Source organism: Cyprinus carpio, chromosome A6 (genome assembly GCF_018340385.1).
Source record: "Cyprinus carpio isolate SPL01 chromosome A6, ASM1834038v1, whole genome shotgun sequence".
Classification (NCBI taxonomy): domain Eukaryota; kingdom Metazoa; phylum Chordata; class Actinopteri; order Cypriniformes; family Cyprinidae; genus Cyprinus; species Cyprinus carpio.
The window spans coordinates 4,546,142-4,618,230 of NC_056577.1; the positions used below are offsets into that span (position 1 = coordinate 4,546,142).

At 39.7% G+C, this 72,089-nt stretch overlaps 1 protein-coding gene and 1 pseudogene across 1 annotated transcript; both read right to left on the bottom strand.

Annotated features, from left to right (window-relative positions):
• Positions 1-11,485: 11,485 nt before the first annotated feature.
• LOC109047655 (zinc-binding protein A33-like) lies at positions 11,486-31,511 on the bottom strand. Its single transcript, XM_042757628.1, is given in 13 exon segments — positions 11,486-11,847; positions 14,448-14,684; positions 20,236-20,376; positions 20,445-20,462; positions 20,464-20,832; positions 21,980-22,044; positions 22,186-22,221; positions 22,310-22,450; positions 22,540-22,711; positions 28,597-28,692; positions 28,800-29,347; positions 29,700-29,792; positions 31,386-31,511. Coding segments are annotated over 12 exon segments (2,016 nt in total). The 5' UTR covers positions 29,773-29,792; positions 31,386-31,511; the 3' UTR covers positions 11,486-11,727.
• A 19,768-nt stretch (positions 31,512-51,279) lies between these two features.
• Positions 51,280-72,089, bottom strand: part of LOC109087509 — a 21,893-nt pseudogene continuing 1,083 nt past the window's right edge.

The following is a 72,089-nucleotide window of genomic DNA, read 5'->3' on the forward strand; positions in this document are numbered from 1 at the left end:
TTTTTTTTTTCTGGGTGTGGACCAGACTGCATGTGTTAATTTGTCTTTTTCTTGCTTAACCCTTATGTACCTCTTGGTACATTTATTTATTTATTTTATTTTTTTTGCATTTTTCAATTAAGAATACTCAATTACAAGATCACAACAACACAATGCATTGTGAGTTTATAGACAAGCAGTTCTTGACAAGGAGATTTGTTGTAGAGGGATAAAAGGAGGGGAGTTAGTATAAAGGGTTTATGAAATGTGTAATGTTATATCTACATGTATCATTTACACTGATTTATAAATATAATTTATTTTTCTTTAGGCTCTTCATTTATGCCCTGATGGCACAATTCAATATGAAGGGGAAGGGGAAAAAGGGCAAGAACTCTTTGGAGAAGACAGGTTTATAGAGCAATAAAAGGTAAGCCCATATTTCATGTTGACCAAGGAAAGATAATTAGCTCCTGCCAGTCTGTGAATAATGACTTGATTGGACAAAACATTTCCTTCCCAGTTAACATTTAAAATTCACTGCTAACTGTCTACCATGGCAATTTTAACATTTGGTGAGGTGGTTTTGTATTAATCCAGTATTGGTAGTGGATGCATAGTAAACATATTTTTGCTTACAGATATGGGGATATGGTGTATGACTGCAGATTGCCTTTACATGTTTCTAATCATTTGTCTTTTTCTACTTGTGCAGTCATGAAATTTGATGACATAGCCACAGAGGACTTCATAAGGATGACCGCTTCAGAGCATCTGAAGCATGCACCGCAAAGAAGTGGAGGTGGAGGAGACACAGGGGTCACTCAGGACTGATTATCGATTGTGGAGAATCTTTTGTACATTGTCTTTTTAGTATTGTTGCGTATGGTTCAATTTTACCACAAAACACATTTGGTTAAGCACTTTAATTTTTATTGTTGTACATTTGTTGTTGTGGTGGGCTGTGTAACTTTAATTTTTTTATTTTTTGTATTTTACCACCAGTGTTTTTAGGTTACATATGTTTTTAGGTTACGATGCACAACATTGAAGTGATATATGCAAGCCATAAATTCATGTTCCTAGATTTTAATGGTAGTTGGCAGGAAATTTAACTAGTCAAAGCTTATAAGTGAAGTTTGTGCAAGTTAAAAACAATAAAGATGGAAATAAGTGAATGGTGATTGAGTTGTGATTGATTTGTAAACCTCTGTTTATAACTGTAGTCCCATGTTTCCAGAAGGTGAAGGACCTGTTTCCTGTAGCAGTTATTTTTCCTGTGACTTCGTTTGGCTCAGCAGCAGGATTGAATTGGAAAGGCATTACACCTTTGTATGCGTTTCTATTTATCATCCGCTAATGAGACAATCAAAATAAGCTATAAGAAAAGAAACTTGAACAGTATGCCACCTTCTGAAATGGGATTACAGTTATGTACAGAGCCTATAAGCAGTATAAAATGATGTCTAAAATGAGTATAAGTTTGACGTGGAAAAGACGTCCACAACGACCAAATTTGGACTACAATTAGCCCTTATACGGAGGTCCTGTGGACGTCGATACTCGACGTGCGGTACACGTAAAAAAAAAAAGACATCGCCTGGAATACAAAACAACCCCAACAAACCAAATAATTACGACCAAAAAAAACAACAAAAAAAAGACGTCACTCCGATGTCACATTGCGCAGTGGGATGTTTCTGTCAGCTCATGAAGAAGAGATTTCAGCAGACTTACAAAAGCTTCATTAATTGGCAACATTTGTAAAGAGTTTTTACGTAAATCTAGCAACAAAATTACTAAATTGGCAACAGAACGCCGTGCTCAGCTCCTGGTGCTTATTTGCCATTACATACTGAACAACATTCCTTCAATACTGTAAATAAACAGGAAAATGTTTCTTAAATGCTTAGTTATTAATGTATATATAATATAATATAGTGAATGTAATGAAATGAATGACGCCGAAGACACTCTGAAGACTAAAATTCGTAAAATCAGTAGCCTACGTGTTTTTGAGATTAACAAAAGTGTTTTTGGATTAAGTTTGGTCAGTCACCGGTATCTGTACTCAGTACCGTCGTAAGGGCTGTGCCAAGTGTGCGACCGCACAGGGCCTCGCGCCTCTAGAGGGCCTCGCTCCTGGCCTGCATTTTATGTTGTTTATGTCTAATTTTTATTTCTGTTTTTCCACCTATTTGGTCCTTTGAAAGACTAAAACAGTCATAGATGATAGACAGTATAAGACTGCATAAAGCTGTTTGTGGTTAGGATGACAAAAAGTTTTAAAAGTTAAACTTTTAGGCTGGTCTGCCTCAGTGGTCCATCAGCGCTCGTCAATGTCAGAATGATCAAGATCAAATCAAATCAAAGAAGGCGGGTCTTACTGTCACTGTCACAATGTAATAGATGTTCTGAGTGACATTTACGTTAAACCACGCCCCCATTGAATGTACGTGTGTGGCCTGTTTGGAGCGTGAGTTCTCAGTAAACAAGTAAGCTTGCAGCTTGTGTGTCTGTCGTTCATCTCACCCAAATCCACCTCCTAGCGCAATATATTACAACGCAACGAGAGTTCTTGGAAAGATGTAAGCAGTACTGTATTAGAAAACTGTTTTACGATAGAAATGTTCAGCGTCCGACAGTAACACTATCTAGTGATGCAAACTACTCAACTTTTTATGAAATGTCGCTGTTTTGAATTGAAAATATGCGATCATGATTAAATCATAAATGAACGTGATGAGACGTTTGCGTTTTCAACTACAAAAAAACACAAAAAAAATTAAATTGCACATTTGAAAATAAAATATTATTTTCAAATAGTGTAAATTGATTACTACTTCATATATAACTACAAACCTAGAACTTATTTTAACATTCTTATATACCCTTAAATCACTTTTAATCCTTTAATTGCTTTATTATTATTATTATGCAGTAGATCTTACAATTCTTATGAGTGTGTGCATGACCGGGATTCGTGCGCAAGGATGTCAGTGAGCACGGCATCGCAATCGATCAGTTGCGTGTTAAAGTTGCATTCGTTACTATAGCAACCCCCCCCCCCATACACACACAAAATTGCAGAGGGCCTCGCACGTCGCACCCCCCTATGCGACGGCCCTGTCTGTACTGATCAATGTTTAAAATTTTCAGCTGTTCATTCGATGACTTACTTAGTGATGAGTAACTTTACAGTCATCACTGATTACTGAAAATGTTAATTCTAGGTTCAATCTATAAGGATATTAACGAAATTAACCCTTCTGTTAAATTGTCCTAAATGGACAGACACAATCAGCTGCAAGAGCTATTGGTTAGATAATTAAGGCATTAGTATATTAGTATATTTAGTTGTTTACTCTCAAACGTGAAATGATTAACATATTTACTGCTGCTTGTTAAGTCAATCATCACTATTATTATTGTTCATAGTTACCGTCAGTGATTTGAACATTCAGTATTAAAGTATCAACAGCACAATAAATCCATGACTTTCCATTAAAACAGTAAAAATGGTCATATGAGCTCGCTTCACAGCATGTGCAGAGACACACACATTAAATGACAGATTACAACAAAGTGACCAATGAACACAGAAATGAAACTGGTGTTTACTGACCCCTAGTGGACACAGTGAGTACAGCATGACACCCAAAACTGGTGAAGCCACAAGATGATGAGGTAAACTGTCTTAATCACAACTACAGGTGATTAAAATGAATTATGTGATTAATGGTTGTTGAACTGTACCTGATGGACTGTTATGCTGTATTTGGAGGAACACATCCCTCTAATTCACCCCCAGAGGTTCATTATTGGCTTTGCCCTCTTATTAGAGGTTTGACATGGATGTACATTCATTTACCTCCCATATCAGAGAAATTGTTTATTTGACTCATATATGTCACTTTATACAACAATGACTATAATTTGTTTTAGTGAATGTGAATATGAGCTTCTTATGTGTTCAGTCTGAGACGTTTACAGAGACACTGCATGCTGATATTGTACAGTATGTAAGTTATTCATCAAAACAATATCCCTTGTGATGAAAAAAAAGATCAATTCCCATTTACTCAATTGTAATCTTATGATGTATTTACGATTACTTTAGCATTTGACATTTGAACACTTCGATTTCCCCTTAAGTTCTATTCTTACTTTACATTATGATGTATTTATGATTACGATTTCACTTCATCAAGAGAAGCTTCATCCATATCACACTGTGACCCAAGACTGGTTGCCTGCTGAAACTAAGCAGGATTGAGCTGGTCAGTACGACACCACGGTGATTGGCCTCATCAGTGACAACGATGAACGTTGAACGTGTCTCCAGCTTCAAGTTCCTGGGAACCACCATCTCGGAGGACCTGTCCTGGACCACAAACACCTCCAGCCTGGTCAAGAAGGCTAACCAGCGCCTCTTCTTCCTCAGGACACTGAAGAAGAACCAACTGTCTTCAGCCATAGTGGTGAACTTTTACCAGTGTGCGATCGAGAGCATCCTGACCAGTTTGTATTACAGTCTGGTATGGGAACTGCTCGGTGGCTGACCGCAAAGCACTGCAGAGGGTGGTGAAAAACTGCCCAACCCTTCACAGGGACACCACTTTCTGCTATTGAGGACATCCAGAGGAAACGCTGTCTATGTCGAGCTCGCAGCATTCTTAAGAACTCCTCTCACCCTGACCACAGACTGTTTAACCTCCTGCCCTCCGGGAGGCGCTTCAGGAGCCTCCGGACAAGGACCAGCAGATCCAGGAACAGCCTTTTTCCCTACAGCTGTCTCCTTGCTGAACTCTGCCCTCTGACACCCCCCACACCATACACCACAGACTCCTCCCCCACTTCATCACTACATTTGACTGATTATTGATTTATTTATTTACAACAAGCAAAAAACAGTAAACTTGCTATTACTTGCACTACTGTCTGTTCATCCAGAAACACTGAATAATCCATTTGCACACTGAAATATTTTCTATGCACTTAACTGACCATTGGAATAGTGTAAATTATGTTCATAGTTCTGCCTATAGTGTACATATACTTTCACACATCTGTATAGTATGTTCATAGTACACCTATCTGTATATCATGCTGATTGTATTTAAAATCTGTAAATTATGTCCATAATACTTATCTGTATAGTTATTGTCCTGATTGTAGACCTTGTATATTCTGTACTTACTGCTTATTGCACTTCTGGTTAGATGCTAACTGCATTTCGTTGCCTTGTACCTTACATGTGCAGTGACAATAAAGTTGAATCTAATCTAATCTAATCTAATTACCTGTGAAGGGTTGAACCTTTGAAGGACTTCAACCTCACTGGCAACTTCAAGTTCAGCTTTGGGAGCTTCGAGTTCAAGTTCCCTGTTAATATTAACAGCTTTCTGACAGAACAGATCAAAATTTGTCAAAAATTTGCCATGACGAACAAGAGAAAGAACGAACGAAAATTCCTGCAAAATGATTCTAAAATTACAAAGGAGAACACCCAATAGCGCATGTAAGGCATAATTAGACCGATTCCCATTGATTATTTATATTAAAAAAAGATCCCTAAAATTCTGGATGCATCCAAAATTGCGTTCCACATAATCACTACATTTTAAAGTGAACTGAACCCCGAAAAAAGTCCCCTAAGTCAGCTGGTTGAGACTTACTAACCTGACTAACTCTACTAACACTAACCAGTCTCAGACCAGCACTGCTTCTCACCCAAACATCAAAATTAATCAAATGATCAAACAATATAAAAATACATATCTGGAACATTGGGAGCAAGAAACTAAAACCCAAAGTTAACTACAATTCTATCAAACTATAAAATCAAATTATGAATGGGAAGAATATCTCCAGAGTGTCAGAGACACAAAGCAGAGACAAAATCCTGACCGAATACAGGGACTCAATGAGCACAGTCTAGCCATCGAGACCAGCAGACACAGAAAGAGCTGTTACCCAGAGAGCAAAGAGTGTGTGCTCACTGTCAGACAGGAGAGATCGAGACAGAGACGCACTTCTTCCTTCACTGTTACACATTTAATTCAATAAGAGACCTATATATGAACAAATTCACAAACATCATAAAGGACTTTACAGTCATGACTGAAGAGGAACAAATAAAGACAGTACCAGGAGAGAGACAGACAGCAGCACTGGCTGCAAGAAATGTGTGGATGTGCCACAGCCTGAGAGACAGCAGGTGAATGTGTGTAGTGTGTGTATTGTATCTGACCTCAGTGTGTTTCTCTACTGTACACCACATTGACCCTCAGCATGTGTGTTTATATGTTCAACTCCTAATCAAAATGACAACCATATATCACCAATTAAACATTATTTCCCCATTCTCACAAAGTGCCAATAAAGCTCCATTTGCACACCATTTGAACTCAAACTCAAGCAAGTTATTTGTCATTTGAAAGAATCTATGTTCCACTCTTATTCTGGATTCCACCAAAGCAGTAAAAAGCTGAAGAATATTTATATTTCGTCCCTTAGCAGCCAGTCTACATGACTTCCGAATGGCTAATTTGGCTTGTTTGATTATGAAGTTTGCAACAGTACACTGCTGTCTGTGCACTCTTGAATACTTACATCCATAGATAAAAGTGTCTTGTTAAAAACGAAACCCAAGTAAAACTTCTATCAATGCAAATAATGGAGCCAATCTAAAACACTCAGTGAAAACATGAAAAACAGATTCTGGTAAAGAACAGAAAATACAAAATGGTGAAACATTCAAGTTAAATTTAGAAATGTGAGAATTAGTGGGCAATGTAGTAGCCTCCACTGCAAATCACCAGATTGTTTATGTAGAGGACCCTTATAGAAAAGCCTCCAAGAAGGAGAAAGTTCAGCAGGAACAGTTTAAAATCCTCTCCATTTTGTATCACCTCTGTCTTTAATGTACTCAAAATAATCCATTTTAACACATATCTAATAAAGGTCTCTCTTCCTGGCAACCTGAAAATCAAGCTCTTGAAATCTATTAAATTTCAGCAGTTTTCCTTCCCGACCCTCTTCAACACAAACCTTGGGAGACACAAATTACTTAGGAAAAAACCTACCTGGTGTCATGGCATAAACATACCTGGGGGCACTTTTTTAGCGAGACCACGAAATACATACTAATAAGTACATATAACTGCAGTTTCCAAAAGAAATGAACACTGGAGGCAGTAAAACTCAGACACCTTTTATTACTTTTCACACTAATTTACAGAGTGTCGATTAATAAAGCATAATTTTCACACAATTACTTGAAGAATATCATGTTATGACTTCAAAACAATATTAATATGCTGGGAGATTTGAAAACTGATGCTTTTGAACATTAGCATCACACACATCCAGCTTTATATCTATGGGTTTTCATAAACAGTAGGTTTGTTCGGTACCTCACAGTGTACGTAAACATACTTGAGAGGCAAGGACCTCTGGTTTGAATCCCATGTAACCGTGGTTTGACAAAACAGTTAAAATTTGCATAAAAGATAGTTGAAATGGCATGGTTGCATCAACAAATGTTTTTTTATATCAGTTTTGCATTTGTTGACAATATCGGGTAGATTTGGGGTTGGGTTTGGTGTAGGGTATATTTCCAACATGATAGAGCATTAACTTTTAGCGACAGTCCCCGGATATTTGAATTCTGAACCGCTGCAATATGTACCTAAAGCAACGTTATAAAAACACAGCAATACGTACCTATATCAACGTAATAAAAACGTGCCAGGGTTCACGTATTGAACCTGTGTTTTAATGCCACTCAGTGGACATTTATCTTTGAAACTGCGGCAAAAAGTGCAGTAAGGTACATAAAAACGGTGTTGCACAAAAAGTTCACAGAGGTACGTATTTCTAAAAGACCAGGTTGGACAAAACACTCTAGAAGGGCCTCCGGACAGAAAACAATTAAAGATGGAAGCCAGAGGTAACAGATAAAGAATAAACAATATGGGGCCAAGGATTGATCCCTGTGGGACTCCGCAGTTCAGAGGTACACTAGTGGAGGATTGATGACCAATACGGACACTAAAACAGCTATTGTTCAGGTAAGAGCGGAACCACTGCAAGACAACGCCTCGAAAGCCCACAGATGTCTCCAGACGTCGCAACAGGACCTCCATGGGCACTAAGTCAAATGCAGAACTCAAATCTAATAAGACTAAGGCCATTGATTTCCCAGAGTCAGTTTCAGTGAAAATATCACTTGGCACTCTTAAAAGAGCATATTCAGTACTGTGTAGAGCTTTAAAACCAGATTGAAATGTTTCATGGAGAGAATTTGCGGATAAGTATGATTCTAATTGAATCAGTACAACTCTCTCAAGGATCTTTGAAATAAAAGGTAGATTAGAAATAGGACGATAGTTAGAAAGAGTGGAAGGATCGAGATTAGTTTTTTTAAGATATGGCATCACCACAGCAACTTTCAGACTGTTGTGGAAGGAACCAGTTGACAGGCATTTGTTAATTAAAAGTAACAGGCCCGGTCCAACTGTGTCCATAATTTGCCTAAGGAAAGAGGGTGGATAATATCCTGTGGACAGATAGTGGGTTTTAAGTGACCAACAAATTTCATTACATGTGTCCAGATCAATCGACTCAAACTCAGACCAGATGGAAGAACATGGAACATCATGTGTATACACTGAGTTAGACAATTGAGATCTTAAAAGTGTGATCTTATCAACAAATAACTTTGCAAAATTGTCACAGAGAGCAGTAGAGGGCTCTAAAATAGGATCCACAGAGGGATTTAAAACAGAGTTTATAGTAGCAAAGAGAACTTGAGGTTTATGGCAATTATTAGAAATAAGTTCAGAAAAATGTTTGCATTTTGCAGACTTTGCAGCTTTCTGAAACACCTTATAGGCATTTATCATGATTTCATACGAAACCTGCAGATGGTCCTTTTTCCATTGGCGCTCCGCCTGTCTACATACCCGTATAAGGGTACGTGTAGTGTCAGTGTGCCAGGGCACTGGTACAGGCTTGTGATTTTTGTACCTCAAAGGTGCAATAGAATTCATGATATCTGCGCAGGTGGAATTAAAAAAGATTAAGATGTGCATCAGCATCCAGGTTATGCAGGGTAGACAGATTCCAGGCAGTTTCGTACATCGTGATAGGCTGTGGAAAAATCTTCACTAGAGCGTTGGGTAAGACAACGAGTTAAAACGTGCCAGCGATGGATTTTTAAGTGTGCGTCCAGTGAGAGGAACAGTAAAAAGTACAGGCATGTGGCTTCGGAATCCTTAAAGACTTAAAAATCCTGCAAAATATGGTTTAGATGCATAGAAAACATTACTTTACTAATCCAAATATAATTTTTGCACCACAAACCCAAACATCAAAGTCAAAAGACTCGATCATATTTAGAAATTCAGCTGAATATGGTTTGGAAGCACAGCAAACATGAACGTTGAAATCACCCAGCAGTAATATTTTGACATGTTTGATAACTAGATCACCCATTAGAGCAGCAAGCTCACTTAGAAAGTCCTTATTTTGCTGAGGAGGGACGATAAATTAGAGCTATGGCAATGGGGGTTAACTGAGACTAATTGTAACAATTGCACCTCAAAACTGTGGGTAGGGGCCAGTAGGTAGAGATCGACAGTGAAAAGTATTTTTAAAAACACAGTAGCAAGACCTCCCACCGTGGCCAGATAACGCGGGGAATTTAAGAAGTGACAGCCGCGGGGCACCAGTTCCGAAAACGGAGATAACTCGCCGGGCTTTGTCCAAGTCTCAGTAACACACAATAAATCCAGGGTCTGAGAGGCAAAAAAGTCATTTAAAATGAAAGTTTTGTTTAACAGAGACCGGGCGTTAATGAGGGCGAACTTTAGCCGCGATGAAACAGATGCTGGCTGTGTTTCTCGGCACAGCGAAAGAAGGTTTTGAAGATTAGCTCCACCACGGCCAGGGTGACTGTAAATCCGAGCAGGTACAGAGAGGAATGCGGGCACAATTGGGCGCAGCCATCGAAGAGGGCCATCCAGGGAAGAGTGGCCAGCAGTAAAACTGCGCGCAAACTCAGATCCCCGCCGAAGCAAGAGCCGAGGCCGTTTTAGTAGGGGCCGATGCCTCGTACGCGATGCCACTCCGCGTTTGCCGCGCCTTCTCCGGCGTCTCCGGCGTGTGTAGAATCGACCTGGAGCTGGCACAGGTATGCAAGGGGAGAGATGGACAGGGTGGAAGCTCGAAACGCAGTCCACAGACATCGCACCTAACGTTAGGCCAGGCAGTGACCGTGCTACGGATTTTTAAAAGTGATAAACGGTCATAGACCAATATAGCATTACAATATAAAACTAAATGAGACATATATAAAAACATAGCAGGTACAAGAGATAGCAACAAGGCGGTCTGCAGACGGCATGCCAAAGACATCGGCGCCATCTTGTCCTATGAATATAGTAATCATGCAGATCTATAATATACAGTATATCAATATATTACCAGCTGATGTACTACAGTAATATCACAAAACATTCTGTAGGAGAGCCACTACCTTGATACGACAGTTTATTAAGGTCACCATAGTTTTTTTCTATAATTTTTTAATCATATTTTACAGCCAATTTTACTTTGTCAGGTGAAGATGAAAGGGAAAAAAGCAATAAATATTTATGAAGAGTTGAACATAAATCATTTATTGAACAAGCTTTATATATTTACATTACAAATATCTAATTATAGCATATACATTTCAAAAATGGAAAAAACAATAATTAAAAATAGTAGTCATTATTTTATATTATTACATAATCAAATCATTATTTTAATCCTATATTTCAAATTATCAGTGGAAAATTATTTATTATAATTGACAGGTGTGATGATCAGTGGCCTTGAGTTTTTACCTCCATCATTAAGGCATGGGCTAAAATATGGATAGAGTTTTTCAGTGAAGGACTGAGCAGTGAAAGAGTAGATATGAGAGCTGGACTCCACATCATAAAAAGAGACCAGACCCTCCTCATAATCCACAAACACACCGACCCGCTGCGGCTTCACTCTCAGAGACAGAGAGACAGGAGGACTAGAGAGAGCCTCATATTAATTTCCATTCCTCAGCCACACAGCCCCACTATACATTAATATCTGGAACACTTGGAAATTTTTATGTTACATGAAACACTGTGCAACCTGTTTTTTTCTATGGTGACTTTTGAAATGTGATGTCAAAATTTTTGGAATAATTACATATAAAAATACAGAAATTTTTTTTTGAAAACATTATTACAGTTTAAAAACCAGCTGTTTTCTATGTGAATATCGGTTTTGTTTAAACTGTAATTTATTACTGTGATCAATGCTGAGATTTCTTGAGCAGCAAATCATCATATTAGAATGATTTCTGAAGATCATGTGACACTGAAGACTGGAGTAATGATGCTGAAAATACAGCTGTGCATCACAGAAATAAATTACACTTTAACAGATATTTCACATAGAGAACAGCTGTTTTAAATTATAATAATATTTCACAATTTTTACTGTATTTTTTTATCAAATAAATGCAGCCTTGGTTAACAGAGGAGACTTCATTCAAAAACATTAAAAAAATCTTTATATTCCAAAATGTTTAACCTTAGTTTCAAGTTATTTAATTTTAATTAAAAGATTAAGGTGCCAAACATTTTATTTTAGAATAATGTGAATTAATGAACTGTTCACAATAATGCCAGGAATAAGAAATAAGAAAGTAAATAATCACACACCCGGTTTTGCCTGTCGTAAATCAAGAACGCCCTGCAGCATGAAGCGAATTCTGGAAGAGGTTTTCCGCTCCTTAATAATTCTCATCTGGTTTAAATATTGATCCATTCGGGGCTGAAAAGACAAAAAATATAGTGACGAAAGTGAAAGTGACATGACCCATACTCAGAATTGGTGCTCTGCATTTAACCCATCCAAAGTGCACACACACACACACACCGTGAACACACACCCGGAGCAGTGGGTATCATTTTTGCTGCGGCGCCTGGGGAGCAGTTGGGGCTCAGTGCCTTGCTCAAGGGCACCTCAGTCGTGGTATTGCCAGCCCGAGACTCGAACCCACAACATTAGGGTTAGGAGTCAAACTCTCTAAACTTTAGGCCACGACCTTTCCCTACATATCCCCCCACGACATATCCTCTATATATGCATGCGTCTTAAATTATATATTATTGAAATAAATATTTTAAATAATACATTTAAATAATCTTTTAAACTATAAATACAACTGCCAAAAACTGCTCCGTGAGAGGCAGTCGTGGGCTAATGGTTAGAGAGTCGGACTTGTAACCCGAAGGTCATGGGTTTGAGTCTCATGTCTGGCAGGAATTGTCGGTGTGGGGAGAGAATGACAAGCACCTTCTTCCACCCTCAATACCACGACTGAGGTGAGACCCTTGAGCAAGGCACTGAACCCCCAACTGCTCGCTGCAGCACATGGCTGCCCACTGCTCCTTGTGTGTGTGTTTGTGTGTGTTCACTACTGTGCAGAGGTGTCAAGTAACGAAGTACAAATACTTCGTTACCTTACTTAAGTAGACATTTTGGGTATCTATACTTTACTGGATTAATTATTTTTCAGCCGACTTTTTACTTTTACTCCTTACATTTTCACGCAATTATCTGTACTTTCTACTCCTTACATTTTAAAAATAGCCTCGTTACTCCTATTTCATTTCGTTTTGTTTTCATTCAAAAAAAATAAATAAAAACCTATCCATAGGAAATCGCGCCATCCGGATGAATATACGTGAATTTGATTGTGGTTGGATGAGAAACATTCCGACACCCTATTGGTTTGTACGTGATCCATCGCACCTGCACATGACACAAATCACATCACACTCCAGCAAGGACATAGCCAGTGTTGGGTTCGTTTATCAAAAATATATATTTCTTAAAAGATATTATTTCTTACTACTGGCTGATTTATCAAATGGGTGCTTTCTCTTCTTCCTCCGATAATTAAGCTACTGTAGGTAGTTCGGTAGCGAGACGTTTGAATAAATTAGCGTTTGCGATTGACAACGCAATTGACAATGTTGTGATACCAACTTTGTAACTCGTTATCCCCTCGTTCAACTTTTTAAAAACATATCTCGAGAATTTATGGTGGGTTTTTCCCCATCCCCCTGTCTCTCATGTTTTTTAAATAAAAAATGTATTTGTGTGATTGGTATTTCCGCGCTAGTCGTATTAAACTATGCATGCATACATGATGCTGTTTTGTTTATAGTTGTTTAAGCAACTTAATTATAATTGGTTTATTAACATTATTTTAAATATTATTCACTTAACAGTCGTGTATTCTAATGCTTGAATAAACGTACATTAGTAATATTTTGCTCGATGCGCCCTCTTGTGACCTCAGGAGAAAAGCCAAAAGCTTCTTCACCCTAACTGAAATTATGCATTTTAAATTTGAATATAATTCGAATTTTGATAATACATAAGTAAAAAAACTCGAATTTAGTTTTTCAGCCATTTGACAGCCCTATAGCAGACGTATGTAGCGAATACAGGAAGGTATCAGTCAAGAAGGTATCAGGATTATGAGTTATTTTTTTCATTTTTATTTTTTTGATTAATCACTTGGATTAATCATTCATTTTGACAGGCACTAATGTTTATTGTATATAGACAACCAGACAAGGGTAATTGTTACCAAGTCTGCCTGGGTACACCAGTTTTCCCTTGTCCATTGCCCTCGCAGATTCTGCAGCTAATCTTGGATGTACATTTACATTCCATTAAAGGTTATTGATGACATGCCTCTGGAGTTTGACTTTTTTGCACCATTACAATACTTATAGGCAACTAGTCATCATATCTCTAGTTCTTTAATGTATTTGCATTGTACTAAAGTGCATTCATTTTCAATGGGCATATATGCGGCTGAAACAGGTAGCCTAGTGCATCCCAAATTTTTAGAAATTTTTTTTTTGAGGAGGTGGGGTAGTGGCGCGACCTAAGCTTTTGTTCTTTATGGCATTTTTTTTTCCCTTACATTACTTTTACTTTTATACTTTAAGTAGTTTTGAAACCAGTACTTTTACACTTTTACTTGAGTAAAAAGCTGAGTTGATACTTTCAACTTCTACAAAAGTCTTTTTAAACCCTAGTATCTATACTTCTACTTGAGTAATGAATGTGAATACTTTTGACACCATTGCTACTGTGTGTGTGCACTTGTATAGGATAAATGCAGAGCACAAATTCACTTTCTCACAAAGATGGAATAAAAATTATTTTATTGCCTCACTCCCCCATTTTTATTTTCGTATCTTTAACATCATTATATATATTTTTTTTGTATGTTTCTGTTGTTTTTATTACTTTTTATTTTTAATCATTTTTAATTATTTTTTTTTTTATACTATATACACTTTTACATTTATTTATTTTTTTTAAGTTATGTAATGAGCGTGTGTCACCTTGGCCTTCTCGTGGTCCAGATGTTTCCAGATGGTGGACAGCAAGCAGCAGAGACACTCCAGACTCTCCTCGTTGTGTCTCTTCAGCAGTTTGACGATGCAGTCGTGCATGATGGGTTCAGTCAGCATCTTCACCTTGAACAGCTCGGCAGTGAACTTGATGATGCCTAGAGACCGTCGGCAGGCTTTTTCTTTGGCGTCCTCAAGGTCCTCCTTCAACCTCTGCTTCTCCTCTTCCTGAAGGGGCAGAAACAGGAAGTGAAGTCATAAATGCCTTTGTACTACGTAAATATAGAAGTATATACATATAAATATATACAGGTGCATCTCAATAAGTTATGAATGTCTTGGAAAAGTTCATTTCAGTAATTCAACTCAAATTGTGAAACTCGTGTTTTAAATAAATTCAGTGCACACAGACTGAAGTAGTTTAAGTCTTTGGTTCTTTTAATTGTGATGATTTTGGCTCACATTTAACAAAAACCCACAAATTCACTATCTCAACAAATTAGAATACTTCATAAGACCAATAATAATAATAAAAAAAACATTTTTAGTGTATTGTTGGCCTTCTATAAAGTATGTTCATTTATTGTACATGTACTCAATACTTGGTAGGGGCTCCTTTTGCTTTAATTACTGCCTCAATTCGGCGTGGCATGGAGGTGATCAGTTTGTGGCACTGCTGAGGTGGTACTGAGGTGTAGTCGTTTCTCATTTTCCTCTCGACAATACCCCATTGATTCTCTCTGGGGTTCAGGTCGGTTGAGTTTGCTGGCCAGTCAAGCACACCAACACCATGGTCATTTAACCAACTTTTGGTGATTTTGGCAGTGTGGGCAGGTGAAAATGAAATCAGCATCTTCAAAAAGCTGGTCAGCAGAAGGTAGCATGAAGTGCTCCAAAATTTCTTGGTAAACGGGTGCAGTGACTTTGGTTTTCAAAAAACACAATGGACCAACACTAGCAGATGACATTGCACCCCAAATCATCACAGACTGTGGAAACTTACACTGGACTTCAAGCAACTTGGGCTATGAGCTTCTCCACCCTTCCTCCAGACTCTAGGACCTTGGTTTCCAAATGAAATACAAAACTTGCTCTCATCTGAAAAGAGGACTTCGGACCAATGGGCAACAGTCCAGTTCTTCTTCTCCTTAGCCAGGTAAGACGCCTCAGGAGTGGCTTAACAAGAGGAATACGACAACTGTAGCCAAATTCCTTGACACGTCTGTGTGTGGTGGCTCTTGATGCCTTGACCCCAGCCTCAGTCCATTCCTGGTGAAGTTCACATTTAAATTCTTGAATCTATTTTGCTTGACAATCCTCATAAGGCTGCGGTTCTCTTGGTTGGTTGTGCATCTTTTTCTTCCACACTTTTTCGTTCCACTCAACTTTCTGTTAACATGCTTGGATACAGCACTCTGTGAACAGCCAGCTTCTTTGGCAATGAATGTTTGTGGCTTACCCTCCTTGTGAAGGGTGTCAGTGATTGTCTTCTGGACAACTGTCAGATCAGCAGTCTTCCCCATGATTGTGTAGCCTAGTGAACCAAACTGAGAGACCATTTTGAAGCTTCAGAAAACATTTGCAGGTGTTTTGAGTTGATTAGCTGATTGGCATGTCACCATATTCTAATTTGTTGAGATAGTGAATTGGTGGGTTTTTGTTAAATGTGAGCCAAAATCATGACAATTAAAAGAACCAAAGACTTAAACTACTTCAGTCTGTGTGTTGCACTGAATTTTATTTAATACACGAGTTTCACAATTTGAGTTGAATTACTGAAATAAATTAACTTTTCCACGACATTCTAATTTATTGAGATGCACCTGTATACATATTTGCATAATGTCTTGTTTATATGAATCATAATTGCAAATCATAATAAGTTTAAAACAGCAGTCAAACGTGACTGTCACGATTATGAAATTTGGCTGACAATTAATAGTCTAAAAATAGTCATGGTTATTGCGATTAATTGTCTGTTTTAGGGTTTTGGTGATTATGACAAATGTGCCGATTATCACAATAAATTGTCTGTTTTTTTATGGCTTTCATTATATAATTGTGATTAATTTAAGAGATTAGTAAATAATAATGATGTTATCTTTTAATCTTTTTTGAGTTATTATTTTGCAGTGTAAGATTACATAGAGTATTCCAAATTCTAAGAATCGGCCAATACCGGTCCAACACCTTTTTGTTTTTTACACCACTATTTAATATCAATACTGTGTTTGTGGAACTAATAGTCACTCATTTTTTAAACACTTTGTTAAACACAATCCACTAAATACTCACTTCGTCATTACAGAGAAAAAATACATTTGAATAAAAATATATTAGCTATGAAATTAAACTAGCTGACTATAATTTTAGCAGCAAAAAATAATATCTTGAAACAAAAATCTCTGGTGCACATTATACAATTTAAACATGTTTATTCTGTTAACTATTTGTATTCTTACAAAATACATTCATGAAAATAAGACAGAAATCATGAGAAAAAGAAAGGTTTCTAATAATCTTTCTGTGTGCAAAACTTTGATCATGTGAAATGCTTCAAACAGAGCGGCACAAAGCTCTTATGCACATCCAGGGTGCAGGACGTTGTACTTGAAGCAACATGGAGTCACAGCACTAATGCACATCCAGAGTGCAAAATGATGCACTTGAAGCAACATGAAGTCGCAGCGCTTTTGCACATCCAGGGTGCAGAACGATGTGCTTGAAGCAACATATGTCACAGCACGCTGCACTCCACATGGTACAAACAAAGAGAAGAGAAATGAGAGAGCAATGAACTCCAACAAGATGTAATTTTATGCAAATCCCCAGACCTTTATCTACACATCAAGTATTATAATGGGAATATATCATCTTGGAGTGAGAGTTTTACAGTGCTGACTGTCATAACTGAACGTGACGTGCTGTTTGAATGCTGAGCGGACAATAACTGACAGCTGCAGCAGAAGGAAGATCAATTTCTATAAACTTATATTTAACAATGTGCATACAATTCTGTCCCTCACATTAAAGGGGTCATATGATGTTGCTAAAAATAACATTATTTTGTGTATTTGGTGTAATGCAATGTGTTTATGTGGTTTAAGGTTCAAAAAACACATTATTTTCCACATACAGTACATTATTATTTCTCCTCTATGCCCCCACTTTCTGAAATGCATCGATTTTTACAAAGCTAATCATTCTGAAAAGCAAGGCATACGCTGATTGGCCAGCTATCCAGTGTGTTGTGATTGGCCGAATGCATCAAGTGTGTGACGGAAAAGTTTGCCCCTTAACACTGTGATGCCGTGTGACCTGGCATGACGAGAAAAAACAAAAAAAACCACAAAAAATGATGCATTTGTTGCATCCAGTGGGCACATAATTACTGATTATAATATCGGATTGTGCCGAGTAAACATAACACCATGTCTGTATTTGTGATCCGAGAAACAACAAACAAGCGCTACTCTACACTGCTCAAAACTTGCGTTTGAATCATTAGTGGCAAATCCTTTACATATGAAAATGTACTTGCTGAAAATGCACCAGACTGTCCTTGCAAAGTTGTAACTGGCCCCTTTATAGAAACAAACACCGGCATTGTAGGCTACTCTCACAGGAAACAGTCCTCGTCCTCCGTAAAATGCGCTGCACACATCTAAAGAGCTTGGGTTGAAAACGTTCTGGACAGTGGTTTGAAAGTACAACTTAACACACTGATTTCTAGTCCTGTTCCCACAAACACAGCGTCTCCACGACATGGCGGCCGCAGCAACAGCAAGAATAAACACCTTCTTTCTTTGCGTGAACATTTGGGCGGCGTTATGCAAATCTTCCCACACAGTGACGTACTGTGAACTTGTGTGTGGCGTTATGCAAAATCTTCCACACCCAGTGAGTTAACTGTAGACATGGGGGACAAGTTAGAACCGGCTGTTTAAGGGGGGGCGTGGATCGTCTAAACAAGAAAGACTTTTATGCTCATCCCCAGATTTATCTACACTTCAAGTATTGCAATGGTCCAGAATCTCATCTTGGAGTGAGGTTTTACAGTGCTGACGTCAAACTGCACGTGACTTCTGGTTTTGATGCATGACGGACAATAACTGACAGCTTCCGCAGAAGGAGATCAATTTCTATAACTTATATTTAACAATGTACATACAATTCTGTCCCTCAACATTAAGGGGTCATATGATTTGCTAAAAATACATTATTTTGTGTATTTGGTGTAATTGCAATGCGTTGGATGTGGTTTAAAGGTTCAGAAACAACACATTATTTTCCACATACAGTACATTATTATATCTCCTCCTATGCCCCCACTTTTTTCCCTGAAATGCATCGATTTTCTACAAAAGCTAATCATTCCTGAACAGCAAGGCATACGCTGATTGGCCAGCCTATCCAGTGTGTTGTGGATTGGCCGAACATGCATCAATGTGTGACGGAAAAGTTTTTGCCCCTTCAACACTGTGCCATGCCGTGTGACCTGGCATGACGAGACAAAAACCAATAAAACCCATTACAAATGAAAGCCATTTGTTGCATCCAGTGGGCACATAATTACTGATTATAATGTCGGATTGTTGCCGAGTACAATAAACACCATGTCTGTATTTTGTGATCCGAGAAACAACAAACAAGCCTACTCTACACTACTCAAAACATCAAAACTCTCGCGTTGACTCATCATTGGCAAATCCTTTTACATATTAAAATGTACTTGCTGAAAATGCACCAGACGGTCCCCTTGGGCAAAGTTTGTAACTGCCCTCCCTTTATAGAAAAAAAAAAAAAAAAAAAAAAAAAAAAAAGGAACAAACACCCGGCATTGTAGTCTACTTCTCACAGGAAACAGTCCCTCGTCCTTCCGTAAAAAATGCCGCTGCACACATCTAAATATTTGGGTTGAACTGTTCTGGAACAGTGTTGAAATACAACTGAACCACTGATTTCTAGTCCTGACCTCTTTTCGAAGCCCAAACAAAATAGCTTTGCTTTCACAACGAAACACAGCGTCTCCACGACATGGCGGCCACAGCAACAGCAAGAATAAACACCTTCTTTCTTTTGCGTGAACATTGTGGGTGGCGTTAATGGCATCTGCTTCCCACACGTTTTGACGTACTGTAGACATGTGGGGACATGTTAGAACGAGCTGTTTAAGGGGGGCGTGGATGAGTCTAAACTTTGATAAAGAATATCTCTTTGGATTTGAGACTTTAATCTTTGCAACTTTTACAGATCTTCTTTCTATGCCCATGAGCTTGTAACACTCCACTTCCAAAGAGATAAACTTGAAATCGCATCATAAGACCCATTTAAGATATGGAATGGCTTCAGGTATACAATTCAATTAAAAACCAAAACTGCCAATATATTAAAAAAAAAAAACAAAATTTTTTAAAATGAAGGGATTATTAAACACTTGAATTGTTTTATATTTTTACAATAAAAATTAACTATTGTCATTTTAAATAAATAAATATTAGTATTGTAATTTTACAGTTTACTGTAAAAAATTATTAAACTCTTGAATTGTTTTATATTTTTACAATAAAAATATTAGAATATTAATATTTCTTTAAAATAGTTTGCACCAAAACAAACAAACCAAACAAAAAAGTACAGAAAAAAAAAAAAAAAAAAAAAAAAAAAAAAAAATTCTAAAATTTAAATTACAATTTTAAAACAGAAAAATTGCAAAAAGACTGCCCTGCCACAACCCCCTACATATCAGTCCACTCAGGTGTGTGTGTGTTATTCATACCCCTGTAGCAGCATCCAGCTCCTTCTGCTTCTCAAACATTTCATCATCTTTTTCCTTCGCAAACTCTTTCTTACAATGTTTCAGCAGCAGCTTCCTGAAATTCACCGTCACTCCAGGTTTCTCCGTGGTGGGAACTTTCAGCTGCGATGAGAGACAGATGATAAAACACAGACGAGACGCTGCCAGGAGCTGCTTTGGCTCACACTCACCCCCATAAGGCAGCGGCAACATGTTGGCGCAGGCTTCAGAGGAGTCGGGCTCAGAGATGGCCTTCTCATAGATGAGGTGGATCCTCCTTTCAGGGCGCTCCTCTGTGTTGGTGGTCAGTTCCGTCCTACAGCTCTTCATCAGCGGCTGGAACATCTGTGGCGTCAGTTGATTCAATACACTCCACACGCATTTGAACAGCTCCTGCGTCTTCAAGAGTTCAGACTTGCCCTCATCAGCGCAGCTGCTGTGCTTCCCTGATGGTTTCCATACCTTCTTCGCTTTATTCAGCTGCGACGCTTCAGTGAGGGAAACACTCGTGAAAATCTTCCGTGGCTCCTTCCCGCAGTGAACTTGACCAGAATGACGAGGGCCGCTCAGACCGGACGGCTAGTGAGACAAAGATATATATATAGATATACATATATATATATAGTATCTATATATATATAATATATCTATATATATATTAATTTGATTCAGCAAGTCTACCATAAAAAAAAAATAAATACAATTATTCATAATGTATTATATTAAGATAATGAATAACTAATTTATTTATAGAAGTTTTTCTTATTTATTTATAGATATAAATATAAATAAATTAATAATTAAATACGTTATTGATCATTTATTTTATTGCAATAATATTATAAATAATCTAATGATTTTAATTAATTTATTTACTATTTTTAATGCCATGTGAGCAGCAAGGCTATCACTAGAAATATTAATTAATTTAAATAAATTATTTTTAATTAATTTAATTTATTAAATTATAAATGTTTAGTACCATGGCAGCAGCACGTTTATTTTTTTAAAATATAATAAATTATTTAAAATAATACATTATCATTTATTTTATTAAACATAGCAAGTAATTCATTTAAATTAAATAATTAATATTTTTTAATGCCATGGCAACAGCAAGACTATTCTTAAAAATAAATAAATTAATAATTAAAATAAGTTATTTACTTTACTAAAATAAATTAAAAATAATTTATTTTAATAAATTAATTAATTTATTTATATTTTTTACACTATGTCAGCAGCATGAATTCAATAAAACATGAGAACAAAGTGAATAGCAAAAGTCTAAAATTAACAAAATTAACCAAAAGCAATATAAGACATTTAAGATCAATACATTACATAAATAAATTCAATAATACATTCAGGTGATACTTTAAAAAAAAACTCTTGTCTATTCTTTAGGGCTGGGCAAGTTAACATGATATTATCGCATAAACGCATTAAATAATTAATGCCGTCAATTATTTTATCGCACATTAACTATTTTCATTTCCATTCCTCAACCACACAATCCAGTATCCATTACTGGGACTCAGTGTGATCTCTCCCTTCCTGTTAATAGATTCTCTGGCCACTCCAAAATCCATTCAGTCTTTCCCTTTACCTGCACCTCAAAATAAAGTCTCCCTGAGGAGAATTCCTCCTTTCCCAAAACATTTACACATTTTTCAAATCTCTCTGGTTTGTCTGGAAGTTTCTGTCTAATGTCTCCATCTCTCACTTGTTTTCTATCATCAGACAGAATAAGATCAGGATGAGCTGTATCAGGATCCAGAGTCACATCCGCTGAGAAAACAAGAGAAATTGAACTTCAAAATAAAATTTTTTCTGTGACAATGTTTTCATTCAATCCAATTTTTGATAGTGCAGTAATGAAGCAGTGAGTGTATGAATGTAAACTAGTGTAGTGCAGACAGCTCACTGTACCTGCATACTGCTGCATCCACTTCAGCTCTGTAGAGACTAATAGCAATAAAACATTATCAGATCTCATATTTTAAGAATTGAGTACATCATCATGTTTCTATCTGATCAATGTATGTATTGATACCAGGTAGTGTGAGTTTCTCATCTATAGTGTCCTTCAGTTGAGTCAGATCTCTCCTCAAAGTCTCCAGACTCTCATGAGTCTTAATACTGATCTCAGACCAGTTCCTGGTGTTTCTAGGGCTGCACAGGGATGAAGTGAATCCTACAAGCAGGATAGAGAGAAATCCTTCAGCATGGGATTGTTATGGTGTGATATCCTGCATTGTCATTGATCAGAGAGATCATGTTGACTGACCTGCAGGAGGTGGAGGTGATCTTCAGTGTGTGAGAGCTGCTTCAGCTCAGTGTTTCTCATCTTTACCTCAGTGATCTCCTGCTCCAGCTCTTCAATCAGCTCTTCCTCCTGTTTCTCTGCTGCTTTCTGCTGCTCCTCCATCATCTCTAGCAATTCAGTATAAAATCCCTGTAATGAATGAGGTGGATCAGACACATGAGTATTTGTTATATTTAACAAATAGTGGACAAAAAAAATTGGGATTTGGGATTTTCCTAGTTGTCAGTCATAATCATCAAAATTAAAAGAAATAAACATTTGAAATATATCAGTCTGTGCGTAATGAATGAATATAATATACAAGTTTCACTTTTTGAATGGAATTAGTGAAATAAATCAACTTTTTGATTATATTCTAATTATATGACCAGCACCTGTATATTCCTGCATTGTGTATGCATGTCCCTGTTAATTTAGCTTAGTTATAACTTTGTAGTTGCACTCTTAAATGCTTGTGTCCTTTCCTTAAAGGGGTTATCTGATGCAAAATTCACTTTTGTTGTTGTTTGAACATAAATTTGTGTTGGAAGTGTGTGTGCACATCCACCCAATAATGTGGAAGCTACTGCCAAATGTGTCTCAGTGGGTGCTGCACACTGTAGAGAGAGGCTACAGAACCTAGTTATTTCTCTGCCGCCTCAGTTCAACGGGGTTATCCCCACCTTGGTGGGTCCCAAGCAGGCTCTGGTAAAGGGACAAGAGGTACATACTCTCTTGAGGAAGGAGGCCATCAAGGTGGCCAGCCAGTACTTCATCGTTCCGAAGAAGGATGGAGGGTTGTGTTCCATTTTAGATCTGCGTCAGTTGACCCGCTTAGTCATACGACTGAAGTTCAGGATGTTCACACTCTAACAAGTCGTGTCTCAGATCAGGTCTGAGGACTGGTTTGTCACAATCTATATAAAAGATGCATACTTCCATATCTCCATCCTTCCTCATCAAAAGAAGTTCTTGAGGTTTGCTTTGGGGGCAAAGCTTACCAATATCGGGCTCTTCCTTTTGGCCTTGCACTCTCACCCCACACTTTTACCAAGTACTCAACTACATCAACGATTGGTTGATATTAGCTCATTCAGAGCAGATAGTTTGTCGGCATCGAGATGTTGTTCTCGCTCACATGAAAGAGTTGGGGTTAAAATTAAATGCCAAAAAAAGTGTGCTTTCTCCATTACAGAGGACCACTTAACTGGGCGTGGTGTGGGATTCGACCACTTTGCAGGCACGTTTGTCTCCTGCTCGGATCGAGTCAATCCTCACAGCAGGGAGAAGACAATACACCAACCAACAAACAGATTTCAAGTATTAGCAAAGTCTGCAAATAAGTCAAAATAGTTCACATAGTGTTTTTTGTCAAATAAATTTTATTCAATTATCAGAAAAATCTTACAATAAATCACTTGATCCAGGATTAATTTTCTTATATGCACAAAAAAAAAAAAAAAAAAAAATTTAACACCCCATCCCAAGCCTGTTAATATAAGTGAAAGTGAAAGTGACGTGACATTCAGGCCAAGTATGGTGGACCCATACTCAGAATTCGTGCTCTGGCATTTAAACACCATCCGAAGTGCACACACACAGAGCAGTGAACACACAACACACACTGTGAACACACCCGGAAGCAGTGGGCAGGCCATTTTATGCTGCGGCGCCCGGGGAGCAGTTGGGGGTTCGATGCCTTGCTCAAGGGCACCTAAGTCATGGTAGTTGAAGGTGGAGAGAGAACTGTACATGCACTCCCCCCACCCACAATTCCTGCCGGCCCCGAGACTCGAACTCACAACCCTTCGATTGGGAGTCCGACTCTCTAACCATTAGGCCACGACTTCCCACGACACTTAATATACAATACAGTGACATTCAAAATAACTTTTAAATTACAATACATTGAATTAAGGAATATAATTACTTTTGAGGTAACAGAAGAATGGGTCCCAAATCTTGTGAAATTGTTTAATGTTGCCTTTTAAAAGATATCTGGTTCGTTCCAAGTGCAGAGTAGATATCAGTTCCTCAAGCCATAGTTTAATCGTGGGAGGATTAACCTTTTTCCAAAACAATAATAACAATTTCTTGGACTAAATATCAAACAGTATGTAAGGAATTTCTGTTGAGCACTGTTCAATGAACATGTTTAATTAGAATGCCCTAATATAATGAGCACAGGGTCTGGAGCCAAGTTCACATTAAGAATATCTGAAAGCACTTTAAATAGCTCCACCCAGAATCCCTGTATTTTTATGACAGAAAATAAAACTATGAGCCAAATCAGCATCCTCTCTTTTAACATTTATCACAAATAGGAAGAGATATTGGGAAAAATCCTATATAATTTCTTTTTAGAGAAGTGTATCTATGTAGAACCTTAAATTGAATGAGGCATAGTCCTAGTGTTGACCGATTGTTTTATCAATATTCTCCAAGCCACTCTGCCAAACCTCCTCAGAGATTCCAACTCCAATCTCATCGCTCCACATTCCTCTCTGATCAACTTTTGTAGAAGGGGAATTAGCTGCTAGTAACCTTCCATAAATTAAAGATAGCTGACATTTGTTTTCCTCTGAACTGTATAAGACAATCATCAATGACTGAGGGCGGGACCTCGTCTAGGGAAACTTTAATATGTACGTAGGTAATTCCTTATTTGTAAAAAATCTGAAAAAAATATTTTTTGGGAGATTATATTTCTAATTGTAGTTGCATAAAGGAAGCTAAAGCCCTATCAAGATAAAGGTCCTTGATTGTCCATATACCCAATTCCTTCCATTGAGTAAACGTTGTATCCAACCTTGAAGGGGGGAATGAGGGGTTATTTGCAATTGGAATTAAAAGAGAGAGAGATTTTATCTTAAGGTATTCTCTCATCTGTCTCCAAAATCGTAACTGACTTTTTGTGACAATACTATTAACTGCTGCTTGGTCTAATATCACTGGGGAGAGTAACACTGCCCCAAGATCATATGGATGGCAGTAATCCCGCTCTATCTGGAGCCAATCCGGGGCAACAGCAGACTGTTCCAACCATAATGCAAAAACTCGTAAATGAGTGGCCCAGTAATAAAGGCGAAAGTCTGGAAGGGCTAAACCCCCCTCATGTTTAGATTTACAGGGAAGAATAATCGAATCTAGGTGTTTAAAGAAGGACTTTGGCAAAAGTATTGGAATATTACGAAATAAATATAATATTTGAGGAAGAAATATATTTTTTATCGCATTTATTCTGCCCATTAGGGAGATCGGGAGAGTCCTCCAGTAGTGTATACAGTTTTGTAACTTAGACAGCAAGGGGTTGAAATTAGATTTTGAAGAGCAGAGAATATTTATAAGTAACCACAATTCCCAAGTATACAATTTTTCCTTGGAAACTTTAAATGGGGAAGAATGTATTAAGGACAAATCCTTCAAACCAATGGGCATGAGTTCACTTTTTTTTCCAAGTTAACTTTAAAGCCAGAAAATTTCCCAAAGGTATGATGTTCTTGAGTATAACAGGAAGGCCTTACTTGTGGTTGAGTAATATAAAGCAAAATATCATCTCGCATACAGCGATATTTTATTAATGGTATTTGAAGTACTGAAGCCATGTATGCAAGAGTTAGAATGATGGGTTTCTTTTCTTCCTGCAAGGGGTTCTACACTTAACGCAAACAAAAGGGGTGAGAGGGGACAGACCTGTCTGGTTACTCTTTGAGGAGAGAAAGAAATCTGAAATTGTTTTATTTGCTAAAACCCGTGCTGCTGGACTGCGTACTGTACTAAAATTTTAATCCAGGTTATAAACTCATCTCCCATATCAAATTTCTCAAGGCAGCGAACAAGTAGGCCACTCTCACTCGGTCAGACGCCTTTTTGGCATCTAATGAGATCACAACCAAATTGTCTCGGATTGCCTTAGGGTGATAAATTATATTAAATAATCGTCTAATGTTATGCTTCTTCCTGGATTCCTGGAAATGAATCCATTCTGATCTGTGTTAACCAGTTTTTATAATTAATTTGCAGAGTCTATTAGCAAGAGTTTTAGATAATACTTTTTGATTAACATTGAGAAGGGAGATAGGTCTATATGCCTCGACTTCTTCAGGATTTTTACCTTTTTTAGGGATTACTGTGATAATAGCTTCAGAAAAAGTCGGTGGTAGTCCAGTTGTTAACGCTTGTTGAAAAGTTTTAAGCACACATAGTGTTTTGACATAGTTCGAGTTCCTGAAGGGGAGCGTCTAAAGGGTACGGATGTAACCATGGTTCCCTGAAGGGAATGAGACACTGCGTCTCAGTGCCATACTTCCGGCATTCCTGTGTGCACTTGCTTCATTCCTAGAAGCTGATGCCGGTTCCACCGCACATGCTTTTAAGCTTCCTGGTTTTTATGTCACCCCGACCATTACGTCTCGCCCATCCATTGAACTGATTACACATGTGATTCAGAGCGTGGTCACACTGAAGGCATTCCCATAGCATTTCGACGCAGTGTCTCGTTCCCTTCGGGAACCATGATTACATGCGTAACCTGGAGACGTGTTTATGAATGTTTGCAAAATGCGTTTCCTAATAATTTGCTAGTTAGCCAGTTTCATGGCTGAAGTTTACAGTCTGCTCGTCTCCCAACGGAAGAGAGGGGCGGGGTCAGCAGAGTTCTTTAGCATTTAAAGCAACATGGACTAGAACAGCGTGCTGAAAACAGAGCTAATTTCGACAGGGTAAAAAGGGGATTTTTACACTACCATTGAGAAATTTTAATCAAAGTATGTTATAGACTTTTCATTAAGACCCTAAAGAATCATATCAACTTGTGGACAATGGGCATCCGATGACCCCTTTAATGTTCTCTAATCCTGTCATGAATTTAAATCATCTTCTTGTGATTCCCTCTATAGTGCAGGGTTCTCCAAACTTAGTCCTGGAGGGCCGGTGTCCTTCAAAGTTGTGTCCTTAACACCTGCCTGGAAGTTTATAGTATGACTACTAAAAGCTTAACTAGCTAGTTCAGGTGTTTAATAAGGGTTGGAGCTAAACTCTGCAGGACACCGGCCCTCCAGGACAGGGTTTGGAGACCCCTGCACTATATAATGGTGTATAGTATGTTACCATACCTTGCATCTTACTCTTTTTACTATACTCTGGATTAATACTGCACAAATCCACCAGACCCCCTTAAACATGTAAAGAAAGCGTTGGGAAAAAAAAACAAACAAAAAAAACACCTTTTTCCGCTGAAAATGTGCACCTCAGCATTGATCAGACCAGCAGGAATGGGTGGATAGGTAGGGAGGGATGTTAAAATACCTCTACCCAAACCCATCAGGGCTCAATCCCTTTGAGACAGACTCTCTTTAACACTCAACTCTCTTGTGTCAGACCTTACAGCAGTTTTATCTTCAACTAACTTTGGCAATTCCCCGTGGACCATCAGATCTTTAAGAATCTGACAAAAGCTTAAAGCTTACGTCTAACTAACTCATCAAGAATCTCCATTCTCTACATGCTTCTGGACACTTGTTCAGCAACAAAGCAAATGCAAGTAACCATTTGTCAGATGTTTAGATGTGTTTCTAAGCTTTGACCCATTTTTAAAGGTGATATTGATTGATTTTGATCTGATTGTTCTCATTAGGTTGTGGTTCACCGACTTTAAATACTGCCAGTTTGCTACTCACAGTTCAGAGTCACTAAAACATTGATATTGCTACATGCTAAGTTATCACTACATAAACAACGAAAACAATACTAAATTCTATCATTTATAAACCAGAGTTGATAAATGACTATATGGTCTGCTCGGTGGACACAAATACAAAATAATTTTAACATTAATTCTGCTACAGTTAATTCTGAAAGCCTAATTCTAAAGACCATTATAATTAATTATGCTATTTCCTTTTTGAGCTAATTTGCACAGACAAGAGGAGTGAAACAAACAGTGAAAAATCCCAGTGTTGCTGGACCGTATATCAGGACTCTTGGAACGACACAATAACGTATAACAAATATTTATCCTGATTAAATAAACTCACTTTTCTGACTTCTGCTGAGTGTTTGATGTCTTGAATCTTCTTGATTCTGTCCTGGATCATCTGCTGCAGGTCTTTCTGTATCTTCATCAGCTCAGTCTATGGAGAGAACAACGCACACATTTATCATAACAGATTTACTGTCTTCTGAGGAAATTTACAATATGTTTTAAAAATGTTAAAGCAGTTTTGTTAGTAACTTCTACCTTCTTCTCTTCACTTTCCTCTTCTATAGGAACAGTGTTGTGATTCTCGTGGTCTTTCACAGAGCAGATCAAACACACATAAATCTGATCATCTCTACAGAACAGATGCAGAGGACTCTCATGTTTCTGACATATATAGTCCTTCAGATTATTCACAGGATCCATCAGTTTGTGTTTCTTCAAACGTGTCACTCTCAAATGAGGCTCCAGGTGAGTTTCACAGTAAGATCTCTGACACGAAAGACACAACTTCAGGGCTTTCAGCTTTCTTTCCTCACAGATGTCACACAGAACTTCAGGCTTTTTCTCAGGACTTTTCTTTTTATAGTGATCTACAATCTCTTGGAGTGTGGTATTAATCTTGAGATCAGGTCTTTGCTTGAATGTTTCTTTACAGTATGGACAGCTGCAGGTCTGGCTGTTGTCCCAGTGTTCATTCAGACAGGTCTTGCAGAAGTTGTGTCCACTGCTGACTGGATCAGTGAACACATCCAGACATATAGAGCACTGAAGCTCCTCAGTCAGTGAACTAATGGAGGACGACATGACTGGAAAGAGACATTATTTGGGATCAGTGTGAACTCCAATACTGTTTATAATGAATCCCATCTCATGACGCTGGTTGAATGTAAAGAGTGTTTAGAGACAAAGAGTGGTGACTTTGGAGAAACTCAAATATGTAAGAGATCATGTACAGTTAGCTGGTCATTATTGCAAAATGAACCTAGAAAAGCTGATCAGAACCCAAACCTGAAGCTCATTACACTACCACCTACAAAATACATAAATACATGAACCACAGTTATTGATTCAAGCTGAAATTATTTTATTATCTGCTGTTCATATGAAATATTATTTTAGAAAAGTCAAGTTCATTCATAAACTTGATTTTTGACTTACATGGCGGTTTATGGTCTAAATTTAGTCCCCTGGCTTTTCTTGCTTTTGTTGATGTTGGTGAAGATTCTGCCATTGTTCTTTAAGTCTTCAAGCCTTAAAAAAAAAAAAAAAAAAAAAAAAAAAAAACACCGTTATTTTCTAATTTTCAAACAAAAAAAAAAAAAAAAAAAACAAAAACAAAAAAAACAACAAAAAATTTAAAACAAATATAGCGACTCATAAACAAGGAAACACAATCATTCATTTGAAACACAGTGAGTGACTCACTGAACAATCTAAACTATGACCTGCTGTTAAGATTAAAGAGAGTACAAAGAGCAAGTTATATTAAAGTGAAAGTTCACACAAAAATGTAAATTTTATGTTTATCTGCTTACCATCCAAGATGTAGGTTACTTTGTTTCTTCAGTAGAACACAAATTATGTTTTTTTAACTTCAGCCGTTGCAGACTCTCAGTCTACAATGCTTGTCAATGGTCACAGAATCTATGAGAGAGAAAAAAAAAACATGCACAGAAAAATACAATTCCAATCCAAATCCAATCCAATTTGGATTTTTCTGTGTATGTTTTTTTCTCTCTCACAGATTCTGTGACCAGTGACATAGTCATAAATTGTTGTTTAAGAGTGGCTTGACACAAGGAATGCGACAGCTGAAACCCATGTCTTGCATACGTCTGCGTCTGTGCATAGTGGTTCTTGAAGCACTTACTCCAGCTGCAGTCTCTTTGTGAATCTCCCCCACATTTTTGAATGGGTTTTGTTTCACAATCCTCTCCAGGGTGCGATTATCCCTATTGCTTGTACACTTTTTTTCTACCACATGTTTTCCTTCCCTTCGCCTCTCTATTAATGTGCTTGGACACAGAGCTCTGTGAACAGCCAGCCCCTTTTGCAATGACCTTTTGTGTCTTGCCCTCCATGTGCAAGGTGTCAATGGTCATCTTTTGGATAACTGTCAATTCAGCAGTCTTCCCCATGATTGTGTAGCCTACAGAACTAGACTGAGAGACCATTTAAAGGCCTTTGCAGGTGTTTTGAGTTAATTAGTGTGGCACCAGGTGTCTTCAATATTGAACCTTTTCACAATATTCTAATTTTCTGAGATACTGAATTTGGGATTTTCCTTAGTTGTCAGTTATAATCATCAAAATTAAAAGAAATAAACATTTGAAATATATCAGTCTGTGTGTAATGAATGAATAAAATATACAAGATTCACTTTTTGAATGAAATTAGTGAAATAAATCAACTTTTTGATGATATTCTAATTATATGACCAGCACCTGTATGTATCTTTATAGAAAATTGCATACATCTATCAGCAAAATATATTATATGGTCAAAAGTCATCCTCGTCTTGTTTAATGTTAAAGTGGTCTTCAACTGCAGGTTTGTGTTCAGTTTGTCTGCAGGTCAATTACTTCCTGTTTAGTTTTTATGTTGTGTGACAGAATGACACACACACAAAAAAACTAACTTTTCTTTACAACCAATCAAATGACATACATTTAATACATTTCTGATATCATTTCAGTGCAGTAAACTACTAAAGCAGCTAAGTATTTAAATCGCTTAAACCTGCTTCTTTTTAGCTCATTCAGTCTGACATAAACCCTACTAAACCAGACCAGATCCATTAGAAACCTGTTGCAGGACAATCTCTCTTATATTTCTATCACTTACCTGTGAGTATCAGGTGTGTCTACAAGGTTCTTTGAACGATTCAGTATTCTGTTGTTCTGATCGTTTCAGGAGTCCATATGGTTGCAGATCAAGTTAGTTTCACTTTCTCGTAAATCTAGTAACAACATTACTAAATTGCCAACAGAACGCCGCACTCTGGTGGTGCTTATGTGCCATTACATGCTGAACAACATTGCTTCAATACTGTAAGGAAAATGTTTCATAAATGTATATATAATATAATATAGTGAATGTAATGAAATGAATGAAGCCGAAGACACTCTGAAGAATAAAATTCGTAAAATCAGTAGCCTACGTGATTTTGAGATAAACAAAAGTGTTTATGGATTAAGTTTGGTCAGTTCCTGGTATCTGTACTGATCAATGTTTAAAAATTACGCTGTTCATTCGATGACTTACTCAATGATGAGTAACTTTACAGTCATCACTGATTAATGAACATGTTCATTCTAGGTTCAATATATAAGGATATTAATGAAATTAACCCTTCTGTTAAAGGGATAGTTCACCCAAAAATGAAAAGTCTTTATTTACTCACCCTGTCATTCCAAACCTGTATGAGTTGCTTTCTTATGTTGAACATAAAAGAAGATATTTTGAAGATTGCTGGTAATCAAATAGTTGGTGGTTGACGTTGACTTTCAGGGTGAGTTAATGATGACAGAATGTTAATTTTTGGGTGAACTATACCTTTAAATTGTCCTAAATGGACAGACACAATCAGTTGCAAGTGTTATTGGTTAGATAATTAATGCATTAATATATTAGTATATTTAGTTGTTTACTCCTAAGACTGAAAGGATTAGCATATTTACTGCTGCTTGTTAAGTCAATCATCACTATTATTATTGTTCATAGTTAAACTCAGTGATTTGAACATTCAGTATTAAGGTATCAACAGCTCAATAAACCCATGAATTTCCATTAAAACAGTAAAAAGGGTCATATGAGCTCAATTCACAGCACATGTGCAGAGACACATACAGTCGTGGCCAAAAGTTTTGAGAATTACATAAATATTGGAAATTGGAAAAGTTTTTATAATAGCAATTTGCATATACTCCAGAATGATAGAGTGATCAGATGAATTGCATAGTCCATCTTTGCCATGAAAATTAACTTAATCCCAAAAAAACCTTTCCACTGCATTTCATTGCTGTCATTAAAGGACCTGCTGAGATCATTTCAGTAATCATCTTGTTAACTCAGGTGAGAATGTTGACGAGCACAAGGCTGGAGATCATTATGTCAGGCTGATTGGGTTAGAATGGCAGACTTGACATGTTAAAAGGAGGGTGATGCTTGAAATCATTGTTCTTCCATTGTTAACCATGGTGACCTGCAAAGAAACGCGTGCAGCCATCATTGCGTTGCATAAAAATGGCTTCACAGGCAAGGATATTGTGGCTACTAAGATTGCACCTAAATCAACAATTTATAGGTTTCACCAAGAACTTCAAGGAAAGAGGTTCAATTCTTGTAAAGAAGGCTTCAGGGCATCCAAGAAAGTCCAGCAAGTGCCAGGATCATCTCCTAAAGAGGATTCAGCTGCGGGATCGGAGTGCCACCAGTGCAGAGCTTGCTCAGGAATGGCAGCAGGCAGGTGTAAGCGCATCTACACGCACAGTGAGGCGAAGACTTTTGGGAGATGGCCTGGTGTCAAGAAGGGCAGCAAAGAAGCCACTTCTCTCCAAAAAAAACATCAGGAACAGATTGATCTTCTGCAGAAAGTATAGTGAATGGACTGCTGAGGACTGGGGCAAAGTCATATTCTCCGATGAAGCCCCTTTCTGATTGTTTGGGGCATCTGGAAAAAGGCTTGTCCGGAGAAGAAAAGATAAGCGCTACCATCAGTCCTGTGTCATGCCAACAGTAAAGCATCCTGACACCATTCATGTGTGGGGTTGCTTCTCATCCAAGGGAGTGGGCTCACTCACAATTCTGCCCAAAAACACAGCCATGAATAAAGAATGGTACCAAAACACCCTCCAACAGCAACTTCTTCCAACAATCCAACAACAGTTTGTTGAAGAACAATGCATTTTCCAGCACGATGGAGCACCGTGCCATAAGGCAAAAGTGATAACTAAGTGGCTCGGGGGACCAGAATGTTGAAATTTTGGGTCCATGGCCTGGAAACTCCCCAGATCTTAATCCCATTGAGAACTTGTGGTCAATCCTCAAGAGGCGGGTGGACAAACAAAAACCCACTAATTCTGACAAACTCCAAGAAGTTACTATGAAAGAATGGGTTGCTATCAGTCAGGATTTGGCCCAGAAGTTGATTGAGAGCATGCCCAGTCGAATTGCAGAGGTCCTGAAAAAGAAGGGCCAACATTGCAAATACTGACTATTTGCATAAATGTCATGTAATTGTCGATAAAAGCCTTTGAAACGTATGAAGTGCTTGCAATTATATTTCAGTACATCACAGAAACAACTGAAACAAAGATCTAAAAGCAGTTTAGCAGCAAACTTTTTGAAAACTAATATTTATGTCATTCTCAAAACTTTTGGCCACGACTGTACATTAAATGACAGATTTCGACATAAAGTGACCAATGAACACAAAAATGAAACTGGTGTTCACTGACCCCTAGTGGACACAGTGAGTACAGCATGACTCCCAAAACTGGTGAAGCCACATGATGATGAGGTAAAATGTCTTACTGAAAAACACATTCAGAATTAATCACAACTACAGGTGATTAAAATGAATTATGTGATTAATGTTGTTGCACTGTACCTGATGGACTGTTATGCTGTATTTGGTGTAAACTGGATTTAGACCGTATCATAGTACTGAGACTGCTCTCCTTAGAGTTACAAATGACCTGCTCTTATCATCTGATCGTGGCTGTATCTCTCTATTAGTGCTATTGGATCTTAGTGCTGCGTTCGACACTATTGACCACAACATTCTTTTGCATAGACTAGAACACTTTGTTGGCATTAATGGAAGTGCATTAGCATGGTTTAAATCATACTTATATGACCGCCTTCAATTCGTAGCAGTGAATGAAGAGGTATCATATCGATCACAAGTGCAGTACGGAGTACCTCAAGGCTCAGTACTAGGGCCGTTACTCTTCACGCTTTACATGTTACCCTTGGGAGATATCATCAAGAAACACAGTGTTAGCTTTCACTGTCATGCTGATGACACTCAGCTCTATATTACTTCACGGCCCGGCGAAACATACCAATTTGGAAAACTAACGGAATGCAAGACGATATAAAAAACTGGATGACGAGTAATTTCTTACTGCTAAATTCTGAAAAAACAGAGGTGTTAATTATAGGACCTAAAAAACTCTGCATGTAATAACCTAGAACACTGTCTAAGACTTGATGGCTGCTCTGTCAATTCTTCATCATCAGTTAGGAAGCTAGATGTGCTATTTGCTAGCAATCTTTCCTTAGAAAGCCACGTTTCTAGCATTTGTAAAACTGCATTTTTCCATCTCAAAAATATATCTAAATTATGGCCTATGCTCTCAATGTCAAATGCAGAAATGTTAATCCATGCATTTATGACCTCAAGGTTAGATTATTGTAATGCTTTATTGTGTCGTTGTTCTGCACACTTGGTAAACAAACTCCAGGTAGTCCAAAATGCAGCAGCTAGAGTTCTTACTAGAACCAGGAAGTATGACCATATTAGCCCTGTTCTGTCAACACTGCACTGGCTCCCTATTAAACATTGTATAGATTTTAAAATCTTGCTTATTACTTATAAAGCCCTGAATGGTTTAGCACCTCAGTATTTGAATGAGCTCTTGTTAAATTATAATCCTCCATGTACGCTGCGTTCTCAAAACTCAGGCAATTTGATAATACCTAGAATATCAAAATCAACTGCGGGCAGCAGATCCTTTTCCTATTTGGCGCCTAAACTCTGGAATAACCTACCTAACATTGTTCTGGAGGCAGACACACTCTTGCAGTTTAAATCTAGATTAAAGACCCATCTCTTTAACCTGTCTTACACATAACACACTAATACGCTTCTAATATCCAAATCCGTTAAAGGATTTTTAGGCTGCATTAATTAGGTAATCCGGAACCGGGACACTTCCCATAATACCCGATGTACTTGCTACATCATTAGAAGAATGGCATCTACGCTAATATTAGTATGTTTCTCTCTTATTCTGAGGTCACCGTAGCCACCAGATCCAGTCTGTATCCAGATCAGAGGGTCACTGCAGTCACCCGGATCCAGTATGTATCCAGACCAGATGGTGGATCAGCACCTAGAAAGGACCTCTACAGCCCTAAAAGACAGCGGAGACCAGGACAACTAGAGCCCCAGATACAGATCCCTTGTAAAGACCTTGTCTCAGACAACCACCGGGACAAGACCACAGGAAACAGATGATTCTTCTGCACAATCTGACTTTGCTGCAACCTGGAATTGAACTGCTGGTTTCATCTGGTCAGAGGAGAACTGGCCCCCCGACTGATCCTGGTTTCTCCTAAGGTTTTTTCTTCATTCTGTCACCGATGGAGTTTTGGTTCCTTGCCGCTGTCGCCTCTGGCTTGCTTAGTTGGGGTCACTTCATTTACAGCGATATCGTTGACTTGATTGGAAATGAATGCACAGATACTATTTAAACTGAACTGAGATGATGACATCACTGAATTAAATGATGAACTGCCTTTAACTGTCGTTTTGCATTATTGACACACTGTTTTCCTAATCAATGTTGTTCAGTTGCTTTGATGCAATCTTTTTTGTTTAAAGCGCTATATAAATAAAGGTGACTTGACTTCACATTCAGATTTGCAGTCCCTCTAGTTCACCCTCAGAGGTCATTATCATCTTTCCTCTCTTATGGATTAGACTTGGATTTACATTAATTTACTCCCATATCAGATAAATTGTTTGACTCATGTATGTCACATTATATAATAATAACAACTATAATTTGTTTTTAGATAATGTGTATATGAGCTCCTTATGTGTTCAGTCTGAGATGTTACAGAGACACTGCGTGATGATATTTTACAGGATGTAAGTTATTTCATCCCTTGTGATGAAAAGAGATTCATTCCCATTTACTTAATTTTAATCTTATATATATATATATATATATATATATATATATATATTATATATATATACATTATTTTTGTATTTGACATTTTAACATTTTGATTTTCCTTTAAGTTCTACTTATTTAACCTTATTTACTTTTAAATAAATAAAAATACATTATTTTTAAATATTGTCTATATCTGTACTATACAGGTGTACTTTGTATGCAAAGTAAAAATGATTTTCACTCAGAAATTGTAAGAAAGTTTCACAATTAATTATAAAGAACCAGCAAGTAACACACTGAATTAAATGTAAAATGTTGAAGTAATAGTATTTCCTTGTAAAACACAATCTAATAAAATCATGTTTTACAGTACAGTATTGAGTTATTGTCACGGAGTCACAGCCTGCACCCTCTCCACACGCCACGCCTACTAGTTCACAATCACAGGAATTCTGATCACCTGTTCATCATCACCAGGCTCTCATAAAAGGACTATCACTTCCCCTCAATCCTCGTCTGATCTCGCATCGACCTTCATGAACTTACCTGTGCTCTCGTGACCTGTGTTGATCCCCTGGATACCTGTTGTTCCTGTTCTTCGTCAGTTCCTCTGTGCATTCTTCCGATCCTGTCATCCAGATACATCACGACCAGAGCTAAGTCACATCCTTCCTCGTGTCAAGATTATTCCTATTGCCTCATCTGTGTCTGAAACCTCTGTTACAATAAACACTGTAAATACGTTCACCTACCTCTGTGTTCCCGTCTGTGTCTGACAGAAGATCAGACCACATGCAGAGCTCTCTGGACACAGGCGGGGACGCACCGCGGATCCATTTGCTGCACTGGTTCACGCTTTACGGTCCTCACTACCACAACCCACGACGAGCCTAACACACGTTCCCCCTGAGATCATCACGGCTGTACAGCAAGCACTCTAGCAGCCACCTGCAACAACGACTGCTTCGTCCGCTGCCTCTGCCAGTCTCGTGGCCCGACCAGCGACATACAGTGGCGCGGCGGAGAATTGCAGCGGGTTTTTGCTTCAGTGCTTGCTCTACATCGAGGCCAACACTCACCTGTTCCAGAATGAACGCGGTCACGTTGCATTCGTCATCTCGCTTCTCTCTGGACGAGCGCTACACTGGGCTCAACCTCTCTGGGAAACAAATGCTCCAATAACTGCCTCATTATATATATATTTTTTACTCACATGTGTTTGGTCATCATACTGCCGAACTGTCAGTTCACGATCAGCTATACCATATTCATCAAGGAGACGAATCAGTTAGTATGTATGCTCTCCGATTTCGCACCCTGGCTTCGACAAGTGGTTGGAATGAAACTGCTTTGATAACTGCTTTTCATCATGGACTGCGAAAGGAGGTTCAACAACTTATAGTTGTTTACGAAGACACCATGGGACTTGAGAATCTTATTCAGAAGACTATCAGGGTGTCATAACGCTTGTACGCCTCCCACATGAGTACTCCCGCTGTCAGTCCTCTGCCTGCTATAACATCTGTCGCCGCTCCAGCACCTGAACCTATGCAGAACCAGCCCAAGTCTCTATCATGGACAACACCTGCCCAAGAAGCCTTCTCCCAACTACAACAGGGCTTCCTATCCGCTCGGGTCCTGGTTCATCCCAATCCAGATCTGCCATTCATAGTGGAGGTTGACGCCTCTGCAACCGGGGTCGGAGCGGTCCTCTCTCAGCGGCTAGGTGATCCCCCATGGCTCCATCCATGTGCCTTCTACTCTAAGAAGTTATCCCAGGTGGAGCAGAATTACGACGTGGGAAACCGCTAGCTCCTAGCCATTAAATCAGCTCTAGAGGAATGGAGACACTGGCTGGAGGGAGCCAAGCAACCATTCCAAGTCATTACGATCATCGCAATCTTAAGTATCTCAGAGAAGCCAAAAGGTTGAATCATCGCCAGGCCCGATGGGCTCTCTTCTTCACCCAATTTAACTTTAAGGTCACCTATAGATCCGGTGGCAAGAATTGCAGAGTGGATGCTCTTTCTCGCCTCTACCAAGCCAATCCTGAACCATCCGTTCCTGAACCCATTCTCCCTCCAGCCATGCTTGTTAGTCCGATCCATTGGACCATCAACCAACAGATCATCAATGATAGAGGTCCCCAATTCATCTCACGCGTCTGGACTGCTTTCTTCCATCTCCTATGGGTGTCCATTAGTCTCTCCTCCGGATACCATCCTCAAACCAATGGCCAGACTGAACGCAAGATCCAGGAAGTCGGGAGATTCCTGAGGCTGTACTGCCACCAGAACTAGGACAGCTGGAGCCAATACCTACCCTGGGCAGAATACGCACAGAATTCACTTCGTCAAACCACCACTGGGCTCACCCCGTTCCAGTGTGTCCTAGGCTATCAGCCACCTCTCTTCCCCTGGTCGGGTGAGCCCTCCGAAGTTCCAGCTGTCAACCACTGGTTCCAGCAAAGCGAGAGGGTCTGGGACTCGGCTCACGTGCATCTCACTCAGGCAGTCTGGAGACACAAGGAACAAGCCGACGCCCGAAGAGGTCCCACTCCACATTACCAACCTGGCCAGAAAGTTTGGCTGTCCACCCGGGACATCCGTCTCCGGCTGCCTTGACGTAAGCTGAGTCCCCGGTATACTGGCCCATTCACCATCGAGAGGCAGCTGAACGAAGTCACCTACAGACACAACCTCTCTGTGCACTACTGTATCTCACCTTCATTCCATGTCTCATTACTGAAACCTCACACTGACCCTTTGTCTCCTCCCTCCACAGAGTCTGTTGATGATGCGGTACCTCCTCCTCCTGCCATCGATGAGACTCAGAACATCTACCGGGTACGGGCCATCCTCGACTCCGTCGTCAACATCCCGTCTGGTCGTCGTGAGCCGCCCGTGGAGGAGGGGGTACTGTCACGGAGTCACAGCCTGGACCCTTTCCACACGCCACGCCTACTCGTTCACAATCACCGGAATTCTGATCACCTGTTCATCATCACCAGGCTCTCATAAAAGGACTATCACTTCCCCTCAATCCTCGTCTGATCTCACATCGTCCTTCATGAACTTACCTGTACTAATTTTCTACTTGTACAGAATGACTGCATCAAGAGGTAGAAAAGGTAGCTGGTACTGCAAGGAGTTAAATTATTTCTTTATGAAATAGTTCCTTGTGAAGTCAATTAGGATAAATGTTACATGTGTGACTATGTTAAATTTTTTTGTCTCCTGCATGGAACACTTGGCAATTTTCCATAAGGCTGCAGTTAAGCCATGTAAAGGAGCATAGAATTGTCATGTGGCTACAATGTGATCCACAATTACATTATCTTTTCTAAATTGGCTTCTAATTGTTTCATTATGTAATTTGCATGATACATTTTTACCTGACAAATAATAAATTGTTATATTTGATTTATTCTGATCTCTTCTGAAATCATTTTTCAAGTAGATTAAAGGGGTCATATGATGTGATTTAAATTTTTCCTTTCTTTTTGGAGTGTCACAAGGTCTTGGTGCATAAAGAAGATCTGTAAAGTTGCATAGACTAAAGTCTCAAATCCAAAGAGATATTCTTTATAACAGTTAATACTTGTTCACGCCCCCCCTAAAACGTCTTGTTCTAACATGCCCCAACATCTCTACGTCACTATGTGGGAAGATTTGCAGAACGGCTCCCAGATGTTCATGCAAAGAAAGAAGGCGTACCATTTATTCTCATAGTATTGTTGTTGCCGCCACCGCCATGTCGTATAGACACTCTATGTTTCACTGTGAAAGCAAAACTACATTTTGTTTGGCCTTCCAAAAGAGGACAATATCTGCTTCGTCATGCCTGGAGCTGATCCGTGCTGGTTGCTGAGGAAATAAATCAACTTTGCACTGTGGATCGCAGAATTGGCTTTCACTGTGGATGAAGCGGAGTACAGCCCAGGGTCGTCACATGTGGTTGCTGCAAGCCCAAGGTACACTCTTTCGTAGGATCTGCCTATGAATCACACACTATTTTTACAGTCATGCTAATAAAGCAATTTTAAATTGAATTGAGAGAGAGAGTGTCACAGTCATTCAAGATTCAAGATTTTTGTCACATACAGGGAAATGTGAGTAAGGTCCGCTCCATGGACAGTGCAATTATTAAAGAATACAACACAGATGAAAAATACATAAATATAACTATGGAAGAATAAAATAAAAGTTAACAATAAAAATATAAGAATACAATATAAAAAAAAAGATGTACCGTATTTTCCGGACTATAAGTCACACTTTTTTTCATAGTTTGGCTGGTCCTGCGTCTTATAGTCAGGTGCGACTTATCAAAATTAATTTGACATGAACCAAGAGAAATGAACCAATAAAAAAGATTACCGTCTACAGCCGTGAGAGGGCGCTCTATGCTGCTCAGTGCTCCTGTAGCATACCCCTGAAAACATTAACTGAAAACAACTGAAAACTGTTAACTGAAATATTAACTTAAAACAACTGAGAAAGACTGAATGCAAACAAAATGCCCCCAAAAAGAAAATCCTATTCTGCAGATTACAAACTGCAGGTAGTAAAATATGCAGCCGATCTGATAGGCTACAGGAGCACTGAGCAGCATAGAGCGCCCTCTCGCGGCTGTAGACGGTAATGTTTTCTCTTGGTTCTTGGTTCTAAATAAATACGACTTATAGTCCAGTGCGACTTATATATGTTTTTTTCCTCGTCATGACGAATTTTTGGACTGATGCGACTTATACTAAGGTGCGACTTATAGTCCGAAAAATACGGTATACTGTAGAATTAACTATAGAATGGAAAATAATGTGCATGAAAGTACACTGTAGTCTTAAATATTAAGATACCCAGGGATGTACAAGAGGCAATGTGCATATGTGCTTTATACTGTAGTCTTAAATATTAAGATACACAGGAATGTACAAGAGGCAAATGTGCAAACAGGTTGACACTTTCAGTATGTCAATGTGAGGTAGCGAATGATGAATATCTTACTGACAAAATGAATATTAAGTGGAGACATGTAGATGTTAAGAGGTTGGTTTTGAGTTTAGGAGCCTGATGGCCTGGGGGAAAAAAAAAACTCCTCCTGAGTCTCTCGGTTTTTGCCATCAGGCTACGGAAGCGCTTACCAGATGGCAGCAAAGTGAAAAGATGGTTACTGGGGTGGGTGGAGTCCTTGATGATTTTAACAGCTCTGCTTTTGCAGCGTTTAAGGTAGATGTCCTGCAGAGAGGGGAGAGCAGACCCTGAGATGCGCTCAGCTAAGCGCAAGACTCTCTGCAGGGCTTTGCAGTCCTGACTGGAGCTGTTCCCATACCACACTGAAATACACTGAGTCAATACACTCTGAATGATAATAAATGGACTTCTATTCTCGTGTTCCTTTTGAGTTTTCCTTATTTGGTCATGTCCCTTTTCTTGTTTAGTTAATTGATTACTCCCCACATGTTTCTGTTCTTCTGATTACTTCCTATGTGTTTATAAACCCGGTCTGTTTAGTTCAAGTTTGTCAGTTCTTAAAGTATCGTGACGTCCGTCCCCGGCAACTCATTCCAGCCCACCGCCACGAGCGTCCACAACGGCAGACTCCCTTGCCCTGCTCGATGGCACCGCGGATTCACCCCAGCGACGAGGGATCTTCGACAGCGTGTCCCTCCTTCCTCCTGGGTTTCGGCACTAGTGTAACAATATATAAACTTCATAATTGCGGGAAGAAGGAGGTGGGAACCGGCGGACATTCAAATCAAAGTTTAATAATAAAATAAACACAAAACAGCACGACAGCCCCTCGCGGACGACTGCCGCGCACAAGCAAAAACCAAACACAAAATAAAGCCCAGGCCTGGTCCTCTCTCTTCCTTCACTGTCGTCGCTCCTCTTTTGTATCATTCCGATCTCCTCGGTGGGACTCGAGACCAGTGAGTGACGCAGGTGTCGCTCATTTCCCAATCACTCCACCGGCCTCGCTCCATTCCCACGGCTCTCGGCCCCGCCCCACTCGTCACAATCTGGTCCTCTGGTTGAACAATTCAGACTTCGAAGTGGAAGAAGTTCATGATCAGCCAAAATTTCCTTGTCTAGTCCCCTCAGGAACGAGCCGTGTTGCGCCCGTCCAGCCCAGGGAGGGGCCCCGAACCCCAATTAGCTCCAGTGTCGTCTCCAGCCCCAGAGCCCACTCCAGTGTCTGCTCCAGCCGCAGAGCCCGCTCCAGTATTGGCTCCAGCCCCAGAGCTCGCTCCTGTGTCTGCTCCAGGCCCCGAGTCCAGCCCAAGTATTTTTTTGGTGGGGGGGGGCAGTAGAGATCCAGCCGTAGAGGCCGAGGCGGGGGTTGGGGCCACGGCCCTTTGAGGCAGCTCCACCATGGTTTGTTCCAGATCCGCCAGGGCCTCCCGAGTCTCCAGATCCGCCCTGGTCGCCCGAGTCTCCAGATCCGCCTTGGTCGCCGAGTCTCCAGATCCCCCCCACGACCCCCCCCCCTTGTTATGGGCCTTCCGGGAGGGGGGAGTAATGTCACAGTCATGGACTTCTATTCTCCTGTTCATTTTGAGTTTTCCTTATTTGGTCATGTTCCTTTTCTTGTTTAGTTAATTGATTTCTCCCCACCTGTTTCTGTTCTTCTGATTACTTCCTTTGTGTTTATAAACCCAGTCTGTTTAGTTCAAGTTTGTTGGTTCTAAAAGTATCGTGACGTTAAGTAAAGTTATGTATGTGTTTGTTCTTCGCAGTTGTTATGATTAAAACCTCTCTTCTTTTGGATTCCCGTGTTGTACCCTCTCCTTACAGACAAGCACCGTTACAGAGAGAGAGAGAGAGAGAGAGAGAGAGAGAGAGCGAGAGAGAGAGAGAGAGATCTGATTGATTTTTAACCCATACTTTTATTAAATCTATAACATAACAAAAAACATCAAATCATTATCACAAAACCAATCAACAGAACAAAAGACTAAAAATTAAACCCCCCTCAAACAGTACAAAAAACATCATTAAAACTACAATACATCACTGCAATACAAAGGTATCCAAATCCTGCATCTCTTTATAATATTTGAATTCAACCGAGATTCTAGACCTAATAAATGCCTTAAACAACAGAACACCATCTAGGCCATGTATATTTTTAATCCTGTTTTTTCTTGAAATATATATGGCCATTTTTGCCTGGCCATCCATAAAGTTAATTAACTGCCATTTAAATCTTTGATTGCAGTATCCTGCCCCATAAATGAAAACCTTAGGGGTGAAATTTTCATTAAAACCTAAAAACAATTGTTTTAATAATACAAAAAGTTATTTGAGCCTAATACATGCGAGAAACAATGACAATTTGTTTCTCTTAACCCACAAAGAACACAAACTTCACTAACTTTAGAGTTAGTAATTGAAACAAAAGCATTTACAGCAACAGCCACCTTCAGGATTCTCTATTGTAGATCTCCTGATTTTTTAATCTATGTTGGCTTGTATAAAACCCACCAAAATGGTTTAACTTCATTTCCAATGTCAAATTTCTCCCTCCAGACATTATCACTTTTCTCACACAGTGTGGACTTGTACAATATTTTAACAAAACATTTGTAAATCAGTTTTCCACTTAATTATTCTAATAATAAGTCCTGAAGCCCATTCAAATTTAACAAAATAGCAGACATCTTCTTTAAATCTGGTGTAATCCAGTACTTGGGAAAAGGGTCTCTGCTGTCAACTCCATGATTGTTGAGGTTTGTGGATTTTTGTCCCGATAAAGACTTTAATCATGTGACCAAGCCTTACAGTCTGAGTGTCACACATTCTTTCAAACAGATTCGACACTTGATCTGTAATGTCCAAACAAGCCCCCTTAACTAGAATCTCCTCTAACAACCAGAACAGAGAAGTAGCATTTTCTGGTCTTTTAATAATGAAAGATCCCCACACTTTAAACAATCCATGGTAGAATGAAGGTAGTCCACTCAAGTGTAGCTTTTTGGTATCTGTGAGGAACAAAGCAGTATCTAATACAAGTCCATCCACTCTGTGTTTTTCACAACTTATCTCCATATCACATCCACAGAGCCTGGTAAAAACAAGAGGTCTTTGCCCATCACTCCCCAAAAAGCCATATAATACTCAAAGGAGAGGCCATCAATACCTGTTGCTTTGCCAGTCTTCATATAATATCTTTTAAAACATATAAAATCTTCTGCCCCATAAGAGGCTTCTCAAGTTTTACTACTAGTTTTAATAGTCCTGAGTAATGTATGTCAAGCCATCATAAAACTTGGCAGATAACGCCTCATTCTCTTTATATTCACTACTATATAACTCAGCATAGAATTGTACAGCCCTTTTCCTGATACTTGTGGGCGCTTTCAATTCCTGCCCATTCTCTGTTCGAATAGAGTGAATAAATCGACTTTGCCCAATTTTCTGTTCTAGGCCAAAAAATAAAAATAAAATAAAAATAACACATGAGCATGTAGATTTAGAAAAACAAAATTAAATTTTCAAATTTTGCTTTTAAAACTAATAACCTACCGGATATCATTTGCTTTATTTCACATGAAATTGGCAAAAAACTTTTTGCAAAAAGAATGGCCTTTTATGGAGCTCAAATGTGAGAGGTACACTTCTCCTTTCCAATCTTTCTCCCAGTCAATTTCATTCAAGCAATTAGTGTGTTTCTTGTATAAATGTCAGACAACAGGAAACTTAAAAGCATGTGCGGTGAAACCGGCAGTAGCCTCTAGGAATGAAGCAAGCGCCGGCAGAGATACCGGAAGTGTGGCACTGTGATGCAGCATCTCGTTCCCTCGAGGAACCATGGTTACATACGTAACCTGAGACGTTCCTCTTCAAGAACTCGAGCTGCGTCATAAAACGCTTTGGGAACGAGAATGCCCACGCCGCCAGTCTTACAAATCTCTGCCTAGTGTGGGAAACTACACGGCTAGGGCGAGAGAACAGAAGAGCCTGGAGTGGCTTGCATATCTAGTCCATAGAACCTGACAAAGGTTAAGGGCATGGACCAACCTGCAGCATCACAGATGTCTCTCATAGAGACACCCACTAAGAAGGCCTTGGAGGCCAGTACACCTCTGGTGGAGTGAGCCTTGACCCCCAGGGGAGAGGGGAGACCAGAGGACTCATAAGCTATAGAAAGGGCATCTACTATCCACCGACTGAGGGTCTGTTAAGTAGTGGGGAGACCTCTCTTAGGGGGACCATAGCAAACAAATAACTGGTCTGCCTTTCTCCATAGGGCAGCTCTGTGGACATACAATTAAGCTTCTTCTGGTCTGGCTCCCTGAAGGGAGGAGGACTAAAGGCCTGGAGTATGACAGGCTGTGGTGTAGAAGAGGGGACCATAGGAACATACCCCACTCGAGGGTAAAGAAAAGTTTTGGCCAGACCGGGCGCAAAGTCTATACAGAACGGGGCCACAGACAGGGCCTGTAGGTCCCCAACTCTCTTAAGAGAAGATATTGGCAGCAGAAAAGCAGTCTTTATAGTGAGGTGGTGATTGAAGATCTCCTCGATAGGCTTGAAGGGAGGCCTACAAAGAGCTTCCAGCACCACAACCAGGTCCCATGTGGGGACACGAGAACGTACCAGAGGCCTCAGCCTCAGCACACCATGGAGGAAACGTGTAACCAGGGGGAGTCTGCCCACTGACTGGCCACAGAGAGGGGCGTGGTAGGCTGCAATGGCCACCACGTAGACCTTTAGGGTGGAGTGGGTCAACCCTGCGGAGAAACGTGCCTGCAGAAACTCCAGCACTGTACCAACCAGGCAGTTAACTGGGTTGAGCTGGCGGTCTCTGCACCAAGAAGTGAAAAGTTTTAACCTCAAGGCATACAGATTCCTCGTAGAGGGAGCTCTGGATTGGAGGACGGTCTTAACAACCTCGGTTGAGAGACCGGAAGCTACGAGTTGTGCCCCCTCAGAGGCCACACCAATAACTTCCTCAGCTCCGGGTGGGGGTGGAATATAGTGCCCTCCGCCTGTGAGAGGAGATCCCTCCTGATGGAAATCTCACATGAAGAGCCGTCGAGGAGGGAAATCAGATCCAAGAACCATATTCGGCCCGGCCAGAACGGGGCTATTAGCAGCAGCAGGACCCCGTGCCAGCGCACTCTCTCCAGAACTCCCAGGAGCAGAGTGATCGGGGAAAAGCGTACAGACGAATCCTCTGCGACGTCTGTACCATGGCATCCAGCCCCAGTGGAGCTGGATGAGTCAGAGAGAACCAGAGGGGACAGTGTGATGTCTCCTGAGTCGCAAACAGGTCCACCTAAGCCTGGTCAAAAACTCTCCAAATCTGCTTCACAACCTCCACGGTAGGCCAAAAGGTATCACGTTGGACACAGCTGCCATCAGACCCAGCAGTCTTTGAAACTGCTTGACAGTGAGTGACTGGCCTTCTCTCACTCTCGCGACTGTGGCGAGGATTGACTCTGTCCGAGCAGGTGACATTCTTGCCTGCATCATGGTCGAATCCCACACCACGCCCAGATAAGTGGTCCTCTGTAATGGAGAAAGCACACTTTTCTTGGCGTTTAGTCTTAACCCCAGCTCTTTCATATGGGCGAGAACGACATCTCGATGTTGAACCACCATCTGCTCTGATTGAGCTAAAATCAACCAATTGTCGATATAGTTCAGTATGCAGATGCCCTGGAGTCACAGTGGAGCCAGAGCTGCATCCACACACTTCTTGAAAGTGCAGGGTGAGAGTGCAAGGCCGAAGCAAAGGACCCGATATTGGTACGCTTTGCCCACAAAAGCGAACCTCAGGAACTTCCTGTGAGTGGGAAGAATGGAGACATGGAAGTATGCGTCTTTTAGATCGTGACAAACCAGTCCTGGGACTAGCTGTTCTAGAGACCTCCACGGAGGTGGCGAGCCTCTCAGCTCCGTTTGTTTCCAGGCGGTAACTGAGAGTGGTGCTCACTGGAGACCGCTGTGCCCTGTAACTCCGGCAGGGTTGGCAAGACGATCTCCTGAGGGCACTGAGGCGAGACGGACACCGTGTAATGCAGTGTAACCCACTGCACCCCAGAGGGGACTGCCCTCATAAGCCCTCTCTTAGCCTTAAGGCAGTCTGCAGATCCGGTTTAGGCTTAGAGGCCCCCGATCCAGAGCGCCGGTTCGACCCATGGTCCCGAGACCATTGGGCAGCCTCCGGAATTAGAGAGCGATGAGGGAGGAACCGCTGGAACGACGTCGCCTGCTTACGAGCCTCCTGGTACCTGTTAACGATGGCATTAAAGGCGTCGCCGAACAGGCCCGACGACACAAGCGGGGTGTCCATGAGGCAGACCCTGTCTTTGTCCCTCATATCGGACAGGGTCAGCCACAAATGTCTCTCCGCAGCCACCATAGCTGCCATGGACCGACCAATGGCACAGAATCTCTTGGCTTTAGCCCCTCAGAACTTGTGTTTGGCCATACAGTTCGTTGGCCTCTGAAGTTGTTAAGCGAACAATTGTTGGATCAAAGTTCTAAACCCATTCCGGTAGACGATTATGTCACTTCGATCCGGGAGAGGTTGCACAAAGCCCAAAGTCTAGCCAAACTTCATCTTTCCACTGCCCAAACTAAGATGAAGGCGCGTTTTGACAAAAGAGCTGTGAAAAACGAGCCGCTTAAACTCCCTGGTGATTCTGTGTTGGTTCTACTTCCAACCCCTGGTTCCATTTCCCATGCAAAATTCTCTGGTCCGTACCTGGTTGAAAGGAAGTTAAATGAGACAAACTTTCTTGTAGCTACTCCTGATAGGAAATGCAAGAGCCGTGTGTGTCATGTAAACCGGCTTAAAACTTATGTAGACAGAACTCACTTGGGACTGACTGCAGATCAGTCTGAGTGTTCACCGCTGCCTGCTGCTATTGCCACTGTGGGTGTAGTGGCAAATTATTCCTTGGAGGAGGATGGCTTAATGAGCTATGACATTCCGGTTTCCTCTACTCGTCTGAAGAATTCTTCTGTTATGCAAAATCTTTCACAATTTCTTTGCCATCTGTCTGGTGAACAGTCTGAAGATTTAATCAAATTACTGTATGCTTTTCCCACCCTATTTAATGATGTGCCAGGCAGAACAACCGTGTGGGTGCACGACATTGATGTTGTTGATGTAGCACCTATAAAACAACATCCTTACAGGGTAAATCCACAGAAGCAGGCGATCAGGCAGACAGAGGTTGAGTATATGCTGCATCATGGAATTGCTACGCCCAGCCATAGTGTTCCCAGTTGAGCTTGCCTGTTCCAAAGCCTGATAATAGCTTTCGGTTTTGCATTGATTACCGGAAGATCAGCAGAGTAACTCTAATCCTATTATTGTGTACACTGACCATAATCCTTTGGTGTTCCTTTCCCGGATGTCAGGTTCCAACCAGCGATTACTACGGTGGTCTCTCGCTGTCCAAGGATATAATCTGGACATCCAGTTTGTGTTTAGTTTTTTTTCAGGTGCTTTTGACATTTTGTTGGGAGGGACAAACAACACTAAATAAGACTCACAAACGAAAATGGTACAGACACACACAGAGCGTTTGCTGAAAGACAGAAGGGTAATAGCGGTTTCACCGCATGTGCTTTTTTGCTTCCTGGTCTCTGACGTCACCCCCCTATGACATCTTGGCCATCCATTGGTCTGATTAAACACATGATTCAGAGTCGGTCACGCTGAAGGTGTTCCCAAAGCATTTTACGATGCAGTGTATCTTGGATTTCAACTCCACTTTGCACAACACTATTCACTTTCTTTATAACGCCAAAGTAAATAACTACAGCTCTATTCATTCGAGAGGCAGACACAATATCATAACCGTCAGCCTTCCCAACAGCCAAGGCACAATCTTCAACCAAACTATTAACTTTGATGCCATGCCTGCTTGAATGTTGGTCAAAACTTTGATCGGGCGCCACCATAGTCACCTATGTTGATAGCCTACGGCGTCCTCTCACTTTATACTTCACACAATAATTATTCCTCTACAAAATTATACCAAAACTTTAAGACAATCAACACTAAAACACTGTGGGAAAAGCAGGAATAAAGAGAAAAAAGTTCCCTCTCACCACAACAGAGTTCTCACTCACACGTTCCTCTCAACACTCAATCCGCACATGCGCATGAAACAAAAAAGAGAGAGAGAGAGTAAGTGAGCTCTGTTGAACATTAGAGGTTGTTGTAGGAGATGGAGATGTGTGTGATCTGAAGAAACTGCAAGACAAAAAAAATTGAATTACAATTATATTACAAAAAGTTTTTAAAAGCATGGTGAGTGTTGTGTTACTGTGCTTTAACTAAAATAACATTACCACAGTAAAACTACAGTTACTATGGTAAAAATATGCTAAGTGTGGTAGTCACTGGGCATTTACTAATATGATCAAGCTACAGCACTGTTAAAATCACATTCATTCAGTAGCTTTTGCAACTGATTTGTAAAGAAATCATCAAACTGCTCTTACAAATTAATTTCCGACAATCAGAGTGGAACCTAAAAAAAAACATAAAATAAAATAATTAACACACCTGGATAACGACGTTTGGTGAATTGATGAGTCACGCCTCCTTTTTTAATTGGTAACGATGGTAATGACAGTCAAAGGTAATTTGATGACGACACACTTGACAAAGGAGACTGGTATCATTTATAAGGCTGCTTGGTTTTAAAACCTAACATATTGGTTGTAATCCGCTGCTTGAACAAACGACCTTTGGGGTCTCAGACCAAATGATCAATACAGTCAACAGGTGTGAGAGAAACGGGCAGAATTGTGGGCCAGTGCATGTTATCAGTCATCTATGTGTGGTCTATTAAACTCTGGTTTGGTGTCTCTGATGGGTTCTTAAAACAGAAAGCTGCTGGCTGTCCAAGCTCATGTTCAGTTATGTTCAGCTCTGTCACTGGTTCATTGTTTGCTGTGCAGCTGATGCTGATGTAAAGATGTCTCTGCTGCCTCTGGTGGTGCTGCTGTGTCATTACATGTTGAATGTTTAATAACTTCTGAGTTCTTAATATATTGAAATGAATGTGATAAAATAAATGAAGGCAAAGACATTCTGAAGATATAAAATTCAGATGAGATCACTGATCAGTACAATAGTGTTTTTAGATTATGTCTGGTCAGTCACTGGTATGTTTTTCAATATTTCAACTGTTGAATCAACTACAGTAAGTTATCATTTGTTTATTAAACATTATTTCTGGGATCAATATATAGGATATTAATATTATATTAATCCCTCTATGTTAAATTTTCCCAAATGGACAGATACAATCAGTTGCGAGTGCTAATTAATGCATTAGTATAAAAGGATTTCATATGAAGGGTTAATGAGAGAGTAAAGGCTTGCATTAATTAGTAAAATTAAGATTAATTTAACATTATCATGATACCATGGTAATATCATGTTTTTGGATCCTAACATGATCATAATATCATGGTGTTTTTTTATATTTTTTTTATTTGTATTAGGTACCATAAAGTCCCATGTACATACCATGGTATATGAATATAGTAATCATGCTGATCTATGATACACAGTATATCAAGGTATTACTAGCTGATGTACTATAATATCACAAAACATTCTGTAGAGGAGCCACTACCTTGATATTAACGTTACCATAGTTTAGTTTTTTGATAATATTTTACAGGCAATTTCACTTTGTCAGGTGGAGATGAAAGGGAAAAAAGGCATGAATATTTATGAAGAATTGAACATAAATCTTTTATTGAACAAGCATCATATATTTACATTACAAATATCTAAATAAAACATTTTAAAAACTAATAATAAAAATAGTAGTCATTATTTTAATCAATATTTTATATTATTATACAATCAAATCATTATTTTAATCTTGTATTTCATATTAGGAGTGTAAATTCATTTATTATAATTGACAGGTGTGATGATCAGCGGGCTTGAGTTTTTACCTCCATCATTTGTGCATGGGCTAAATAATGGATAGAGTTTTTCAGTGAAAGACTGACCAGTGAAAGAGTAGATATGAGAGCTGGACTCCACATCATAAAAACAGACCAGACCCTCCTCATAATCCACAAACACACCGACCCGCTGTGGTTTCACTCTCAGAGACAGAGAGACACGAGGATCATCACAGGCTTTATATTCATTTCCATTCCTCAGCCACACAGTCCATTGTCCATTACTGGGACTCACTGTGATCATTCCCTTCCTGTTAATGGATTCTCTGGCCACTCCTAAATCCCATTTAGTCTTTTCTTTCACCTGCACCTCAAAATAAAATCTCCCTGATGAGAATCCCTCCTTTCCCAGGACATTTACACACAAGTCAAATCTCTCTGGTTTGTCTGGGAGTTTCTGATCAATGTCTCCATCTCTCACTTGTTTTTCATCATCAGACAGGATGAGATCAGGATGAGCTGTATCGGGATCCAGAGTCACATTCACTGAGAAAACAGAATATCAATCACATCTTCGCAATACATATAGTTTGTGATGCTGATGTTTTTTAATATATATATTTAATCCAGTGTGTAATAAGATTGTAGTGCAGTAATGAAGCTGTGAGTGAATGAATGAATGTAAACTAGTGTAGTGCAGACAGCTCACTGTACCTGCGTACTGCTGCATCCACTTCAGCTCTGTAGAGACTAATGACAATAAAACATCAGCAGATCCTAACGTTATATTTAAAGAACTGAGTACATCATCATGTTAATATCTGATCAATGTGTGTATTGATGTACCAGTTAGTGTGAGTTTCTCATCTATAGTGTCCTTCAGTTGAGTCAGATCTCTCCTCAAAGTCTCCAGACTCTCATGAGTCTTCATACTGATCTCAGACAAGTTCCTGGTGTTTCTAGAGCTGCACAGGGATGTGTAAACCTACAGCAGGAGAGAGGAGAAATCCTTCAGCATGGGGAGTGTTATGGTGTGATATCCTGCATTATCATTGATCAGAGAGATCATGTTGACTGACCTGTAGGAAGTGGAGGAGATCTTCAGTGTGTGAGAGCTGCTCCAGCTTAGTGTTTCTCATTTTTAGCTCAGTGATCTCCTGCTCCAGCTCTTCAATCAGCTCTTCCTCCTGTTTCTCTGCTGCTTTCTGCTGCTCCTCCATCATCTCCAGCAGTTCAGTCTGATATCTCTCAATGGAGCGGATGAGACCAGTGAAGAGCTCGACATGAGCTGCTTTCTTCTTCTCAATGTTTCTCTGGTCAACCAGAAGTAAAAAAAAAAATATTAGCAGTGTTTACTAAGTCAACAATCAGTGTTACTGTTGCTCATACTTCAGTGTTTTTCAAAATTTTCAAAAAAGGGTTTCAAAATTTCTCAACTGAAGTATAAACTTCATTCTGCACCGTTTGCACTGAATGATTCCTCAGGCCATGTGTTTTTCAATAATGTTGAGGAAAGGTGTGATATTACTTTAGTGATCAGGTAATCACAGCCATGTTGATATTCAGACCAACAGCGTGATTGCAAGTGTGCAACAATAAAATAGTTAATATTAAGTAACTTACATTTTAGACAAATTATTGTCAGTTGCCTTGTTTGTATTTGTTTCGACCTCCAAAAATACTAGATTCAAACAAAACTGCAACAAACTGTAATGGTGATTCATTCCTGTTTTAAAATTAATAATTTGAGTAAATGAAACAAAATCAACAATTTAGCCATAAAGATGGTCATTTGTCGCCATCTACTGGTGTAACAGTGTAATCTTCATATACAGGGTTGTAGGGTATCAGAGTGAATCAGACATTTTAAGATTCGATCAAGAACATGGTTGAACCCCCAAAGAGCCAAATTCCACAAAGAGGCCCTTTATGATGTTAGACCCCATCATAAACCTGTCCAAAATACCCTGGCGCAACGAGTCTGAAGCACAGACAAAGAACACTTATTGACAATTGTTAAATTTAGGTTTGGGTTAAACCAAGATTAATGGTCAAAGAGATGCACAGCCTGACCATCACATGTAAATCCATAATAGAAATCATGAGCTACATACTTCCTTGGACTAGTTTCACCCACCCAGGACAAAGACCAGGTTCCTTCTAGACCTTTTGACCATATTCATGTTTAATATGTGTCTGCTTCAGTCTTCTTGCTTGAAACGTTTCTTCCAATCAATTCTTCAAAATTCTACTCTGCAAGAGCAGGAAAATTCTGACCATGTGACTGATAATATAACATGTTGATTTATGTATTGGGAGGAGAAACATCGCAACACCCCCAGCTAAGACAGTGTCTAATTGGTCATGAAACTATTTGGGGTGTGTCAAAAAGCCCAGTTTAAATACTCAGGACACCATCAAATTATATTTTTTAGCTTTTCGTTTTTTTGTCATAGCTTTTAGCTTTTTAGTCATGCTTTTATTCATCGCTTTTGCCGTTCTTTGAGCACCATTCCAGCGTGCTTGGGCCTGCACACCCGCTGCTACTTGTCACGATGAGAAGAAAACGTCTCAGGTTACGTATGCCTCCAAAAGCAAACCTCAGGAACTTCCGATGAGGAAGGATGGAGATAAGGGCATCTTATGATAGATCGTGACACACCAGTCCTCGGACTTGGTCTGTGCAAGCGTGCTGAACTTCAGTCCCCTGACTGAGCGGTTCAAAAAATGCAGATCTAAAATAGGACGCAACACCTCATCCTTCCTCGGAACAGTGAAGTACCGGCTGTAGGACCCGGACTCTGCAACGGGAGGAGGGACCACCTCAATGGCCTCCGTCCTCGGAGAGTGTCTATTCCATTCCCAGAGTTCCATTACCAGAGTCTGCTCGGGGCCCACCAGGGTGGAAAGGTCCCCGTTGAATTGAGGAAGAAGAGATACAAACTGGATTCTGTGGCCTCTCACTACAGTGTCCAGGACCCACTGAGACACATTTGGCAGTAGTTTTCACGCTGCCACATAGTCTACTAAGGGAATCAGCCTCTCGAGACTGATCTCTGGTGTCATCAGAGCAGTTAGCTTGGTGCCCTGAAGCGGCACACCGGCAGGAGATGGCCGAACTAGCGGCTCTGGAAACCTCCCAGGAGGTCGCGAGCCTCTTAGCACCGCTACGTTTCTGGGCGGTAACTGAGAGAACACCGGCAGGGTTGGCAGATCAATCTCCTGAGGGCACTGAGGAGAGACGGGCACCATGTAATGCGGTGTATACCGCTCTTCCCCAGAGGGGCCTGCCCTCTGAGGTCCTGAGCCACAGCATCAGGACTCTCATAGCTGAAGTCCCCTAAAACGTCTGTCCTCAGACCCACGTCGTCTGCTAGGAAGACTAGACCAGGTCCTGCTCAGGGCAGGACCCCATGAAGTACACTTGGCAGGGACTCCCATACCGCCATGTGACCTCGTAGGGGAACCAGTCTCATGAGACTGGCCTCTGGTGCACCTAGAGCCACTAGCTCGGTGCCCTGAAGTGGCGGACCGGCAGGGGACGACCGTACTAGCTGCTCTAGGGACTTCCATAGAGGTCGCGAGCCTCTTAGCACCGCTATGTTTCCGGGCGGTAACTGAGAGAAGTGCTCGCGGGAGACCGCTGCGCCCTGGAACACCGGCAGGGTTGGCAGATCGATCCTGAGGAGGGCCCAGAGCCCTGAGGAGAGACGGGCACCGTGTAATGCGGTGTACACCGCTCTTCCCCAGAGGGAGCTGGCCCTCAAAAAGTAAGCCTTATGCGTCAGGACGTTCTGACAAAGGCTCTCCAGCGAAAACTAACAAGAAGTTTCCACTAGAGGTCTTCGGCCTGGGAGCGCCACTCTGACTCTAGCGTCAGTGGAGTACAAGAAGTGACACCCCACGGCGCGAGGGGCTGGAACACGGTAGGGTTGGGACTGCTCCGCCCAGCAGCCCCTGACCGCCTCAACCTCCTCAGAGGAAGAGAGGTAAACACGTGTTTTCACTCGAGAAATTACAACCCAGGAGCCCCTGTACATCTAACTGTCATAGTCAGATAAATATTTCAATTTATTCCTCAAAATTAAAAGTAGTCAATAACCAGACGAGTAAACAAGGTCTGGTGTAGAAAGATTCACATCAAAACAAAACAAAGAAATATACACGTTGCCTCAGCAGTGCGCTCTTTTTTTTTTTTGGCACTCAGTCAAACAACCAACATCAATCTCCTCAGAGAAAGATGAATGCTGCAGCGAGCTCCGCCTCAGAGGGGGAAGAAACCGCAGCGCGGGCTTTCAAGCCTCGAGAACGAGCTCTAGATCTAGTGAACACGGGTGGAGATAGGACGAGCCGTCTCCAACCCGTTCGCCAGATCATGTGCGATTCCCATGATCTCGGTCGACGCCATGCCTCAGCAGCAGCTGGAACGCAACCACGAGATCGCATGCACGGACACACTCCTCGGATCGTGCCCGGCGAGAGCGGAGCGCTTAACAGCGAGAAAAGCACAATCAGCTCCCCGAGAGCCGACGCGAGCTCCACTCCTCATTAAAGCTGCTCATTATATTATCAGGCATAATACGCTTGTGTAACTGTTGCTTGTGTAACTGATGCTTGTACAACTGGCGAGCTCATCGACGCCTTCCACATCAATCTCCTCAGAGAAAGACAGGCAGAGCGTCGAGCCCTCTCACCGGGGAGAAAGTACCGCAAACGCGGGCTTCCGAAACCCCGAGAGCGGGCGCCGGATCTGGTGGTTAAGGAAGAAGATAGGGACTTGCCCTTCTACATTCCTTCCACCGGATCCGAAAGCGAAACCCGCGAGCACAACCACTGCTCCGCCTCGGCGAAAGCGGGGCTGGCACTGCGGGAAATGCCAGTGAAGGCTCCCTCCTCAAAGAGAGCCTTCTGAGAGTGAGGTAAAATGCTCGCATCGCAGCCGTCAACTCCCTCGAGAGCTGATTCTGCACGCTTCACTCTCAAGCAGACAACAAACAAACTGCGTGTGTCCCTACCCTTTTTTTTTTTTTTTTGCGGGCAGGGAAAACACACAGCCTGAACGCTGCCTGCTCTCGCCCCAAAACTTCTCTTGATTGAAGCTTTGACAAATGGAGCTTATCAGTGGACAAACAACACTAAATAAGACTCACAAACAGATAGCGACTGACACACACACAGAGCGCTTGCTGAAGACAGAAGGCTAAATGCCGGTTTCATGTTTTTAAGCTTCCTGGTCTCTGATGTCATCCGCCTATGACGTCTTGCCCTTCCATTGGTCTGATTACACACATGATTCAGAGCCGGTCTCGCTGAAGGCGTTCCCCAAAGGCATTCCTCGGTGATCAGCTGTAAAACAGTGATTCTGTCCAAATTCCCTTTAAAATCTTAAATGATTCCCTTTGAGCTAAATTGACCTGTTATCCTTACAGGGTGCTTCTTAATACTTCATAGGGCTCTCCTAGGCCCGGTTCTACGGGGGTGCTAAGCACCCTCAAATTAAATCAAAAGCACCCTCAGTTAAAGTTTTATTAATAGCATTTTATTGTAGAATTGACAAACTATCCAGTGCGTTGTGGTTTGCGCTTTGGAGATTGATTGCTGTTTCAATGTGTTTTCGCAGCGTTGAGCAATGTAGCCAATCACAGACATATCTGTTGATTTCTTGAATCAGAGGCATTTATAACACGCTTCAAATAATCAAACGACAGAATTGTTTTTATTTTTGCGATATTTCTTAACTGAAAATATCCCGCCTTTACCACAGAGTTCACTTGCTTATTAAATTTAAGCTCTGATTCGAAGACCACTGCCAGTTTGAATTCGTTAGACTTTACCTTGCAGTTCAGTTGTTGGCATTTGTCAACAGATATTGTAACCTTGGATAATTTGATTGATCTAATTCTATTAGAACAGTATAAAAATACACTTTCTGACACAGTTGCCACGTATATTACAGAGCGTGGTGTTAAAACTGCATCTCAGGCGACTGTTCTGGTTAATGAGTGGGAACTCATACACAAGTCTCGAGCGTTCAGAACTGAACGTCCCTCTCAGTCTCACGTGAACCCTCCAACGGTGAATGGTATCTAGCAGAACCAAGTAAAGCATCCCCTTCGGAGCCCTTCAAGTATATTTGATTCTCCTTGTAACTACTGCTTGGAAAAAGAGCACTGGAAAGCAAGCTGCCCCGCACTTAGAGCAAAGAGTTCAATGGTGCAATTCCCTAGAAATTCCTTTTCCGTGAAGCCCGCGGCCCCTGTGCCCGCCTCGGCTGTTGTTTCGACTGGAGCGCCCGTGGTCGCATCCGCGTATATGACAAAACGCCAGGGAACACTTGAACCGTTTATGTCTGATAGTTTGGTATCGCTTCCAGGTAGCCATCACAAAATGGCAGAGATGTGCCATGTGATCGCCGGCCTTAGCCTCCGCGACAGGTCTTGCCAATAGGGTGTCGCTCCGCCTCACTGAGTGTAACCAGGACACCTTTATACCCAGGCACACCTGTGCACCGGTGTGCCCAATTCACCTGATTACCCCCGTAAATGCCTGTAGAGTGAACACCAAAACACAGCTGAAGGAGTGACGAATACAGCGGCTGTGACAAACGGCACAAATATGTATGTGTGTGTGTGTGTCAGGGCTCATAAAATCGCTAACCTGACGTCCCCGGGCTATTGTGTTTTCCAGTCGGGCTACCAAAATGTATCACCGCCCTGCCCGATGGGCTATCTTGAATAGTGATATAAAATTCCTAACGGGATTTGCGTTGTTCACTCGCTTGTAGGGGTGAAACAGATCGTAGTTTATCGTTTGCACTTGTTTCTAAGTCTTGCTGATTTATTTTTTTGCAGTCTTTGCTGATTTATTTTTATTTTCAATAATTGTCTCTGCAAGTATTCTCATAAAAGCAGTCGGTTATGTCTTAAATGTACAGTATGGAATTTTTGGCCACCAGGGGTCACTCAATCAAAATAATAACAAAAGACGTACTTTGATGACGTCAGGAAATAGCGTGGGCTCATGGGAGTTGTTGTTACTGTCAATGCCAACCAGCCATCTAGCATCTCCAGCAGAAAACATGTTCACTGACGAGGTAATGTATTGTTATTTGTATTATATTTCTATTCTTGTTACGTTTAGTTATGGCTATTCACTTCATGAAATGCCATTCTAATGAAATTGCCGCGAAGTAACGTTAGCTAATAAAACTGAATGGATGCATACCTTTTTATTAGAATGCAAGCGAGTTCGGCATCTCTTTGTAGATTCAGCTTGTCACGAAGCTCTCTCCATCTTGGAAATGCAACTCCAATATTTACCTTTGTCTTGTTTCTTCTCTTGTCCCAAAACCTTCTCGGGTCATTTATTTCACCCGTTCGTTTGCGCTTCACAGAACGTGCAGGCAAAGCATAATCATGATCCATAACTAACGTAAGTGATTGATTGAGGTATAAATACTAATATAAACAATATAGATATAAAATATAATAATCTCGATCGAGGCTAGCTACTACTTTTTCTTCTTCGTCTGTTCTTAGCTTCTGTTGGCTGTGTTCACCTTTGTATTTGGCGGTTCCGCCGTGTTCCGCAGGAAGTTAGAGAAACTAGAGAGGTCAAAGGTTATATGACGCCATAGACGGGTGACAAAACGGAAATAAAGAAACATGCCGTGTCTTATAATTAAACTATAATTTTCTCCGGATTTGAAAGTTTGTGGAAACTGTCGAGATAATGTAAGTACACAACTAAAAAAAATATATAACATAGATATAGTGATTTCTGCTATTTTTAAAGCAGAAAAATTACATATTGTGCCTTTAAGTGAGCGTATACAGTGGAGAAAGAAATCTCCTGTGCATCATTATATTGGATCCGTGCATTCGGTCTTAAAGGAGAAGCAGCCTATAAATACCTGCTTTTCCATTAGCGCCACCTGCTGTCAGAGAGTGACCTTTGTCTCATTCACAAAGCTAAATTCAGACAATTCTGTTTTTGCTTTAAATTTTGAAATTATGCAATCCAAATAACATGTATTTAGCTTTTTTTTTGGGTAGTAATTCAAATGCAGTGTTTGCTTCTGATTTTAAAAAGAGCAAAGCAAAAGCATTTGTTTATATGATGAGATTTATTTTAGTTGTATAATTTTTTATTTGATTTGGGATTTGTTTTATTTGTTTGTTTTTGTTTTGGGAAGTTAGTTTTATTATTTAACACTTTCATTTTTACAAAGAAATATGCAGCGTTTAGTATGAAAAATAATAAAAAGGAAACCTTTTCATAATAAAAGGAAACCTTTTCATTTATAATTTGTCTTAAATCTCATTTTGTAAAAAAGTAAATATATAAATAAATTGTAGGAAAATTGTATTGTGTAATCTGTATCGTGAATTTTATTGCATTGTAAGTTTAGTGAACTGTTACATCCCTATATGTAACTAGTTTTTGCTGATCATGCTAATTTGTCCACAGTAAAGTTTAGCCAATGTCTTTTTTATTCAGGCTAGTTAAATTCATTTTAGGCTACCAAAACCTGAAGAATACCAGGGATTTTGACATTTTGCGAGCCCTGTGTGTACATACATACATACATATATATATATATATATATATATATATATATATATATATATATATATATATATATATATATATATATACACACACACAAATTTGAAATCGGAAATTTAACACTAATAGAGTTAAATTTAACACTTTGTAAGTGTATATATGGATACCACCACACGAGTGTTAAAGTAACATAAAGTTAAAGTAACAAGTTGATATTTCCAACACTATTATGGTGATAAAATTTAATACTATTAGAGTTAAATAACACTGAAATAAGTGTTTTAAACACAACAACAACAAAACACACACACATATACATATACATATATATACATATACATATATATATACATAAAAAAAAAAAAAAAAAAAAAAAAAAAAAAAAAAAAAAAAAAAAAAAAAAAACATGTATACATATACATACATACACACACACATGTATACATATACATACATATATATGAAAAAATAAACAAAAAAACATATATATATAGAGAGAGAGAGAGAGAGAGAGAGAGAGAGAAATAGATAAATTAATCCACAAAACAATGCATGTTTACACATTTATTTTAACTGAAACATTGTAACTCTTTTTCACTGCACCAAAATGTCTTCACATTCAGTGTTTTAAATACATATAAAGAACATACTTTACAACAATTAAAACAATGTCAAAGCAAATCAGTGCAAAGGCACAAAAAACTTATTTGGTCCATATGTATTCTCAATTTAATCAGGTTTATAGTGCTTACATTTATCTGCTTAAACAACAGCATCTCATTCATTACCATCAACCATGAATGCAGGGCCGTACTTAGCTGATTCGGGGCCTGGTGCGAAGTAGGGAGCGTTCCCGGGTTGGGGGAGGGGGGGCTCATTCAGTCCATTTACCCCTCAAGTGCGGGGCCCGGTGCGACAGCACCAGTTGCTCCCCCCTAAGGACGGCCCTGGCTGAATGTATGTTACTGATCACTGAACAAAGTCTGTGCCAATGGCGTTTGGACCTACATGGAGAAAGTAGTCTCTTTCTTTTTTTCAGGACGACAAGACGTGGTTCTCTGCAGTTTCCAGCTAAGCAAGATATCCACTCCCACTTGCAGCATCACAAAAGTGCTCCTGTAAAATTGGGGAGAAAAAAAACAATCATTTCACATCCATTTATCAAAAATATTATAAACAGGTGAAATATCAGAGACAAGTATCAATTACAATACAATAATAGTTCAAAGCATTTACCAAAAAATTCTGTCATAATTTTTTTTTTATCCTCATGTGGTTCCAAACCTGTATGACATACATGTCTTACATGGTGTCTGTAGAACGGCATGAGTATAAGTAAATAACAATTTAGGTGAACAATTAGTTTTAAGGGTTATTTCGCCCCAAAAAATATAAAAAAAGAAGTCAATTTATTTACCTGACTGTTGGCCTCTGTGCATGAATGTGCGTTCATGAGAATCTATTAGCAAAGCAATTCAATCTAACTCAACTAGGAAAAGCACACAAGTTGTGAACAATCAAGATTAATAAAAACATATATTGTATTTAATGCTATGTGCTTTTTTTCTCTGAGGTTAATACATCTGCTGTGCTCATTGCAACAGGAAGTTATCACGTTCATCTGTCAGCTGTCATTTTGACAGTCATAACAACCGAAGCTCCAGTCCAAAATCAGTGATAAAGATTCAACTCAGTGAAGAAAGTACACAGTTTTTTTGGGATGGCATTTCCATGCTTAGATTTTGTGTCACATTTTTATTAATCTTGATTTTTTTTTTCACAACTTTTGTGCAATTCAGAGTGAACTGAACTAATAGTGTCTCATGAACACACAGTCATACACAGACACCAACAATCAAGTCTGGATGTTTGTTAAATAATATGCAACATTTCAGTATGTTTCTCACTAAACCTTATTGTATACCCACAGAACACTTGGAATATACATCACATGATACATAAGACCACTCTATTATACTTTTGCTTCTGTTTTAAAAGCTTGATGTTAATCGCCATAGACTGACATTATATGGGCAAGCACATTCGGGACATTTTGTTTAAATCTCCTTTTGTGATATGACATAAGAGAAAATTCAAGGGTGAGTAGATGATTATTTAAATCTTTGGGTAAACTATAACCCTTTAAGGAAAATTTTCAAGTAAGTTATTTTCAAATATATACAAATGAATATATATGAAAATATATGAAATATGAAACATACACACATACATACGGAAAAATAACTCAAATCCAATATATTGACACATTATGAAAACTCATTAAATTAATGCTTAATATAATGACAAAATTTGGTCATGAGACATGCAAGAAACAGTTAACGTTACTGATATTGCTATTTTAGATTTGGCCCGTTTATAGTGGTTTGATTTGACATAAAATTTAATCTGTGAGAAATGTTTCAGATCGTCTAGGCACGCACAGTGTAACATGGAGTCGGAGACGTTCGGATCTATATGCAGTATGTTTAATAAGAATGGTCAGACAGGCAGAATTCAGGTAACAGCGTCAAGTGTGTCAAGGGATATCCAGAAACAATAACAATACCAGGAAGAGGTCGGAGCAGGCAGCAGAGAATCACAGTCGGTATAAACAATCCAAAGTCAAACACAGAAGGAACCAACACTAGGAAACCACTCGGAAATGCCAGACAGAACTAAACAAGACTTCACCATGTGAGTGTGGATGAGTGCAACCTTTATAGTGTCACTGATAGGAAACAGGTGTGGTTCAATAATGGGTTCCAAGGCAGGGGTTTATGGGAAATGAAGTACAGGGTGTACTGTGTCGTGTGAAAGTCGGATGTGCAGTGGTGAATAAACGGATGTGCAGTGACAGGATCATGACACACAGCATACAAATATCATTACTAAATAATATTATTTTATGAAATACATATAGTAAATGAAGTAAAACACTTACTTTCGGTGTTTTCCTTGTTAAAACCAACTTCCCCGTCTGCTCCGCTTTGCGAGTGAAAGAAAATATCTCTCTGAGGAAAGTGTAGGAGCGCACAACATATTAATGTCTCTATAAATCAATATGATGTTATAAAATAGATATTTTAAATGAGGTAAAACGCTTACTTCTGGTCTTTCCTTTTTCTAACCCGCGTCTGCACCACGGTTTGCACTGCATAGCAATTCAAATCTGTGAGAGACGGTTAGGCTTGTTTAGGCGCGCACAGCATTTTAATATCACCATAAAGCAATATTATCTTATAAAATACATGTAGACGAGGTAAAACACTTACTTATGGTGTTTTCCTTGGATAAAAAAAACAGATTCCCCGTATTCTCCCCATCGTGAGTGGAAGAAAATATGCCTCTTGAGAAAAAAGTTTTGGAGTAAAGCACATAAATATCACTATAAATCAATATGATGTTATTAAACACACTTAATGTACTTTTTAGATTTCCCATTTAGAAAATAAATGATGTCCTCGTCTGTTCCGCATCGTGAGTGAAAGGAAATGTCCTTGAGAAACGTTTATGTGCACAAAGCAAATAAATGTCGTTATAAAACGATATATTACAAAACACATTTTATGAGTAAGATTATACACTTTATTTCGCCGTATTCCATCCTCATATGAGCCGCATCGCGAGCAAAGAAAATGGCCTCTGTGAAAAATATTTCAGATGGGTCAGGCGCGCACACGAGCAAATGTCCTGGATGTGACTATTAACACTCAGCAGTGTTAATCAAGGTAACTCCTCAACACTAGGATTTCAACACTGGATAATTTGCTGTGTGTATATATATATATATATATATATATATACAGTATAAATATATAGTATATAGTTAGAGCACCCTCACTAATTTAAGAAGCAGCCTCAGTGATTTGAGTCTGGAGCTGGGCCTGGTCTCTTCTGAAAGGGTTAAAGTGATGTACACTTTTCACTCCCATGATTCTCCTGCATGTTTAATTTGTGACATATCTTTTAAGAAGACACAGAAGTGTGTTCCAAGGAACCAGTTTTGGTCCCCTACACCCTTCATTCCTTCAAAACTGTCACTCTGGAGGGTAAACCCTTCAAAAAGTTCATGGCATAGGGATGAACCCTTCAGAATGGAACACAGCCACCCAACTAAACTAATGCAACTAAATGATACATAATAAATATTGAAATTAATTTCATTAAATTATTTTAAACACACTTTTCCGACTTCTGCTGAGTGTTTGATGTCTTGAATCTTCTTGATTCTGTCCTGGATCATCTGCTGCAGGTCTTTCTGTGTCTTAATCAGTTAATTCTATAGAGAGAACAACATAGACACATTTATCATAACAGAGATTAAACTTACAATATGTTTTTCATAATTAACTTTTATTTCACAACAGGAAATACAATCGAATTCCTAATAATATGAGCCCTTTAAAAGTATAACTTCTACCTTCTTCTCTTCACTCTCCTCTTCTATAGTAACAGTGTTGTGGTTCTTGTGGTCTTTCACAGAGCAGACTGAACACACACATGTCTGATCATCTCTACAGAACAGATGCAGAGGTTTCTCATGTTTCTGACATATATAGTCCTCCAGATTACTCACAGGATCCATCAGTATGTGTTTCTTCAAACCTGTCACTCTCAAATGAGGCTCCAGGTGAGTTTCACAGTAAGAGGTCTGACACACCAGACACGACTTCAGGGCTTTCAGCTTTCTTTCCTCACAGATGTCACACAGAACTTCAGGCTTTTTCTCAGGACTTTTGTTTTTATAGTGATCTACGAGCTCTCTGAGTGTGGTATTAATCTTGAGATCAGGTCTTTGCTTGAATGTTTCTTTACAGTATGGACAGCTGCAGGTCTGGCTGTTGTCCCAGTGTTCATTCAGACAGGTCTTGCAGAAGTTGTGTCCACATGGAGTGCTGACTGGATCAGTGAACACATCCAGACATTTAGAGCACTGAAGCTCCTCAGTCAGTGTACCACTGGAGGATGACATGACTGGAAAGAGACATTATTTAGGATAAGTATGAACTCCAATAATACAAACCCTATTCCAAAAAAGTTGGAACACTGTACAAATTGTGAGTAAAAAAAGGAATGGAATAGTTTACAAATTTCATAAACTTATATTTCATTCACAATAGAATATAGATAATAGTGTTGTAGCGGTACCAAAATTTCAGTATTCGGTACCGATACCAGTGAAAATCCACGGTTCTCGGTACCAATTTCGGTACCAAAACAAAACACAAAAATATTGTTAAATAAAGGGGATTTGCTATTAAAATTAAAACATGGAAGAAATATTGTGTGATTTATTTCTTTAAAAAATAAAGTTTTATTAATTTTTTAAACAGTAGTAGCAGTATCAAATACATTCTACTAAATAATAGTAATATTTCTAGCACAATGCCTTTATGTAAAAATGAACTTTTATTTTGACTGGTTGCAGTGTTTCCCACAGCCTTACACTCCCCTGCCCCCATATATGCATATATATGCAAATTCATTTTCTGTCAGCAGGAGGTGCTTTTAGATCGGGAGAGATACAGGATTCTCTGGTAATGGCTGCAAAGCAGCGCTGAGCTCACAAACGCTGCCTTATCAAGCATTACATGCAAAATTAAGTGAAAATGAAATCGAAAATTTTCTAAATACAGTCGGTTTCCTTCTGAAAATTATACAGTGATATAAAAACACCCGGATCGGTTTTTGATTTTGAAACGTGCAGTGCTCATGTTTATTCAATGAAGTCAAAGCCTTTTGGAAAATCTATTTGTGGCGGTCAGTTTTGATATTGTAATAAATCAATGTGTGGGTTGCCGTGAATACCTTTAAATTGACACTGGTTTTACTCAAATGAAACGGTAAAATGCTTGTGAACAGTTCTGGTGATGTTGTTTATGTATTTATGTCCTCATTGAGACGGCAGATGCTGAAATTACTGCAAGCATCACACGCTTCAGTCTATGTAGTAAACAAACCCGCAGGTCTCTGCCATTCATTCATTCACACAGAGACGCACAGAACATGCAGGATTCATATTTCAACCAACTTTTGCGGCTTAACATTTACAGATACTGGTCCATATGGAGATTTGATTTGATTAATTTATGCTAACTTTGACAAATTCCGTGACTGACCATATTAAAATGTAAGTTTCATTTTCATGACTAGATTTTGAGATTCCGTACGCGTTTTCTGCTTCGCGGAAATCATAGCGCTGTATGCGTCAAGAACCGTGTTGACCGGGTACTCTGTACCACCGGTACTTAAAGAAACCTGGTACCATGACATTTTCATTTTTTTAGTACCGAAGTACCGGGTCTTTTGACAACACTAATAGATAACATATCAAATGTTGAAAGTGAGACATTTCGAAATGTCATGCCAAATATTGGCTCATTTCGGATTTCATGAGAGCTACACATTCCAAAAAAAGTTGGGACAGGTAGCAATAAGAGGCCGGAAAAGTTAAATATACATATAAGGAACAGCTGGAGGACCAATTTGTAACTTGTTAGGTCAATTGGCAACATGATTGGGTATAAAAAGAGCCTCTCAGAGTGGCAGTGTCTCTCAGAAGTCAAGATGGGCCGAGGATCACCAATTCCCCCAATGCTGCAGTGAAAAATAGTGGAGCGATATCAGAAAGGAGTTTCTCAAAAAAAAAAATGACAAAGAGTTTGAGGTTATCATCATCTACATGGCATAATATCATCCAAAGATTCAGAGAATCTGGAACAATCTCTGTGTGTAAGGGTCAAGGCCAGAAAACCATACTGGATGCCCGTGATCTTCGGGCCCTTAGACGGCACTGCATCACATACAGGAATGCTACTGTAATGGAAATCACAACAAAGGCTCAGGAATACTTCCAGAAAACATTGTCGGTGAACACAGTCCACCGTACCATTCGCCGTTGCCGACTAAAACTCTAGATTAAAAAAAGAAGACATATCTAAGAATGCTCCAGAAGCGCAGGTGTTTTCTCTAGGCCAAGGCTCATTTAAAATGGACTGTGGCAAAGTGGAAAACTGTTCTGTGGTCAGACGAATCAAAATTTGAAGTTCTTTTTGGAAAACTGGGACGCCATGTCATCCGGACTAAACAGGACAAGGACAACCCAAGTTGTTATCAGTGCTCAGTTCAGAAGCCTACATCTCTGATGGTATGGGGTTGCATGAGTGCGTGTGGCATGGGCAGCTTACACATCGGAAAAGGCACCATCAATGCTGAAAGGTATATCCAAGTTCTAGAACAACATATGGTCCCATCCAGACATCGTCTCTTTCAGGGAAGACCTTGCATTTTCCAACGTGACAATGTCAGACCACATACTGCATCAATTACAACATCATGGCTGCGTAGAAGAAGGATCCGGGTACTAAAATGGCCAGCCTGCAGTCCAGATCTTTCACCCATAGAAAACATTTGGCGCATCATAAAGAGGAAGATGCGACAAAGAAGACCTAAGACAGTTGAGCAACTAGAAGCCTGTATCAGACAACATTCCTATTCCTAAAATTGAGCAACTTGTCTCCTCAGTCCCCAGACGTTTGCAGACTGTTAGAAAAAGAAGAGCTTTCCAATATGCGCACCACCGAGTGACTTCTGTACTTCCCGGTCAGAGAGCACCTGTCCATCAAAAGCTCAATATCCAATCAGAGTAGATCACTGTTAAGCCCGCCCCCACGAGAGGTTTGTGTCACAACACCAAACGAAAAACTGCGAAACGTAAGCGAAATCTGTGGCAATGCATTCAGAATCCATGATTAGCGAAAAGGAATCTTTGAAAAACATTAACAAAGAATGAAGCATATTCGAAGAGCCTGTTAAATTTGTGCGACTGAGTTCATTTTTTTCATTTTCATTGTGTTTTTCTTCTTTTGTAATGGCATATTTTTGATAGTTTGTGAAAAAGTCACACACATTTTCAAAAAACTAACCTCAAAAACATTAAACCAAAAATAAATCTACACACCAGCAGATGACATTGCACCCCAAATCATCACAGACTGTGGAAACTTAACACTGGACTTAGAGCAACTTGGGCTATGAGCTTCTCCACCCTTCCTCCAGACTCTAGGACCTTAGTTTCCAAATGAAATACAAAACTTGCTCTCATCTGAAAAGAGGACTTTGGACCACTAAGCAACAGTCCAGTTCTTCTTCTCCTTAGCCCAGTTAAGACGCCTCAGGAGTGGCTTAACAAGAGGAATACGACAACTGTAGCCAGATACCTTGACACGTCTGTGTGTGGTGGCTCTTGATGCCTTGACCCCAGCCTCAGTCCATTCCTTGTGAAGTTCACTCAAATTCTTGAATCGATTTTGCTTGACAATCCTCACAAGGCTGCGGTTCTCTCGGTTGGTTATTTGGCAATGAATGTTTGTGGCTTACCCTCCTTGTGAAGGGTGTCAATGATTGTCTTCTGGACAACTGTCAGATCAGCAGTCTTCCCCATGATTGTGTAGCCTAGTGAACCAAACTGAGAGACTATTTTGAAGGCTCAGGAAACCTTTGCAGGTGTTTTGAGTTGATTAGCTGATTGGCATGTCACCATATTCTAATTTGTTGATTGAAATGGAGGGTTTTTGTAAAATGGGAGCCAAAATCATCACAATTAAAAGAACCAAAGACTTAAACTACTTCAGTCTATGTGCATTGAATTTATTTAATACATGAGTTTCACAATTTGAGTTGAATTACTGAAATCATTATAGAAAATTACAAACATCTCTCAGCAAAACATACTATATGGTCAAAAGTCATCCTCGTCTTGTTTAATGTTAAAGTGATCTTCAGCTGCAGGTTAGTGTTCAGTTTGTCTGCAGGTCATTTACTTCCTGTTTAGTTTTTATGTCATGTGACACACACACACACACACACACACACAAATATATTTTCTTTACAACCAATCAAATGACATATTGTGGCCACAGGAACACACACAGGACCAACAAATATGAGTGAGGTTCGTATTTTTATAACTTATAATTGGATAGGAGTTTCTATTTCTTTTCATTTAGGTATTTGGGGCAGAAAACCCAGAACAAAACAAAAAACAATGTCAAAAATATCTTTGGATTACACAGCAAATTGTTCACCCCAAAATAAAGATAATATAAAGTACAACTTGTCGTCTCTTCTTGTGTGCAATAATAAAGAACAATGTCAAAATAAAACACCAGCAACAATAACACGGTAGTGGCACTCTATAAAGAAAACATAACATCTTAAAACTGCACAGACATTTTCCTTGTTTTTCTGATATTACACAGTAATATAACACTTCTTCCACATGTACATGCGGTGCGGTAGCTCAGCCACACTCACATTCGAGGCAATCTTCCAGTAAACAGCAATCATACACTTTCATAAAAGCGTTATACAAAGATATCTGTACCTGGATGATATTAAATTCAGAGCCGGACAGTAACGGAGTACATTTACTTGAGTACAGTACTTAAGTACAATTTTGAGAGATCTGTACTTTACTCGAGTATCATTTTTGGGGAGTACTCATGACTTTACTCTAGTAGATTTGAGAGGCAAATATTGTACTCTTTACTCCGCTACATTTCTATCCATAACCGTAAGTACCCGTTACTTCTTCGGCCCCGTCCACACGGAGAAGGAGCTTGCCCCAATCGGATCTTTTTTTTTCCTCGTCTCAAGAAATATCCGCATCCACACGAAACCGCAAAATGATGTAGTATACATGCCAGACCAGCATGTGGCGCTGTAATTCTGCCACAGAGACGCACTAAAAACGGAGAAGAAGACTTGGACTATGCTCATAAACCTTGCGCGTGGTACACAAACGAACAAGGAACAATTCATTTCTTAATCTGTGTTAATGTTAGTTAATAAAAAGCCAATCGTTCAGTGTTTGTTCATGTTTTTGTTGCTATTACGTGACGTAGCGGTGTCTGATTAGGGCGAGACGTGGGCTGATGATTTCTTAATTTCAGAAAATATACGGATTCGCTGTACAGACCCAAGGGCGGCGTTTTCAAATGTATCCACTCTGGGACCCGGTTTCAAAAAACATCGGTTTCACTCTTCCAAAACGCCGGATTCCATGTGGACGAAACGCCTATCCGATAAAAAAAATTGTGCGACGGAAAAAAAGAAAAATCTCAGAAATTTATTGTTTCCCTCTCAAACGTGATTGGATTGTGCAGGCGCCACTGATTGGGACACAGCCTATCAGCAATCCCCTTCAGCTATCCGCCAAAGACTTCATGACATCTGATTGAATTGAAGTACAGTACACACACACACACACACACACAGAGCAAACCTGTCCTCCAACTAATACGCTCGTATAGGTCGTTTGTCCAAATCCCTGAAATACGACCCATCAGAGCGTATACTACAATTGCACCCCTATCGGCAAAAGGTCGTTTTCATATTAATGTTTTGTACTCTTTTATTTGCACTGTGATTTGCGTTTCGTGTAGCTCAGTTGGTAGATTATTGCGTTATACCTTGATATGCAATCATGCTATCATGGGTTCGATCCCAGAGAACAGGCGTGCATGTAAAATGTATATGCTCAATAAATCATAATTTAGCATGATTTCTGTGAGGGTTAGGTTTAGGGGGTGGGGTTAGTTGTGGTCATTCGAACGAATAAGCCACCTAGTAAAATATGTACGAATTACTGTGAGATCGGTGTAAAAATTCCACACATTGCATTTAAATAAACGTGCGTTTTGATTGGTAATGACGTTATACGTCATTTCATGACGACAGACACAACGCGATACTGTCATTATTTTTACGCCTGCTAGAGGCCGCTTAACTTTAAAACGTAAATATAGGTCGTAATAAGGTGCTTGCACAAACGACCTATATGGTCGTTTTTTGTTGGAGGACAGGCTCCACAGAGAGTTATCACACATAGATTGTGTGTGTGAGAATGGTGTTATTCAGCTGAAAGTATTTTCTCCTGCTTTTACCTGTATGTCTGTGAGAGGAAGGGGCTTAAAGGGTTAAAATTTCTTAAAAGTAGTCCATGTGACATCAGAGGGTCCGTTAGAATTTGTTGAAGCATCGAAAATACATTTTGGTCCAAAAATAGCAAAAACTACGACTTTATTCAGCATTGTCTTCTCTTCCGGGTCTGTTGTGAGCGCGTTCACAGCACTGCAGTTTAGTGATATCCAGTTCGCGAACGAATCACTCGATGTAACCAGATCTTCTTGAACCAGTTCACCAAATCGAACTGAATTTTTGAAACGGTTCGCATCTACAATAAGCATTAATCCACAAATGACTTAAGCTGTTAACTTTTTTTTAATGTGGCTGACACTCCCTCTGAGTTAAAACAAACCAATATCCCGGAGTAATTCATTTACTCAAACAGTACACTAACTGAACTGCTGTGAAGAGAGAACTGAAGATGAACACCGAGCCGAGCCAGATAACGAATGAAAGATTGACTCGTTCTCGAGTCAAGAACCGGTTCAAGAACCGCCTTCATGTTAAATACATGAAGTACTTTACCTCATGTATTTAACATGAAGGTGTTTCCATGTACTTCAAGTACATGAAATTTCTTGTTACATGTTCTACATGCACCACATTGTTTCCTTTTATGTATTATAAAATTTGTTATAATAAAGATAAAGAAAAAAGAAACATGAATAAGTCTCATTATTATCACAAGAATTCTTATTAATAATTATGTATTATGTATTTACTTATGTGTATTTAACTTGCCTCTGACCCGCCCCAAACCCAACCCCTATCTGTCCCGCCCCCGCGTTCACAACAGACCCGGAAGAGAAGTCAATGCTGAATAAAGTCGTAATTGTTGTTATTTTTGGAGCAAAATGTATTTTCGATGCTTCAGTAAATTCTAACGGACCCTCTGATGTCACATGGACTACTTTGATGATGTTTTTATTACCTTTCTGGACGTGGACAGTATACCGTACATACATTCTCAATGGAGGGACAGAAAGCTCTCGGACTAAATCTAAAATATCTTAAACTGTGTTTCCGAAGATGAACGGAGGTCTCACGGGTTTGGAACGACATGAGGGTGAGTCATTAATGACATAATTTTCATTTTTGGCTGAGCTAACCCTTTAATACTGTCACTCAAATTAGCTGAATTTTATTTTTCCTTCTTTGTACACTGACCTAAACACAGCTGATTTTCTTTAATAATTATT